Source organism: Rutidosis leptorrhynchoides, chromosome 6, assembly GCF_046630445.1.
Source record: "Rutidosis leptorrhynchoides isolate AG116_Rl617_1_P2 chromosome 6, CSIRO_AGI_Rlap_v1, whole genome shotgun sequence".
In the NCBI taxonomy this organism is placed as follows: domain Eukaryota; kingdom Viridiplantae; phylum Streptophyta; class Magnoliopsida; order Asterales; family Asteraceae; genus Rutidosis; species Rutidosis leptorrhynchoides.
In genome coordinates this window covers 86,380,502-86,452,590 of record NC_092338.1, presented here as the reverse complement: position 1 = coordinate 86,452,590, position 72,089 = coordinate 86,380,502, and the positions used below count along the sequence as shown (strand labels likewise).

General features: G+C 34.0%; 1 protein-coding gene across 1 annotated transcript; it reads left to right on the top strand.

Moving 5' to 3' along the window:
- The first annotated feature begins 38,884 nt into the window (after nucleotides 1-38,884).
- LOC139851734 (alanine--glyoxylate aminotransferase 2 homolog 2, mitochondrial-like) lies at nucleotides 38,885-51,625 on the top strand. Its single transcript, XM_071840891.1, has 9 exons — nucleotides 38,885-39,193; nucleotides 41,311-41,541; nucleotides 42,450-42,620; nucleotides 49,945-50,088; nucleotides 50,283-50,462; nucleotides 50,553-50,778; nucleotides 50,902-51,015; nucleotides 51,112-51,198; nucleotides 51,297-51,625. Exons 1-9 carry the CDS (start codon nucleotides 38,942-38,944, stop codon nucleotides 51,338-51,340), a joined length of 1,449 nt encoding a protein of 482 aa, XP_071696992.1. The 5' UTR covers nucleotides 38,885-38,941; the 3' UTR covers nucleotides 51,341-51,625.
- Nucleotides 51,626-72,089: the final 20,464 nt, after the last annotated feature.

Sequence of the window (72,089 nt, the reverse complement as noted above, 5' to 3'; positions counted from 1 at the left end):
TCTTAACAAGTTTGATTTCTTAACATGTTGGAAACATTTAATCATGTAAACATCAATCTCAATTAATATATATAAACATGGAAAAGTTCGGGTCACTACAAATATCACTAAGTGAGAATGTCCTGGGATAAGTCAGAACTTAGGGTTATGTAAGAAAGAGCATCGTTCCAACAGGTGTGGCAAATAAAGTCCTTGGGGTAACGCAATAATTTTGAATGGTTTAAGTGTTAGTGGATGTCCGTAGGCTCTGCGTGACGTGGTAGTAAGTGCCTTCATCACACACACACACACATGAATCTCTCGATTTTGACGGTTGTAAAGTCTTCACGATGACTTAGGTACGAATGAGCAAGGAAGAATTTTATATAATAAGCAACGAAAGTTTTATAGAAATCGTTTTAGGTGACAATGTAAGAAAAGAAACGATGTTCTTAGTAAACTAGGGTTATGTACAACATGTACCATTCAAAGTAAAATATCTTTTGAATAAAAGATTTGATTTGTAAATGCGAAAGTAAAATTTCATATGTATTTGTCAAAAATAAGTAATCTTTTACTTTATTTTATATAACATATACGATTTCAAAAATTTGCACGAATGGAAAATAAAATAAATTTACTTTTATGAAACTTTGAGAGGATCGTACCGTAAAATAGTTTGTGTAAAATTTTTGGCAAACAAAATTTTCATATTTCGGAGGTTACAAGTTGGAAAAAGATTGATGAGAATTGAGTAAAAAGATTTTGAAAATTTCGGGTGATATTTGAGGTAATAAAACCATTAAATTTAAATGTGATTGATGACTATTAGTAGGGCATAAGTCCTTTGACCAAAAATGCTTAAGTGTAAAGCTGTTGCTTATAAGTGAGATACGAATAGGAGAGTATGAGGATGAAAATTAACCACCCATTGATTTTGGAAAATTTTGAACTGGTATGACTAATATCAAAGTAAGAAGGATGATTGTGTGATTTTCATCGAATAAGAAATGTCTCAGAATAAGTTAGGATTCAGAGTCGCGTAAGAATGAGTATCAAATGAGATTCTTGGGTAGTACTAAATATAGAATTTGAATCGCTGAAGTGACGGGATACAATTTCTTTTATGTATCGTTGTGCAAGCTTATCCATTGCATCGGTTTCTTTCATGGCTAGTAAGTGAGCAGATTTGGTGAGACGGTCAACAATAACCCCAAATAGTGTCTTAATCGCATACCGTTTTCGGTAGCTTCGTGATGAAATCTATTGTTATTCCTTCCCATTTCCATTGTGGGATTTCGGGTTGTTGTCATGCAACTAATAAGGTTCAGCTTCGAGCTACTTCTCTACTCGTAAACTATTAATGGCTCACCATTCTCGCGAGGTATACGAAAAATTTTCTCTCTATAAATAACTTTCGCCTTCATCCTTGAAAGCCAGTCCATTCAAAATATTACATCAAAGCTTCCTAACTTGATGAGCATTAGGTTAATCTTAAAGTCCATTCCAACTATTACATCAAGCTTCCCAAATTAGTGGGTGTTAGGTAAATCTTAAGGTTCCTTCCAACCAAATCTTATTATACTACCATGAAAAAAAATTCTATCAATCTTCTTAGATAATATCTGCTTGTGTGTAGGTAACTAATCCTTTCCAACTACTACTTTAAAACTTCCTAGTTTTGTTGACATGAAGTCATCTCCAAATGACCCACCTGTTAATTTTAAGATACTACCTTAAATTATTCATCTATCTCTGCCAGCTTACCATTTGCTTGTCCTATAGAATACTTAACCCTCATGGTTGTTAACGGCTTATTAGTCATAACACTAGGGTTCTTAGATATAAGGTTTCTATCGCTCTAGTATTAAACAACTTCGAGACAATAAAATGTTGTGATGAATCGTCCCCTAACTATAATCAGGATCCATGCGAGTTTCCATAACGATTGCTCTACCGAAAGTAAGTCCAAAGTTCTTCCTATTTAAAAACTTTTCTCTTAAGTGTCCAGGGTGTCTATATTTATAGCAAATTTTCGGGTTATCAATTCTGCAATCAAGGTCCTTCTTGTACAGTATCTGGGCTAAGTGGTTATTCTTTCCCTACCTCTAACAGACCATAATGCGTATACTCAAGTGGTTCCTACCATAATTTCCTTTGAATCGCTTCATATTCCTTATATAGTAACATTGGGACTTCTGCATGATTTACTTCACGCTGGCCTGACGTCATCATATTGTACCAAATCGTACGTTCATTCCAATATCACTCCATATGGTCAATGTAACGTGATCACTTCAAGTTCTACTCAATTTTATCTAATGGTGCTTTATCTATGCTATCTCAAAACAAAATCTACATAATTAATCTCACGGTTTTCTCGGTGTGGGTGCGTAGGTTCCGTAGGTCGTGCGTCAATGCCTATATGTCCCGAAATCTCTTCAAAATGTTCGGGTTCAGGTAATATCGTTAGGTTCCGTTCTAGAAATTCAATCCGGGTCTCACGTCGGGTTGTACGTGTAGTAAGTAGTAATATGATATGTCTTGAGGCGACTCCCAAGTCTTTGGGTATGGATGAGCATCAGTAGAAAACACTCTGACCTTGTGAAAGGAGATGCCTTCCTGACTTCTCCCATGCCTAAGAGTGTTAGGGACCTAAGTCCAGAGGTGTTGTTAGATCATCGAGTAGTGGTGAAGAATGGGAGAGATAAGTGACGGTCATGAAAGCGTACGGGATACGAGTCAACTTGCGGGTACTGAACAACCTTCTAATGTTCATACGTTGTACGTGGCTAATTAGAGTGAGCTTGATGTCGAACGAGGTGTATATAAAATAGTTATTATTTTACTAGGAAAATACTATTAAATACGATACAATTTTAAACAAGATATTTATTTATTTATAGAATGGATATACTTAAACCTTGCTACAACACTTATAGGAAGTGTACCTAATCGTACAGTAGTGTAGTTTTTAGTAAGTCCGGTTCGTTCCACAGGGAAATCTTTAAACAAAGCTCAACGCTATATTAGTTTACTTTTATAAAAATACAAATATATATATAAGTAATATTATTATTATAAAGGGGGGTTTTTACCGTTTAATGACCGGTTTGTCGATTTTAAGACTTTAGTCGCAGTTAAAACCTAATGTAAAATATAAAATAAATACAAGACTTAAATTAAAGCGTAAAGTAAATAACGATAATGAAATTGCGAATAATAAAAGTGCGATAAAATAAACTTGCGATAATTAGAAGTGCAATTAAATATAAAATAAAGGAAATTAAATATGATATAAAAGAATTATGCTTATTTAAACTTCCGTAATCATGATGTTTGACGTGTTGATTTTAGTTTTATGCCCATGGGTTAATTGTCCTTTGTCCTGGATTATTCAATATGTCCGTCTGGTTTTTGTCCATAACAGTCCATCAGTCATAAATATAAATTGCAAGTGTCCTTGTCAAATTATTATTATACCCGAAGATAAATATTCCAACTAATTGGGGATTCGAATTGTAACAAGGTTTTAATACTTTGTTTAATGAATACACCAGGTTATCGACTGCGTGTAAACCAAGGTTTTACTACTTTGTTAACAATTACACCAATTACCCTTGAATGTAATTTCACCCCTGTTTTGATTATTCTAGTGGCTATTAATCCATTCCCGTGTCCGGTTAAATGAACGATTATTCGTACAAATAAATACCCCGCCCATCGTGTCCGATCGAGTGTATATGGTAATTTATAGGGACGCCCAATTGTAAATCTTTATATTAACATTAACAAACTTTCATTTAATTAAACAAATATAAAGCCCATTAATAGCCCATAGTCTAATTTCCACAAGTGTCGTTCTTTTGTCCAAACCCCAATTATGGTACAAAGCCCAATTACCCAATTTTAGTAATTAGCCCAACATCATGATTACTTCGTTTTAAATAAGCATAATAATAACTTAGCTACGAGACATTAATGTAAAAAGGTTGAACATAACTTACAATGATTAAAAATAGCGTAGCGTTACACGGACAGAATTTCGACTTACACCCTTACAACATTCGCTAACATACCCTTATTATTAGAATTATAATTAAAATTAAAATTAAAATATAAATATATATATATATATCGTATATATTGAGAGAGATAGAGAAATAAGATGATGATATTTGATCAGAATTCGGTTGGCTTTATAGCCAGAGTTGAAAATTGGGGCTCCGCGACTCGCGGCAAAATGCCCTTAAAACTCCGCGAGTCGCGGAGAGGTATTTACAGCTCACACCCTTGGAGTTTCTTGCTGCCGACGGTTTTTATTATATATATATAATATATATATAATTAATATAATTAATTATATATTATATTATATTTATATACATAGTTAACTTGTAATTTTTAGTCCGTTGCGTCGAGCGTTAAGAGTTGACTCTGGTCCCGGTTCCGGATTTTCGAACGTCCTCGCGTACAATTTAATATCTTGTACTTTGCGTTTTGAATCTTGTACTCTTGTGATTTCGAGACGTTTCTTATCAATAATTGGAACCTTTTTGATTGTCTTTTGTACTTTTGAGCTTTTTGGTCGTTTGCGTCTTCAATTCGTCGAATCTGTCTTTTGTCTTCACCTTTTATTATTTAAACGAATATCTCTTGTAAATAGAACAATTGCAACTAAAAGCTTGTCTTTCTTGAGGAATAATGCTATGAAATATATGTTCGTTTTTAGCATTATCAAATATTCCCACACTTGAGCGTTGCTTGTCCTCAAGCAATATTGTCTTGAAATACTAGAATCACTTTTTTATTCTTCACACTTTGTACATCAGTGATTTCTATACGGCGGTATAAACAATGGTAGTAACGATATGGTTTACAGTCCCACATGACTATAAAAATTTAGATCCATTAAGGAAATTGGATCTTTATGAAAACATTTGATCTTTTGAAAATTAAATCTAGTTTTTACCCTAGATAAGTTTTCCGGAATAACCCTTTACCGGTGTTTGCAAAATATTTTTGTGGGTTTGGTGGGTTTCAGATTTGAAAATTTTAGCTCAAAACTTGCGGTTTTGTGTCACCCACTTGCTAACCTTGTATTTGGAAAGCAACACGTCCAGTTTACTTGTTCCGTATATTACCTTTCGGCAAACTACCGTCCGGTTGTAAAGGAAAGCGTTGAACAAGCAACTGTTTAAGGCAATGTCCCGTGACATGCTTTTGATTATGGTCTATAACGTGTCGGACGCAATTACTATCCTTGGTAGGAGCAATAGTAAAGCTCACCCTTATAATTTTTCGGTCTGGCACAAGGTCCTGTCTTTGACCATGCTATGCAACCACCGTTCTTACGGTTGACACCCGATTTGGTTCAGGTGACCTAATGAATTCCAGGTGAATTCCTAGGATTTTACGTTCAATGGTAATGAACGCATTGAAAATAGGGTTTTCAGAAAACAAATCGGTTTATAATTTTGATCAAAATATTTTCTCGTTTAAGCTCGAGTTTAGATATCATCGAATTCCATGAGTTTGTAATTCTCAATCTTTAAGGTCAATCTCAAGGATTGAGTAATATCAGGCTTAAAAGCTGATTTTTAATCTTTAAGGAGATTATCCTTTCTGGGGATCTGATTCATTAGTCTTATCCAGCTAATTTGCACGGTGCCCCCCCATTGTACGAGATAAATCCTTCTCATGGTTAGGATAAATCTGACCACTTGGCGACCCTGTTTTATGCTGAGGTCCGTGGATTTCCTGCTGATTTTAGTGATGACTTTTCTAGATTTTTCGTCAACCTACAGCTGGTCTGGACGACAACTTCATGACCTAAATCAAGAAGCGCGTTTCTTTTTCGGAAGACTTTACTTCCTTTTAATGATGGAATTGATTCATCGTGTAGATCCATCTCTTCTTTTCTTTCATCGGGTAAAACAGTTTAGTTTAGTCCAAAGCAAAAGTATTTTCAGTTATTTGTTACAGATATATGTGACATATGTTTAAAATAATTTGGTAAATTTTCCCACACTTGGCTTTTATTTTCCTTTTTATCGTCCTCTATTCCATTTTAAATGAATTTTAACATTTTAGTTTGTTTCTCAATTTATGTCCTTTCCGAGGTAACAATAATTTCGGTGTTAAAACCTAGTTTTATCGTTCATAAATATGTATAAACATGATTTTGAATTCATTTATTTGAAAATTTTGAAAAATTTTACTAGAATTGGGTAGTCAGTATATAAGACTAGGGCTGTTCTTTTTTTATCAGAGAGCACTAGATTCTAATACAACTACTGCTTTACTAGTATTTTTAATGGTAACCAAGTGTTTAATATAAAAATTTTAAAATCCGAAAGAATTTAACCCCTTCCCACACTTAAGATCTTGCAATGCCCTCATTTGCAAGAAATCAGTAACAATTTAAATTATTGAGGGTGATTTGTGTGAAAATGATTAAATTTTTACCAAAGTTTCCAAATATATTGGCGTTTGTTTGCTGAATGATAAATGGTGCACATCATTTGTTCATCCCGTCTTGTTGTTATTTCACATATATTTTGCATCTTGTCGTCAAAATTAGTTGCTTTTGCTGAACTTAATGCCAGTCTTTGAAAATTCTTTGTTTTACCCTGTTGTGTAAATAAGATAAACTGCAACATATATACATATTTTTGAAGTTTGGTTTATTACCCCACATTCAAAAATTATTAAAATCTAAGAATAAAAGTTAGATAATTATAAAAATGATTACAATATTAACAAAAATATTAAATGTATTAATAAATACAAATTACAAAATAAAAAAAAAATAAGTAAACTAAGGATGATATTGGTACCAATAGGGGTTCCACGCATAACCATAAGTGCTATAGAATGCTTCGGCAGGGTCATACGTAGGATATGGTGGCTGCATCTCTATCGACCAAGGAGGGAAGACGGGTTTCGGTGTAGGAATATAGTTTCTACCTATATGTTGGCAATGCGCTATGATCTGGTTCTGATGAACTTGCCAATCTTCAAATGCTCTCTGTCTAGCATTTTCGTATTCCTGAGAAGCTATAAACCTATGCATTTCTTGCATCTCATTCCCCCCTCCTACATTACCTTGTTCCTGGTTTCTCTCTACCTGTGGATGTCTACCATTGTATCGTACTGCGGCGTTATTTTGCCGCTTCAAAACTTTCGCACCATGGTATACATTTAAACCTATAGTGTCGCGGGGTTCCGGCTCTTCTACTAATAATCCCCCCGACTTATATCCACACCGAGATATTCACCAATCAAAGTAATAAAAATACCACCTCCTATTATGCTATGTGGACGCATCCCCCGAACCATAGCTGATAAATAATAACCCACACAATATGGTATACTTACAGCACTGTGTGGGTCTCGAATACACATATGGTAAAACAAATCTTGTTCATTTACCTTTTCTTTGTTTTTACCCCTTTGTGTAATCGAATTAGCTAAAAACCTATGTATTACTCTTAATTCGGCTCTATCTATATCCAAATAAGAGTAGTTTCCCCCTTTGAAACGGTGATGGCTTGTCATTTGACTCCACACACCGTGTGTATCAAAATTCTCATCTATCCTTCTACCGTTTAGTATCAATCCTCTACAATCGGCAGACGCTAATTCCTCAGGCGTATATATACGTAAAGCCTGAGCCATGTCCAGTAAAGACATGTGGCGCATCGAACCGCCTAACAAAAATCTAATAAAAGAACGATCGGTTAAACTAGCTACCCGATCATTCAACTCTATACTACATAACAACTCTTTACACCATACTTTATATACAGGTCTGCGTATGGTGAATAAACATATCCAGTCATTAAAAGAAGAATTACCATACCTCTGTACCAGTAATTCCCTAATTGGCCCGGCCAATTCTACAGCTTCTAAGGGTCCCCATTCTATGACCCTCGGTACCTCAACAACCTTGGAATGAAGAGTATGCAAACCCCGTTGATATTTTGGATAATCTATCCAAAGTCTGTCAAATCTCAGGTTCGGGTGCAACTGTTCCAAGTGCATTTCTGAAAAGGTCATGACTGGATGAGGTACATCCTGCTTGTAGTAGTTATCTACCTCCTGTTGTTCCAAGTTCTCAGCAGGAGCATGGCGGGCTTGGGATGAAGATTCACCCCTTTCATTCTGCAAAACACATCAAACACAAATTTTGTGCATCCAAATATGCATTAGTGTCAGCAAAATCATCAATCAAAATAATTACAATGACATTATCAATTTATATCAAACTTAAGCTTATTTTCACATTTTTATCAAATCTACACTTTTTCAAATAAGCATATACGAAAATTTTCACCAAGTTCATAAGCATTCAACTCAAATAACATGTCAAAATAATCATTACTAGCAAATAAACAAGTCTCAAATGGCATTATCTTTCAAAAATCAAGTTCATGAATTTTGGACTTGAAAAAGTCCACTTTAATTCTCAAAATCATGTTTAGGCTCAAAGTTTGGATCATTTAACTACCTAGACATGTTACACTACTCAATTTAGCAACAATTCATGACAAAAATCGGCCATAACCTGTTTATATCAAAAAGCCCCAAATTGCTCAAGAACACAAACCCTAGATTATTCAAAATTTGAAGTTTAAGGCTTCTAATCATGTTAAACAGCATCAATCTAGGTTATACAAGCATAATACATAAACAATTTAAGTCTAATTACACTAAAAAGCATCAAAATCAAATTGGGGAAAAATAGCTCAAGAACACTAAAATTCGAATTAAATGGTGTTTAGGTGTAGAAATTTACCGTTTTTCTTGAGTAATTCTTAGATATCATCCTTCTCAACATGATTTTAGCAAAAAATTTGGTGATTAACGGTTAAAAATTGAGATTTTTGGAGGTGATTTTCGGGTTTTTTCGGGTTCTTTTTCGCAGTATTTTTCTGTGTTTTTGTTTGTGGGAGTGAACTGATCGTTTGCAGCTCTTATTTTTTTTTTCTGTAATCCGGTCTCTCCGCGAGTCGCGGAGGTTTTGCACTGCAAACTCCGCGAGTCGCGGAGTTTACCCTTTTTTTTTTTTTTTTTTTTTTTTATAATCTTTAACTTATAAAACAATTAAGAAATTAATTTTAAAATTTTGTTTCCCTTGTTATTTAGGACGAGGTCGTTTCGGATCGATGTCCTAGTCCGTCCCTCGACAAAATTTTAAAATTTGTCTTTTTGTAGCGATTGTTTTAAAAGCTAAGATTTTTGGGTTTTTTAATGTTTTTGGCATACTTTAAATCAATAAGATTAAAAATAATGATAATAAAAGTTCTCGTCCCTCCCTCGGGTAAAGCAATTTCGGTTCAAAGACCTAGTCTTCAGCTTACGACGAATTTTAAAAATCATATTCTTAACTTAATGAGATAAAGTAAATTTTTGTTTTTAAATTCACACAACTTAAATATAAAATTCAAAATTAAAAATTAAAAATTAAAATTTCACACCAAACTCAAAATTTGAAATGCATAAAATTAAAATTTCATATTAAAAATTCACACCAAACTTAATTTAAAAATTTATAAATTCATATCAAACTTATATTAATTTTTCAAATATTTACAATTTTAAATATATTGTTTTTACAAAGTTTACAATATTAATTTAAGATTTAAATATTAATTTTAAAAACATGGTAAAAATAAAATTAAAAATCTTTTTGTCTTTTTATCCCACTTTAATCAATCAAATATTATCAAAAATATGCGCCCCTCTTTTCGGTAAAGTAATTTCGGTTCCAAGACCTAATTTAACTCATGACGAATTTTTGAAATATTTTGGGTTGATTGATTAAAGATATTTATACCTTAAGAATAAACGTTAAATTTCACAGTGATGTAATAAATTTTTGAACAATATCAATAATTTCGGTCGCCAAACCTAATTTTATTTAATACCAATTTAATACTTTTTAGCGAACAAATTAGCGTTTATTATCAAAAGGTTAAAAATAAAAATAAAAATAAAAACTATACAGACATACCTGTGAAATAGATTTCTTAGTTATATGATCTATTATATTCATAAGATAGTCGGTTTAATTGGTTTTCCATGGCTGCATAGGCGTAACCTCTAGCATTCATTGTCTTTTCTTCTAAACATATGAACGGTCCGTCTCTGCATAAAGTAACAAATTCGGTATTTGAATAGGTTTGATTATTTGAACATTTACCTCCATGTGACCATTTTCCGCATTTGTGACATCGTTCTAGGTGTCGTGCTCTTCTTTTCGCTGCGGATTTTGATTTTCCTTTACCAAATTGTAACTTATTATCTTCGCATCTGGATCCTTTTCTAACTCCGTCCATTCTTTCTCTGATTACTGATACTAATTCACTCGGTAGTATGTCATTATTACGTTTAGTGATCAAAGCGTGTAGCATTAGACCATGGTTTAGTTCACAGGCAGTCTTCATTTCGTAAAAACCTAAAAAAAATAAAAATTCAGAATGGGGGGAGAAGACTAGTTCTTTAGGGTCTGCTAGGGAAAGACCATACGTGTTCCATTTTCGAGAACTAACGAAAACAGACAATCTAACTCTAACAGAAATACATATTATCCTTTAAAGACTTGATTCTCCCCACACTTAGTTAGCTGTGGTGTCGAAATTGTGATTAACTTCGTTGTCGACTTCCATCGGACCCTGTATGTAATGTTTAACTCTGTGACCATTAACTTTAAATTCAATCCCATTTGAATTTATCAATTCTATCGTTCCGTATGGGAAAACTCTTTTGACTATGAATGGTCCAGACCATCTTGATTTCAATTTTCCAGGAAATAGCTTGAATCGTGAATTGAAAAGAAGAACTCTGTCTCCTTCTTTAAATTCTTTTGAACTTCTGATTCTTTTATCATGCCATTTCTTCGTTCTTTCTTTATAGATTAACGAATTTTCGTATGCTTCATGTCTTAATTCTTCTAATTCGTTTAGTTGACTTAATCGTAGACGTCCGGCTTCATGTAAATCAAGATTACATGTCTTCAAAGCCCAAAATGCTTTGTGTTCAATTTCTACTGGAAGATGACATGCTTTTCCATACACAAGTCTAAAAGGTGTGGTTCCAATTGGAGTTTTGTAGGCTGTTCTAAAAGCCCAGAGTGCATCCTCCAATTTAATGGACCATTCCTTCGGATTTGATCCTACGGTTTTCTCTAGAATACGTTTTAAAGCTCGGTTGGTATTTTCAACTTGTCCACTTGTTTGTGGATGATATGCGGTGGAGATTTTATGAGTTACTCCATATCTTTTAAGAACTTTCTCAAGTTGATTATTACAGAAATGAGTACCCCGATCACTTATTAAAGCTTTCGGTGTTCCAAACCTTGCAAAAAGACGTTTTAAAAAGTTGACTACAACTCGTGCATCGTTAGTTGGGAGAGCTTGTGCTTCCGCCCATTTAGATACATAATCAATGGCTACGAGTATATATAGATTATTATGAGATTTTGGAAATGGACCCATAAAGTCAATACCCCAAATGTCAAATACTTCACATACTTGGATGACATTTTGTGGCATTTCATCACGTTGACTTATTTTTCCGGCCCTTTGACATGCATCACAGGATTTGCAAAGAAGGTGTGCGTCTTTGTAAATTGTAGGCCAATAGAATCCAGCTTCATAAACTTTTCTTGCTGTTAGTTGAGGCCCATAATGCCCTCCTGTTGGTCCTGTGTGACAATGGTTTAAAATTTTACTAGCTTCATCTCCAAATACACATCGGCGTATTATTCCATCGGGACAACTTTTAAACAGATGTGGATCTTCCCAGAAATAGTGTTTTATATCACTGAAGAATTTCTTTCGTCTTTGGTACGATAATCCTTTTTCAAGGAATCCACAAACTAAGTAGTTTGCATAGTCTGCAAACCATGGGATTTTTTTATAATCTATCTTCAATAGATATTCATCAGGAAAGTTGTCTTGTATGGCCGATTCATTCAAAACTTCTAATTCGGGATTTTCAAGACGAGAAAGATGATCAGCGGCGAGATTTTCTGCTCCCTTTTTATCTCGGATTTCAATATCAAACTCTTGTAAGAGTAAGATCCAACGGATTAATCTTGGTTTAGCATCTTGTTTTGAAAATAGGTATCTAAGAGCAGAATGGTCGGTATAGACCACCGTTTTTGCTAGAACGAGATATGATCGAAATTTGTCAAAAGCAAAGACAATAGCAAGGAGTTCTTTTTCAGTAGTTGTATAGTTCGTTTGTGCTCCTTGTAATGTCTTACTAGCATAATATATAGGTTGAAATCGTTTTTCAATCCTTTGTCCTAAAACGGCTCCCATTGCAAAATCACTTGCATCGCACATTAGTTCAAATGGTAGATTCCAATTTGGTGTTATCATGATCGGCGCATTAGTGAGTTTTTCTTTAAGAATATTAAAAGATTTGATACACTCATCTGAAAAGATGAATGGCGCATCCTTTTCTAGGAGTTTATTCATAGGAGTGGCAATTTTAGAAAAATCTTTTATGAAACGTCGGTAAAAACCGGCATGCCCTAGAAAACTCCTAACTCCTCTAACATTGGTGGGATGTGGAAGTTTAGCAATTACATCTACTTTAGCTCTATCCACTTCAATTCCTTCTTTTGAAATTTTATGTCCAAGAACGATGCCTTCTTTAACCATGAAATGGCATTTCTCCCAATTAAGTACTAGATTTGATTTTTCGCATCTAATTAGCATTCGTTCCAGATTAACTAGACATGATTTAAATGTATCACCGAAGACTGAAAAGTCATCCATGAATACTTCCATGCATTCTTCTATCATGTCATGAAAAATCGCCATCATACACCTTTGAAAGGTTGCAGGGGCGTTACAAAGTCCAAATGGCATGCGTTTGTAAGCAAAAGTACCATAAGGGCACGTGAATGTGGTTTTCTCTTGATCTTCGGGTGCTATTGGAATTTGAAAATATCCGGAAAATCCATCTAGGAAACAATAGTAACTATTTCCGGCTAATCTTTCCAACATTTGATCTATGAAAGGTAAGGGAAAGTGATCTTTTCTGGTGGCGTCATTTAATTTTCTATAATCAATACATACACGCCATCCTGTTACAGTCCTAGTAGGAATAAGCTCATTTTTCTCATTTGTAATGACAGTCATGCCACCCTTCTTAGGCATGCATTGAACTGGGCTTACCCATGGACTATCAGAAATTGGGTAAATTAAACCTGCATCTAGCAGTTTAATAATCTCTTTCTTAACTACATCTTGCATATTAGGATTTAGTCTTCGTTGACGTTGCACATACGTTTTATGACCTTCTTCCATAAGGATTTTATGTGTGCAATACGAAGGACTTATTCCTTTAATATCATGAATCTTCCATGCAATGGCTGGTTTATGAGCTTTCAACACAGAAATGAGTTGTGATTTCTCATTTTCAGTAAGAGAAGACGATATTATTACAGGTAATTCAGATTCACCATGTAAATAAGCGTATTCCAAATGGTTTGGAAGTGGCTTTAACTCTAATTTCGGAGGTTCTTCTATCGATGATTTATATCGATATCTGTCTTCTTCTTTTAGCATTTGAATTTCTTCTGTTGTTGGTTCATATCCATTAGCTATAAGTGTAGCTAACATTTCAGCTTCATCAATTGGTTCATTACTTTCTCCTAAAGAACATTCTCCTGTTCCTTGTAATTCTGGAAATTCTTCTAATAATTCCGCATGTGCATCTATAGTTTGAATATAATAACATGTATCATCTGCAGATTGTGGTTGTTGCATTGCTCTATCAACTGAAAAGGTAACACTCTCATCCTCTATACTTAGGGTCAGTTTCTTACCGAACACGTCTATCATTGCTTTAGCCGTGTTTAAGAATGGTCTTCCTAATATGAGAGGAACTTGAGAATCTTCTTCCATGTCCAGAACAACAAAGTCTACTGGAAATACTAAAGTACCAACTTTAACTAGCATGTTCTCCATTATCCCTCTAGGATATTTTATTGATCTATCGGCTAGTTGTATGCTTATTCTGGTTGGTTTCAATTCTCCAAGGTCTAGTTTAGCGTATAGTGAATACGGCATTAGATTTATACTAGCACCTAAATCTGCTAATGCTTCTATTGAACTAAGACTACCCAGAAAACATGGAATTGTGAAACTTCCTGGATCAGATAGTTTTTCTGGTATCTTATTCAACAGCACTGCTGAACAATTAGCATTCATAGTGACAGCCGAGAGTTCTTCCATTTTCTTTCTATTCGTGATTAGATCTTTCAAGAATTTAGCATACCTTGGCATTCCTGAAATCACATCAATGAAGGGAAGATTTACATTTATCTGTTTAAACATATCCAAAAATTTGGATTGCTCGGCTTCAAGTTTCTCTTTCTTCATTTTACTCGGATAAGGAAGTGGTGGTTGGTATGGTTTAACATAAGGTTTATCCTTAACTGTGTTATTTTCATTAACCTTTTCAACTACCGGTTCTTTTTCCTTATCTTGATCAGGTTGTGGTTCTTGTGGAGTAGGAATAGTTTCATCAGAAGTTACAGGTATTTCAGGTGGTTTAAGTGTTGTACCACTTCTTGTGGTAATAGCTTTAGCTGTTTCATTCCGGGGGTTAGCATTTGTATCGCTTGGTAAACTTCCCGGTTTTCTTTCACCTATTAACCTTGCTAGGTTACTCACTTCTTGTTCCAGATTTTGAATAGAAGCTTGTTGATTTCTAAATGCTTGAGCATTTTGTTCATTGGTTTGTTTTTGAGATGTGAAAAACTGCGTTTGAGTTTCAACTAGCTTCGTCATCATATCTTCTAAATTCGGCTTTTTATCATCGGTTTGTTGTGGTGGTTTGTTTTGAAAATTAGGTCTTTGCTGATTGTAAGTATTATTGGATACTTGTTGATTGCTAGGACCTTGTTGGTTGTTGTATGGAATATTTCGGTTATAATTCTGGTTTTGATTGTAAATAGGTCTTGGCGGTTGATAATTATTCTGATAATTATTTCCAGGCCTTTGGTTTATGTATGAAATATTCTCTCTTTGTTCCATTGTTAATTCAATACTTAGACAATCTTTTGTCAAATGTGGTCCTCCACACTGCTCACAACTAATTCGTATTGAGTGAATATCCTTAGTCATCTTTTCCATTCGTCTCTCCACAGCATCTATCTTTGCGGAAATGGAATCTAAGTCATGGCTAGAATCGGCTCTAGCTGCTTTAGATGATCTAATGATATCTTTTTCTTGGTGCCACTCATGTGAGTGGGAAGCAGTATTATCAATAATTTTGTAAGCATCAGTTTCGGTTTTCTTCATAATAGAACCACCAGCTGCTATATCTATATCTTTCCTTGTAGTGATGTCGCATCCTTGGTAGAATATTTGTACTATTTGACAGGTGTCTAAACCATGTTGCGGACATCCTCTTAACAACTTCCCATATCTTGTCCACGCCTCATATAGAGTTTCATTTGGTTTCTGTGTGAACGTAACAATTTCTGCTTGAAGTCTTACGGCTTTAGATGCAGGAAAGAATTGTTTAAGAAATTTGTCAATTAAAACATCCCATGTATCGATCGCCCCTTCAGGTAACGATTCCAACCAATCTTTGGCTTCTCCCTTTAAAGTCCAGGGAAATAACATGAGATATATCTGTTCATCCTCCACTTCTCGTATTTTAAATAGTGTGCAGATCCTATTAAAGGTACGTAGATGTTCATTTGGATCTTCCTTCGGCGCACCACTAAATTGGCATTGATTAGTCACCATGTGTAGAATTTGTCCTTTGATTTCATAATCTGGCGCATTAATGTCTGGATGAGTAATTGCGTGACCTTGGCCAGTGCGTTTAGCTCTCATTCGGTCTTCCATACTTAAAGGTTCCAGATTCTCCATAATTGAATTTGTTGAATCGGTATCACTGAATGATTCTGATTTAATAGTTCGTTCCTCAACAATCTCTGTTTGAATGATTGGTGGTTCCGGAGGAAAGTTTAATGGTTCAGGATCTATGAACCGTTCCTGAATATTTTCTAGATTCTCAATTGTGAGGTTGGGTTCAAAAAATGGATTATCGGAAATTTGAACTGAAGTACTTGGTCGACTGGATGACGATTCTAAAGAAAAATCAACGGCGGTTATATTTGTTAAACGATGTCTTGATCGAGTTACAGGTGGTGAACGTACAAAAGGTGATGAACGTCTTGCTCGGTGCATTCACTGAATATCCTATTAGTTTTTAAAAGGAAAGAAAAATTATAATAAGTTATCCAATCAATAGACTTTTCTGATTTTGCCCACGTTTCGAATAGCCAAAAGATGCAGCAGAGGGGCAGGATTCGTTTGGTCTCAATATAATTGAGGACTGTTTGGCTCCAATAACCCGGTCCACGTACAAATCCAACTATTACTACGAACCAGAAAATTTTGATGTCTATTAATTTAACCACTTAAAATAAATTTTCGTAATTTTAAGAAATTTAGATAAGAAGTAGAAAAAAAAAATTCTAAGTCCTAAAACTAGAATAGCGAGAAATAAGAGAGAAAAAGATTGCGCGTCGAAAAATGTCGAAAAAGAAAAAATGGTTGAAAAATAAAAGGTGACGGAAAAATAAAAGAAACTTATCAAAACTTAAAAATACTTAACTAATTTAACCTTATTACTACAACTAACTTAAAATTATAATCGCAAATTGAAATTACTAATTGGAATGATAATTGGTACATAGTAAAAGGTCTCTAAAAATATTAAAGCTTACAGGAAAAACTAAATCCCAAATGGAAATAACTTAAAAAGAAACTAAAACTTAAAAAGGCGTCGCAAAATTCTAAAGCACCTAAATCTTAGTCTAAAGAAAAAGCACTTAAGGAATTCTACGGCAAAGCCTAAAAATATAGGAGTAAAAATAACTATAGCTAAAACTAAGTTTAAAATTAAATATGAGCTAAAAAAAATACAAATATTACGCTACAACGATTAAAAAGGTACAAAATATAAAAATATACAAAAAGTTGTAAAAAGTACAATTTTTATAAAAATATTATTTTTTTATTATTTATTTTATAAAACTATTAATTTTACAATTTAATAAAACTAATTTAACTAAAATATATAAATAAAAAGTAAAAGTAAAATTAAAACTAATAATAATAATAATAGTAATTAGGTTTTAATAATAATAATAATTAAAAATAACCCGTAATCAATGCTTGATTAGGGTTTTTGTCCGTGTGTCAGAAGCCCTCCGCGAGTCGCGGCAAAGAGAGAAGAAAATCCCGCGAGTCGCGGGGATCCAGAATTCAGTTGACAGGTTTTACTTTTTACGCGTTTTTCTTTATATTTTTTTTTTTTTTTTTTATTTTCTGTTTTCTGTTTTTTAAATAATTAAAAGATTTTAAAATAAAACTTATATTTTTATAAACTAAAATAGAAATAAAGAAACTTATAAAACTTAAATATTTACAAAATCTTAAAAATACATATATTTTTGTTTTTCTTTTTATATTTTTGAATAATTAAAACGTATTTTTACAAAAGCGAATTTTTAATAAAAGTAACTAAAAATCTTTTTTTTTTTTTTTATGTTAGCGTTGCGCTTCCGGCTTTTAAGATAAGTCCCCGGCAGCGGCGCCAAAAATATACTTGATGTCGAACGAGGTGTATATAAAATAGTTATTATTTTACTAGGAAAATACTATTAAATACGATACAATTTTAAACAAGATATTTATTTATTTATAGAATGGATATACTTAAACCTTGCTACAACACTTATAGGCAGTGTACCTAATCGTACAGTAGTGTAGTTTTTAGTAAGTCCGGTTCGTTCCACAGGGAAATCTTTAAACAAAGCTCAACGCTATATTAGTTTACTTTTATAAAAATACAAATATATATATAAGTAATATTATTATTATAAAGGGGGGTTTTTACCGTTTAATGACCGGTTTGTCGATTTTAAGACTTTAGTCGCAGTTAAAACCTAATGTAAAATATAAAATAAATACAAGACTTAAATTAAAGCGTAAAGTAAATAACGATAATGAAATTGCGAATAATAAAAGTGCGATAAAATAAACTTGCGATAATTAGAAGTGCAATTAAATATAAAATAAAGGAAATTAAATATGATATAAAAGAATTATGCTTATTTAAACTTCCGTAATCATGATGTTTGACGTGTTGATTTTAGTTTTATGCCCATGGGTTAATTGTCCTTTGTCCTGGATTATTCAATATGTCCGTCTGGTTTTTGTCCATAACAGTCCATCAGTCATAAATATAAATTGCAAGTGTCCTTGTCAAATTATTATTATACCCGAAGATAAATATTCCAACTAATTGGGGATTCGAATTGTAACAAGGTTTTAATACTTTGTTTAATGAATACACCAGGTTATCGACTGCGTGTAAACCAAGGTTTTACTACTTTGTTAACAATTACACCAATTACCCTTGAATGTAATTTCACCCCTGTTTTGATTATTCTAGTGGCTATTAATCCATTCCCGTGTCCGGTTAAATGAACGATTATTCGTACAAATAAATACCCCGCCCATCGTGTCCGATCGAGTGTATATGGTAATTTATAGGGACGCCCAATTGTAAATCTTTATATTAACATTAACAAACTTTCATTTAATTAAACAAATATAAAGCCCATTAATAGCCCATAGTCTAATTTCCACAAGTGTCGTTCTTTTGTCCAAACCCCAATTATGGTACAAAGCCCAATTACCCAATTTTAGTAATTAGCCCAACATCATGATTACTTCGTTTTAAATAAGCATAATAATAACTTAGCTACGAGACATTAATGTAAAAAGGTTGAACATAACTTACAATGATTAAAAATAGCGTAGCGTTACACGGACAGAATTTCGACTTACACCCTTACAACATTCGCTAACATACCCTTATTATTAGAATTATAATTAAAATTAAAATTAAAATATAAATATATATATATATATCGTATATATTGAGAGAGATAGAGAAATAAGATGATGATATTTGATCAGAATTCGGTTGGCTTTATAGCCAGAGTTGAAAATTGGGGCTCCGCGACTCGCGGCAAAATGCCCTTAAAACTCCGCGAGTCGCGGAGAGGTATTTACAGCTCACACCCTTGGAGTTTCTTGCTGCCGACGGTTTTTATTATATATATATAATATATATATAATTAATATAATTAATTATATATTATATTATATTTATATACATAGTTAACTTGTAATTTTTAGTCCGTTGCGTCGAGCGTTAAGAGTTGACTCTGGTCCCGGTTCCGGATTTTCGAACGTCCTCGCGTACAATTTAATATCTTGTACTTTGCGTTTTGAATCTTGTACTCTTGTGATTTCGAGACGTTTCTTATCAATAATTGGAACCTTTTTGATTGTCTTTTGTACTTTTGAGCTTTTTGGTCGTTTGCGTCTTCAATTCGTCGAATCTGTCTTTTGTCTTCACCTTTTATTATTTAAACGAATATCTCTTGTAAATAGAACAATTGCAACTAAAAGCTTGTCTTTCTTGAGGAATAATGCTATGAAATATATGTTCGTTTTTAGCATTATCAGAGCTCGAGGTGCAGTTACTCCGACAAGTCCTCGCATATATCCTCCTCCGAGGATCAACCTTAGTGGGCGTGTATTCCGAGGGATACTCCTCCTAGATTGCATGAAGTAATGTTTCGATCTCTGGAACGATGGGACGGTAGTAACAGGTGGATTACAATACTAATCCTTAGGGTTAGATGAGCGGGAAAGGGTTCAGAAAACATCTGAACTAGGAAAGATAAATTCTTCAAGTCGGTACAGTGAAAAGCAGACGGGTAGCAAGCACGTAATCAGGCATAGTAACTACAGCAGCCTAGAGCGTCTACAACATTACATAGCATGGTAGTAATAGCAGTATCAATAGAAGTGTCATGCAAAAAGCAAATAGTAGCATGCAGTAGCGAGAATAAGCAGCAGCATACAGTAAGTTCACATAGCAGTGAAAGTAGGCAGTTGCATGCAACAAGTTCATATAGTTGTAAAAGTAAGCAGTAGCATGCAGTAGTAGTAAGCAGTAACATGCAGTAATATAATACAATAGCATGCAGTAGTTCCGCAGAAACAAGTAAACAAGCAAGTTGTAGATTAGTCCTATTAGTGAATCCAACTCGACTCGGTCAAGACTCACTAATGCAATCCTATTTCCCTACAACCAATGCTCTGATACCAAATGTGACGCCCCGTACAAAATCATCGTGTACGGATCATCAACAACAGGATCATTACAAGGTCAAACACTATATGCTGTTTAAAATCCAGTTTTACATTCATGAAAAGATAGCGTTTTACAAAAGATAACGTGCTTCCTATGAATAGAAGCATTAACATAAGTATCTGACCCAAAGATCGTTACAAAACCATTATCTGAAAATAACGTAAGTTGCGAATGCAAAATAAAAGTTCCATGATTGAGACATCTCTAAGTAATGCAGCGGAAGTCTAACACAACAAGTCTGTAACAGCAAGTCTATAACACCAAGACAGTAAGTCTAACAGCAGAAGCAACAACGTCTAAGCACCTGAGAAATAACATGCTTAAAAATGTCAACACGAATGTTGGTGAGATATAGTTTAATTGTAACAGTAATGTAATGTAGGCCACGAGATTTCAGTGCTTCAAACCAGCATTTCAAATCAGTGTTTCAAATCAGTATGATAAAGTATATGCTTATCCGTGGGCATTTGGTAACTAACTTAACGTAAATATCACTCCCCCTAAAAGTACACTTGGCGAGTACGTAAGTTTACGAAGTATTAAACACCTGTTAAATGCTAGCGCGACTAGCCCGAGTGGGGATGTCAAACCCTATGGATCCATATCTAAGATTCGCGTTCACCAGTTCAAAAACCAATGACTAAACGTTACCGAGCTAAGGGGAAAGTTTATGCCGTTGTATAACCCACACATATATAAAGTTTAAGTACTCGTGCCTAGTATGTAAAACGTAAAAAGCGCAAGTATTCTCAGTCCCAAAATAGTTAAAGTAAAGAGGGATGCTATAACTCACAGTGAATAGCAGTAAAAGTCGATACGAAAGGTAAGCAAGTAAATCGGTCCGAAAGGTCCTCAACCTAAGTCAAAAGTTACTAAGTCAGTAAATCGTTCCCAAAGGTTTAAAAGTATGTAAATTAGGTCTTAAGTATCATCATCATTCATCATCAATCAAAAAGAGTAAAGTAAGTTTCAATCAAGAATAGAGATAGAAACAAAGGCTGACTTCGTTCAGCCACCCCAACCTCTATACAAACTGAAATGAGGTGAGACCAGTGGCCTGGCTCCGTATATGAGTCCCCTAGTTGCTGACCAATTTCCAGAACCAAACTCGTCTTTGTTTGCCCGTGGCGACGATTTAAGTGCGAGTAGGTCAGAAATTTCAGCACAACGTTACATGGGTGTAGTGACTTTCGGAAGGCAATAAATCCTAAACCGTAAATCGGATTAAGACGAGTCTTAAACGAAAAGTCATATACTCGAACCGAGCTATCTAGAAATCAACTTTTCCAGTAGCCCAGGTGAAATGTCCCGTTCTTATTGATTAAAAACGTTCCATATTAATTGATTTCGTTGCGAGGTTTTGACCTCTATATGAGACGTTTTTCAAAGACTGCATTCATTTTTAAAACAAACCATAACCTTTATTTCATAAATAAAGGTTTAAAAAGCTTTACGTAGATTATCAAATAATGATAATCTAAAATATCCTGTTTACACACGACCATTACATAATGGTTTACAATACAAATATGTTACATCGAAATCAGTTTCTTGAATGCAGTTTTTACACAATATCATACAAACATGGACTCCAAATCTTGTCCTTATTTTAGTATGCAACAGCGGAAGCTCTTAATATTCACCTGAGAATAAACATGCTTTAAACGTCAACAAAAATGTTGGTGAGTTATAGGTTTAACCTATATATATCAAATCGTAACAATAGACCACAAGATTTCATATTTCAATACACATCCCATACATAGAGATAAAAATCATTCATATGGTGAACACCTGGTAACCGACAATAACAAGATGCATATATAAGAATATCCCCATCATTCCGGGACACCCTTCGGATATGATATAAATTTCGAAGTACTAAAGCATCCGGTACTTTGGATGGGGTTTGTTAGGCCCAATAGATCTATCTTTAGGATTCGCGTCAATTAGGGTGTCTGTTCCCTAATTCTTAGATTACCAGACTTAATAAAAAGGGGCATATTCGATTTCGATAATTCAACCATAGAATGTAGTTTCACGTACTTGTGTCTATTTTGTAAATCATTTATAAAACCTGCATGTATTCTCATCCCAAAAATATTAGATTTTAAAAGTGGGACTATAACTCACTTTCACAGATTTTTACTTCGTCGGGAAGTAAGACTTGGCCACTGGTTGATTCACGAACCTATAACAATATATACATATATATCAAAGTATGTTCAAAATATATTTACAACACTTTTAATATATTTTGATGTTTTAAGTTTATTAAGTCAGCTGTCCTCGTTAGTAACCTACAACTAGTTGTCCACAGTTAGATGTACAGAAATAAATCGATAAATATTATCTTGAATCAATCCACGACCCAGTGTATACGTATCTCAGTATTGATCACAACTCAAACTATATATATTTTGGAATCAACCTCAACCCTGTATAGCTAACTCCAACATTCACATATAGAGTGTCTATGGTTGTTCCGAAATATATATAGATGTGTCGACATGATAGGTCGAAACATTGTATACGTGTCTATGGTATCTCAAGATTACATAATATATAATACAAGTTGATTAAGTTATGGTTGGAATAGATTTGTTACCAATTTTCACGTAGCTAAAATGAGAAAAATTATCCAATCTTGTTTTACCCATAACTTCTTCATTTTAAATCCGTTTTGAGTGAATCAAATTGCTATGGTTTCATATTGAACTCTATTTTATGAATCTAAACAAAAAAAGTATAGGTTTCTAGTCGGAAAAATAAGTTACAAGTCATTTTTGTAAAGGTAGTCATTTCAGTCGAAAGAACGACGTCTAGATGACCATTTTAGAAAACATACTTCCACTTTGAGTTTAACCATAATTTTTGGATATAGTTTCATGTTCATAATAAAAATAATTTTCTCAGAATAACAACTTTTAAATCAAAGTTTATCATAGTTTTTAATTAACTAACCCAAAACAGCCCGCGGTGTTACTACGACGGCGTAAATCCGGTTTTACGGTGTTTTTCGTGTTTCCAGGTTTTAAATCATTAAGTTAGCATATCATATAGATATAGAACATGTGTTTAGTTGATTTTAAAAGTCAAGTTAGAAGGATTAACTTTTGTTTGCGAACAAGTTTAGAATTAACTAAACTATGTTCTAGTGATTACAAGTTTAAACCTTCGAATAAGATAGCTTTATATGTATGAATCGAATGATGTTATGAACATCATTACTACCTTAAGTTCCTTGGATGAACCTACTGGAAAAGAGAAAAATGGATCTAGCTTCAATGGATCCTTGGATGGCTCAAAGTTCTTGAAGCAAAATCATGACACGAAAACAAGTTCAAGTAAGATCATCACTTGAAATAAGATTGTTATAGTTATAGAAATTGAACCAAAGTTTGAATATGATTATTACCTTGTATTAGAATGATAACCTACTGTAAGAAACAAAGATTTCTTGAGGTTGGATGATCACCTTACAAGATTGGAAGTGAGCTAGCAAACTTGAAAGTATTCTTGATTTTATGAAACTAGAACTTTTGGAATTTATGAAGAACACTTAGAACTTGAAGATAGAACTTGAGAGAGTTCAATTAGATGAAGAAAATTGAAGAATGAAAGTGTTTGTAGGTGTTTTTGGTCGTTGGTGTATGGATTAGATATAAAGGATATGTAATTTTGTTTTCATGTAAATAAGTCATGAATGATTACTCATATTTTTGTAATTTTATGAGATATTTCATGCTAGTTGTCAAATGATGGTTCCCACATGTGTTAGGTGACTCACATGGGCTGCTAAGATCTGATCATTGGAGTGTATATACCAATAGTACATACATCTAAAAGCTGTGTATTGTACGAGTACGAATACGGGTGCATACGAGTAGAATTGTTGATGAAACTGAACGAGGATGTAATTGTAAGCATTTTTGTTAAGTAGAAGTATTTTGATAAGTGTATTGAAGTCTTTCAAAAGTGTATAAATACATATTAAAACACTACATGTATATACATTTTAACTGAGTCGTTAAGTCATCGTTAGTCGTTACATGTAAGTGTTGTTTTGAAACCTTTAGGTTAACGATCTTGTTAAATGTTGTTAACTCAATGTTTATAATATCAAATGAGATTTTAAATTATTATATTATCATGATATTATCATGTATGAATATCTCTTAATATGATATATATACATTAAATGTCTTTACAACGATAATAGTTACATATATGTCTCGTTTAAAAATCATTAAGTTAGTAGTCTTGTTTTTACATATGTAGTTCATTGTTAATATACTTTATGATATGTTTTCTTATCATAGTATCATGTTAACTATATATATGTATCCATATATATGTCATCATATAGTTTTTACAAGTTTTAACGTTCGTGAATCACCGATCAACTTGGATGGTCAATTGTCTATATGAAACATATTTCAATTAATAAAGTCTTAACAAGTTTGATTGCTTAACATGTTGGAAACATTTAATCATGTAAATATCAATCTCAATTAATATATATAAACATGGAAAAGTTCGGGTCACTACAGTACCTACCCGTTAAATAAATTTCGTCCCGAAATTTTAAGCTGTTGAAGGTGTTGACGAATCTTCTGGAAATAGATGCGGGTATTTCTTCTTCATCTGATCTTCACGCTCCCAGGTGAACTCGGGTCCTCTACGAGCATTCCATCGAACCTTAACAATTGGTATCTTGTTTTGCTTAAGTCTTTTAACCTCACGATCCATTATTTCGACGGGTTCTTCGATGAATTGAAGTTTTTCGTTGATTTGGATTTCATCTAACGGAATAGTGAGATCTTCTTTAGCAAAACATTTCTTTAAATTCGAGACGTGGAAAGTGTTATGTACAGCCGCGAGTTGTTGAGGTAACTCTAGTCGGTAAGCTACTGGTCCGACACGATCAATAATCTTGAATGGTCCAATATACCTTGGATTTAATTTCCCTCGTTTACTAAATCGAACAACGCCTTTCCAAGGTGAAACTTTAAGCATGACCATCTCTCCAATTTCAAATTCTATATCTTTTCTTTTAATGTCAGCGTAGCTCTTTTGTCGACTTTGGGCGGTTTTCAACCGTTGTTGAATTTGGATGATCTTCTCGGTAGTTTCTTGTATAATCTCCGGACCCGTAATCTGTCTATCCCCCACCTCACTCCAACAAATCGGAGACCTGCACTTTCTACCATAAAGTGCTTCAAACGGCGCCATCTCAATGCTTGAATGGTAGCTGTTGTTGTAGGAAAATTCTGCTAACGGTAGATGTCGATCCCAACTGTTTCCGAAATCAATAACACATGCTCGTAGCATGTCTTCAAGCGTTTGTATCGTCCTTTCGCTCTGCCCATCAGTTTGTGGATGATAGGCAGTACTCATGTCTAGACGAGTTCCTAATGCTTGCTGTAATGTCTGCCAGAATCTTGAAATAAATCTGCCATCCCTATCAGAGATAATAGAGATTGGTATTCCATGTCTGGAGACGACTTCCTTCAAATACAGTCGTGCTAACTTCTCCATCTTGTCATCTTCTCTTATTGGCAGGAAGTGTGCTGATTTGGTGAGACGATCAACTATTACCCAAATAGTATCAAAACCACTTGCAGTCCTTGGCAATTTAGTGATGAAATCCATGGTAATGTTTTCCCATTTCCATTCCGGGATTTCGGGTTGTTGAAGTAGACCTGATGGTTTCTGATGCTCAGCTTTGACCTTAGAACACGTCAAACATTCTCCTACGTATTTAGCAACATCGGCTTTCATACCCGGCCACCAAAAATGTTTCTTGAGATCCTTGTACATCTTCCCCGTTCCAGGATGTATTGAGTATCTGGTTTTATGAGCTTCTCTAAGTACCTTTTCTCTCATATCTCCAAATTTTGGTACCCAAATCCTTTTAGCCCTATACCGGGTTCCGTCTTCCCGAATATTAAGATGCTTCTCCGATCCTTTGGGTATTTCATCCTTTAAATTTCCCTCTTTTAAAACTCCTTGTTGCGCCTCCTTTATTTGAGTAGTAATGTTATTATGAATCATTATATTCATAGATTTTACTCGAATGGGTTCTCTGTCCTTCCTGCTCAAGGCATCGGCTACCACATTTGCCTTCCCCGGGTGGTAACGAATCTCAAAGTCGTAATCATTCAATAATTCAATCCACCTACGCTGCCTCATATTCAGTTGTTTCTGATTAAATATGTGTTGAAGACTTTTGTGGTCGGTATATATAATACTTTTGACCTCATATAAGTAGTGCCTCCAAGTCTTTAATGCAAAAACAACCGCGCCTAATTCCAAATCATGCGTCGTATAATTTTGTTCGTGAATCTTCAATTGTCTAGACGCATAAGCAATCACCTTCGTTCGTTGCATTAATACACAACCGAGACCTTGCTTTGATGCATCACAATAAATCACAAAATCATCATTCCCTTCAGGCAATGACAATATAGGTGCCGTAGTTAGCTTTTTCTTCAATAACTGAAACGCTTTCTCTTGTTCATCATTCCATTCAAATTTCTTCCCTTTATGCGTTAATGCAGTCAAGGGTTTTGCTATTCTGGAAAAGTCTTGGATGAACCTTCTGTAGTAACCAGCTAGTCCTAAAAACTGGCGTATGTGTTTCGGAGTTTTCGGGGTTTCCCACTTTTCAACAGTTTCTATCTTTGCCGGATCCACCTTAATACCTTCTTTGTTCACTATGTGACCGAGGAATTGAACTTCTTCCAACCAAAATGCACACTTTGAAAACTTAGCGTACAATTCTTCCTTCCTCAATACTTCTAACACCTTTCTCAAATGTTCATCGTGTTCTTGGTCATTCTTTGAGTAAATAAGTATGTCATCAATGAAAACAATGACAAACTTGTCAAGGTATGGTCCACACACTCGGTTCATAAGGTCCATGAACACAGCTGGTGCATTAGTTAAACCAAACGGCATGACCATAAACTCATAATGACCGTAACGTGTTCTGAAAGCAGTCTTTGGAATATCATCTTCTTTCACCCGCATTTGATGATACCCGGAACGTAAGTCAATCTTTGAATAAACAGACGAGCCTTGTAGTTGATCAAATAAGTCGTCGATTCTCGGTAGTGGGTAGCGGTTCTTGATGGTAAGTTTGTTCAACTCTCGGTAGTCGATACACAACCTGAATGTACCATCTTTCTTCTTGACAAACAAAACAGGAGCTCCCCACGGTGATGTGCTTGGTCGAATGAAACCACGCTCTAAAAGTTCTTGTAATTGGCTTTGCAGTTCTTTCATCTCGCTGGGTGCGAGTCTGTAAGGAGCACGAGCTATTGGTGCAGCTCCTGGTACAAGATCTATTTGAAATTCAACGGATCGATGTGGGGGTAATCCCGGTAATTCTTTCGGAAATACATCGGGAAATTCTTTTGCAATGGGAACATCATTGATGCTCTTTTCTTCAGTTTGTACTTTCTCGACGTGTGCTAGAACAGCATAGCAACCTTTTCTTATTAGTTTTTGTGCCTTCAAATTACTAATAAGATGTAGCTTCGTGTTGCCCTTTTCTCCGTACACCATTAAGGGTTTTCCTTTTTCTCGTATAATGCGAATTGCATTTTTGTAACAAACGATCTCCGCTTTCACTTCTTTCAACCAGTCCATACCGATTATCACATCAAAACTCCCTAACTCTACTGGTATCAAATCAATCTTAAATGTTTCGCTAACCAGTTTAATTTCTCGATTCCGACATATATTATCTGCTGAAATTAATTTACCATTTGCTAATTCGAGTAAAAATTTACTATCCAAAGGCGTCAATGGACAACTTAATTTAGCACAAAAATCTCTACTCATATAGCTTCTATCCGCACCCGAATCAAATAAAACGTAAGCAGATTTATTGTCAATAAGAAACGTACCCGTAACAAGCTCCGGGTCTTCCTGTGCCTCTATCGCATTAATATTGAAAACTCTTCCACGGCCTTGTCCATTCGTGTTCTCCTGGTTCGGGCAATTTCTAATAATGTGGCCTGGTTTTCCACATTTATAACAAACTACATTGGCATAACTTGCTCCGACACTACTTGCTCCGCCATTACTCGTTCCGACACCATTTGTTCCTTTCGTTCTATTAACCCCTGGTCCGTAGACCTCACACTTCGCCGCGCTATGACCATTTCTTTTACACTTGTTGCAAAATTTGGTGCAGAACCCCGAGTGATTCTTTTCACACCTTTGGCATAGTTGCTTCTGATTGTTGTTGTTGTTGCGGTTATTATTGTTGTTGGGATGATTGTTGTAGTTGCTGTTGTTGTTGTTGTTGTTGTTGTTGTTGTTGTTGTTGTTGGGCCATTTGTTGTAGTTGCGATTGATGTTGCGATTGTTGGGATAATTGTTGCGATTATTGTTGTAATTGCTGTTGTTGTTGTATTGGTGATTCTTATCACCATTTTCCTCCCACTTTCTTTTGACTTGCTTCACATTGGCCTCTTCAGCAGTCTGTTCTTTAATTCTTTCTTCAATCTGGTTCACTAGTTTGTGAGCCATTCTACATGCCTGTTGTATGGAGGCGGGCTCGTGTGAACTTATATCTTCTTGGATTCTTTCCGGTAATCCTTTCACAAACGCGTCGATCTTCTCTTCCTCATCTTCGAATGCTCCCGGACACAATAGGCACAATTCTGTGAATCGTCTTTCGTACGTGGTAATATCAAATCCTTGGGTTCGTAACCCTCTAAGTTCTGTCTTGAGCTTATTGACCTCGGTTCTGGGACGGTACTTCTCGTTCATCAAGTGCTTGAATGCTGACCACGGTAGTGCGTACGCATCATCTTGTCCCACTTGCTCTGGATAGGTATTCCACCATGTTAACGCAGAACCTGTGAAGGTATGCGTAGCGTACTTTACTTTGTCCTCTTCAGTACACTTACTTATGGCAAACACCGATTCAACCTTCTCGGTCCACCGTTTCAATCCGATCGGTCCTTCGGTTCCATCAAATTCCAAAGGTTTGCAGGCAGTGAATTCTTTGTAGGTGCATCCTACACGATTTCCTGTACTGCTAGATCCAAGGTTATTGTTGGTATGTAGCGCAGCCTGTACTGCGGCTATGTTTGAAGCTAGAAAAGTACGGAATTCCTCTTCATTCATATTCACGGTGTGTCGAGTAGTCGGTGCCATTTCCTTCAAAATAGTTAAATGGAACAAGTTAATCATACAGAATATTAAGAGTAGTTAATAGTATTTCGTAGCATAATATGAACTCATTTATAAAAGCTTTTTCTTCATATTAGCGTTTTATAAGTTTAAATTCGGGTAGTACCTACCCGTTAAGTTCATACTTAGTAGCTAATATACAATTCAACTACTACAATTCTATATGAAAAACTGATTATAATAATATTTCGCGTTCAAACTTTTATACAATATTTTACAAACTTACAATACCGCTTATTTTACATAAAGCATGAAATATAGCACACAATAACTTTGATACAAGATAGTTGTGAAGACAATTCTAGCTAGTACACAAGTCGTTCAGCAAAGGCAATAAAGACACGTAATTCATACGTCCAGAAACAAGTCATGCATTCTGGTTTTACTAGGACTACTTCCCATCCTTGGTCTTGTGCAACATAACCGTTATGGCCGTTGATAAGACAGCGTGTTGTAACGTCATCAAAGGGACGAGGGTTACGTAATGTCCAACAGTCCCGTAATAATCTAAAAACCTCATTTCTTACCCCAATTACCGACTCCGTCACTTGTGGAAACGTTTTGTTTAATAGTTGTAGCCCGATGTTCTTGTTCTCACTTTGGTGAGAAGCGAACATTACTAATCCGTAAGCATAACATGCTTCTTTATGTTGCATGTTAGCCGCTTTTTCTAAATCACGAAGTCCAATATTCGGATATATTGAGTCAAAATAATTTCTTAACCCGTTGCGTAAAATAGCATTTGGGTTCCCCGCAATATATGCGTCAAAGTAAACACATCGTAACTTATGGGTTTCCCAATGTGATATCCCCCATCTTTCAAACGAAAGTCTCTTATAAACCAAGACATTCTTGGAACGTTCTTCGAATGTCTTACAAACTGATCTCGCCTTAAATAGTTGTGCCGAAGAATTCTGGCCGACTCTAGACAAGATTTCATCAATCATGTCTCCGGGTAGGTCTCTTAAAATATTGGGTTGTCTATCCATTTTGTGTTTTTAAACTGTAAAATAGACAAGAGTTAGTTTCATAAAAAAATACTTATTAATACAAGCAATTTTTACATATATCATAAAGCATAAGAACACTATATTACATATATTACACCACACGAATACAACTATCTTATTCCGACTCGCTCGTTTCTTCTTCTTTGGTTTTGGTTCGTTTTGCCAAGTTTCTAGGGATATATGATGTTCCCTTAATACGAGCCGTCGTTGTCCACATTGGTTTAGAAAAACCTGGTGGTTTAGAGGTTCCCGGGTCATTGTTACAACTTAAGGACTTCGGGGGTTGACGATACATATAAAGTTCATCGGGGTTAGAATTAGATTTCTCTATTTTTATGCCCTTTCCCTTATTATTTTCTTTTGCCTTTTTAAATTCAGTTGGGGTAATTTCTATAACATCATCGGAATTCTCGTCGGAATCCGATTCATCGGAGAATTGGTAATCCTCCCAATATTTTGCTTCCTTGGCGGAAACACCATTGACCATAATTAACTTTGGTCGGTTGGTTGAGGATTTTCTTTTACTTAACCGTTTTATTATTTCCCCCACCGGTTCTATTTCTTCATCCGGTTCCGATTCTTCTTCCGGTTCCGATTCTTCTTCCGGTTCCGACTCTTCTTCCGGTTCCTCTTCGGGAACTTGTGAATCAGTCCACAAATCATTCCAATTTACATTTGACTCTTCATTATTATTAGGTGAGTCAATGGGACTTGTTCTAGAGGTAGACATCTATCACATAATATCAAACACGTTAAGAGATTAATATATCACATAATATTCATATGTTAAAAATATATAGTTTCCAACAAAAATGTTAAGCAATCATTTTTAAAGAAAACACGGTCGAAGTCCAGACTCACTAATGCATCCTAACAAACTCGATAAGACACACTAATGCAAATTTTCTGGTTCTCTAAGACCAACGCTCGGATACCAACTGAAATGTCCCGTTCTTATTGATTAAAAACGTTCCATATTAATTGATTTCGTTGCGAGGTTTTGACCTCTATATGAGACGTTTTTCAAAGACTGCATTCATTTTTAAAACAAACCATAACCTTTATTTCATAAATAAAGGTTTAAAAAGCTTTACGTAGATTATCAAATAATGATAATCTAAAATATCCTGTTTACACACGACCATTACATAATGGTTTACAATACAAATATGTTACATCGAAATCAGTTTCTTGAATGCAGTTTTTACACAATATCATACAAACATGGACTCCAAATCTTGTCCTTATTTTAGTATGCAACAGCGGAAGCTCTTAATATTCATCTGAGAATAAACATGCTTTAAACGTCAACAAAAATGTTGGTGAGTTATAGGTTTAACCTATATATATCAAATCGTAACAATAGACCACAAGATTTCATATTTCAATACACATCCCATACATAGAGATAAAAATCATTCATATGGTGAACACCTGGTAACTGACAATAACAAGATGCATATATAAGAATATCCCCATCATTCCGGGACACCCTTCGGATATGATATAAATTTCGAAGTACTAAAGCATCCGGTACTTTGGATGGGGTTTGTTAGGCCCAATAGATCTATCTTTAGGATTCGCGTCAATTAGGGTGTCTGTTCCCTAATTCTTAGATTACCAGACTTAATAAAAAGGGGCATATTCGATTTCGATAATTCAACCATAGAATGTAGTTTCACGTACTTGTGTCTATTTTGTAAATCATTTATAAAACCTGCATGTATTCTCATCCCAAAAATATTAGATTTTAAAAGTGGGACTATAACTCACTTTCACAGATTTTTACTTCGTCGGGAAGTAAGACTTGGCCACTGGTTGATTCACGAACCTATAACAATATATACATATATATCAAAGTATGTTCAAAATATATTTACAACACTTTTAATATATTTTGATGTTTTAAGTTTATTAAGTCAGCTGTCCTCGTTAGTAACCTACAACTAGTTGTCCACAGTTAGATGTACAGAAATAAATCGATAAATATTATCTTGAATCAATCCACGACCCAGTGTATACGTATCTCAGTATTGATCACAACTCAAACTATATATATTTTGGAATCAACCTCAACCCTGTATAGCTAACTCCAACATTCACATATAGAGTGTCTATGGTTGTTCCGAAATATATATAGATGTGTCGACATGATAGGTTGAAACATTGTATACGTGTCTATGGTATCTCAAGATTACATAATATATAATACAAGTTGATTAAGTTATGGTTGGAATAGATTTGTTACCAATTTTCACGTAGCTAAAATGAGAAAAATTATCCAATCTTGTTTTACCCATAACTTCTTCATTTTAAATCCGTTTTGAGTGAATCAAATTGCTATGGTTTCATATTGAACTCTATTTTATGAATCTAAACAAAAAAAGTATAGGTTTCTAGTCGGAAAAATAAGTTACAAGTCATTTTTGTAAAGGTAGTCATTTCAGTCGAAAGAACGACGTCTAGATGACCATTTTAGAAAACATACTTCCACTTTGAGTTTAACCATAATTTTTGGATATAGTTTCATGTTCATAATAAAAATAATTTTCTCAGAATAACAACTTTTAAATCAAAGTTTATCATAGTTTTTAATTAACTAACCCAAAACAGCCCGCGGTGTTACTACGACGGCGTAAATCCGGTTTTACGGTGTTTTTCGTGTTTCCAGGTTTTAAATCATTAAGTTAGCATATCATATAGATATAGAACATGTGTTTAGTTGATTTTAAAAGTCAAGTTAGAAGGATTAACTTTTGTTTGCGAACAAGTTTAGAATTAACTAAACTATGTTCTAGTGATTACAAGTTTAAACCTTCGAATAAGATAGCTTTATATGTATGAATCGAATGATGTTATGAACATCATTACTACCTTAAGTTCCTTGGATGAACCTACTGGAAAAGAGAAAAATGGATCTAGCTTCAATGGATCCTTGGATGGCTCAAAGTTCTTGAAGCAAAATCATGACACGAAAACAAGTTCAAGTAAGATCATCACTTGAAATAAGATTGTTATAGTTATAGAAATTGAACCAAAGTTTGAATATGATTATTACCTTGTATTAGAATGATAACCTACTGTAAGAAACAAAGATTTCTTGAGGTTGGATGATCACCTTACAAGATTGGAAGTGAGCTAGCAAACTTGAAAGTATTCTTGATTTTATGAAACTAGAACTTTTGGAATTTATGAAGAACACTTAGAACTTGAAGATAGAACTTGAGAGAGTTCAATTAGATGAAGAAAATTGAAGAATGAAAGTGTTTGTAGGTGTTTTTGGTCGTTGGTGTATGGATTAGATATAAAGGATATGTAATTTTGTTTTCATGTAAATAAGTCATGAATGATTACTCATATTTTTGTAATTTTATGAGATATTTCATGCTAGTTGTCAAATGATGGTTCCCACATGTGTTAGGTGACTCACATGGGCTGCTAAGAGCTGATCATTGGAGTGTATATACCAATAGTACATACATCTAAAAGCTGTGTATTGTACGAGTACGAATACGGGTGCATACGAGTAGAATTGTTGATGAAACTGAACGAGGATGTAATTGTAAGCATTTTTGTTAAGTAGAAGTATTTTGATAAGTGTATTGAAGTCTTTCAAAAGTGTATAAATACATATTAAAACACTACATGTATATACATTTTAACTGAGTCGTTAAGTCATCGTTAGTCGTTACATGTAAGTGTTGTTTTGAAACCTTTAGGTTAACGATCTTGTTAAATGTTGTTAACTCAATGTTTATAATATCAAATGAGATTTTAAATTATTATATTATCATGATATTATCATGTATGAATATCTCTTAATATGATATATATACATTAAATGTCTTTACAACGATAATAGTTACATATATGTCTCGTTTAAAAATCATTAAGTTAGTAGTCTTGTTTTTACATATGTAGTTCATTGTTAATATACTTTATGATATGTTTTCTTATCATAGTATCATGTTAACTATATATATGTATCCATATATATGTCATCATATAGTTTTTACAAGTTTTAACGTTCGTGAATCACCGATCAACTTGGGTGGTCAATTGTCTATATGAAACATATTTCAATTAATAAAGTCTTAACAAGTTTGATTGCTTAACATGTTGGAAACATTTAATCATGTAAATATCAATCTCAATTAATATATATAAACATGGAAAAGTTCGGGTCACTACACCAGGAGCCTGATCTGATCCAGAAAACAGTAAGAAAAGTGCTCCGGTGAATTCTTGGTGCTTGATGTTCATCACGGTTCTCATCCTTGATGCTGTAGCTTCAAGTGTACAACTCGTTGATGTGTTTGCATCACCTTAACCAAGTTTTGACCATCATGACACTTGTGTATGTCTAAGATAAATAGCACAACTCATTTAAGAGTTGTAAGAAGGTTGATGAACCAAAGTTACATCAAGATCTTAGATCTGACATCTACATGAGTTATAATAGTAATATTAAGCTATAAACTTGAATGTAAACTAAATAAACAAGATTTTTACATTGTAGAACTTAGATCTTAGTTAGATCTTGAAGATCCTAGACTAAAAAGTCTAGATCTAGTGTTCTTAAGTTAAACCCCAAGTTATAGAACTTGGATCTTCACTTTAATAAAACCATAAGTTATGAAACTTAGATTTTAATCTTGTAGAATGTATATAAGCTTATAAGCTTTTGTTTTAGACAAAATTGGAAGACCATAAGCTATAGAAACTTAGATCCAACATAAGTGTATAAAGTTATAACTAGAAAGTTTAACTTCCATGTTCTTGAACTTACAAAATTTAAACTTTAGTTTCAAGAAAAATGAGATCAAGTTTAACTAGTAATACTTGACCAAATTATACAATCACGAATTAATTAAAAAAAAAGATGAAGAAATAAACTAAAGTTACAAGTAACAAGTTCATGTTTGTTTCATACTTAAGGAGATTCAAGTCAAAGCTTGGATCTTAAGACAATAAACCTTAAGTTTCCAAAACGTGAACATAAGTAAGATCTTAAAGCTTATGAACTTTAGATCTTTATAACATTTCAAGTGTAGAACCATAAGCTAACAAGCTTAGATCCTTGTTCTTGATTCCTCATCAAACAAAGGATGGAAGAAGCAAGATTACATGAAGATAGAAACTAGAAAGCTTGATCTTTAACAACAAACAACAAACAAGTAGAATGATGATGCTACTAGGCGATTTCAAAGGAAGAAAGAAAAAAAAAGAGTTTTGCTTACAAGTTAGAGAGAAAAGTTTAGAGTAAAAAAAAATAGTGTAAGAAAGATATGTGTGGAATGAGGTTTAAGTTTGCATATAAGTAACAAAAAAAAAAAAAAAAAAAATTGGATCTCACTATCCCATGCCCAAAACCGATCGGTTTTGGTTCCAAATGGGGAAGTCAAAATTGTTCTTTCAGGTGTGGGATGATGGTGTTTGCTAGAAAAGTGTATAAGGTTAAATACATGGGAAAGTGGTGCATGCATGCTTGAAACATCTTTGTCTCCAACACTTAATTAATTAATCTTTATTTTTCCTTAATGAATCACTAGCATAATAATGGGCTCACTAATTAGTCCATTAAGTAATGTAGGGTGGGCCTTGATAGTCCAAGTCCAATAATAAAAGTCCATTTATAAGTATGCAACAAATTAGTAAAAAGCCCAAGTAATTAACTACTTACATTAGTTAATTAGGAATAATTAATAATAATTAATTATGAGCGTAAATAATATTTGAAATATTATTCGTGAAAAGCACGTGTCGAAAAGACGAGTCGGGACAATGGAAAGTCAATTACGGTGACAAGGAAAATGTATAAGAATACATTTATTAAAACGCAAATATTAATAATAAATATTAATAATATAAGTCAGAAAATCTAGGGTCGTTACACGCAACGCGATGTCCGAAGGCACCCTTGGGTGAAATTCAAGGGTAAAGGGGCAACTTTGTGTGCAATGTTGCACCCCACGAAAGTCGAACTGCTGACTTCTCGCTAAGAGAGGCAGACCACTACCACATGTGCTACAACATAAGATTATTTATATTTACAATATTTATCGTTCATCATCAAGACGGAAACACTTGTTTAGGGGGAAGGGGAAGTTAATTTTTTATTTTTTTTATTTTTTTTAAACATTAAGATCACATGAAATTATGAACATTTAAAAAATACACTTTGTGATGAATTTTATTATTTTGTTTTAAAAAAAAAAGAATATTATTATTTTGACGGTAAAACGCTCAAAGAAATAAATGATAACATGCATTATGAGTAATGTTTTAATTAGAGTTTTTTTTTCATCATTTTTTTTTCATCTTATGTGAAATTTTATTCAAAATTTTGTCCAATTTAGAGTTTAGGGTTTAGTGTTTAGGGTTTAGTATTTTGAGTTTAGTCCCTAAACCTAAAACACTAAACCCTAAACTCTAAACCGTGCGTGTTAAAAATTCAATTTAAACCCTAATTTCTAAACTCTAAACCCTAATTTCTAAACTCTAGTTTCTGAACCCTAATTTCTAACCCTTAAAAAAACTTTAACTAAAATATTACATATGATGCATATTATCATTGATTTCTTTAAGTGTTTTTCAGTCAAAATAATAACATTTATCACAAAGTGTCCTTTTAAATGTTCATAGTTTCATGTGATCTTAATGTTTTTAAAAAAAAATTCAAAAAAATTCAAAAATTACTTTTTCACAAAAAGTGCTTCTCTCATATATATATATATATATATATATATATATATATATATATATATATATATATATATATATATATATATATATATATATATATATATATATATATTGGTAGGATCAATGAGGAGGTAAACAATTGGGGGGAAGTAGGGGAAAGCAATTTTTTTTTGCGTTTTTTGAAAAAACTTTGTTCACGAACATTATAGATTGGATGAAAATATGAACATTTAAAAAGGACATTTTGTGATAAATGTTTTTATTTTGGTGAAAAAACGCTCGAAGAACTAATATATAACAATTATCGTGTTTTTCGAGCGTATTTTGAGGGTTTAGAAATTAGGGTTTAGAATTTAGGGTTTAGATTTAGGATTTAGATTAAGTTTTTAACACGAACGGTTTAGAGTTTAGGGTTTAGGGGTTAGGGGTTAGGGGTTAGGGTTTGGGGTTTTGAGTTTATGGACTAAACCCAAAACTCTAAACCCAAAACTTTAAATCGGTCTAAATTTTGACAAAAAGTACTTCACAAAACATGAAAAGAAAAACGTTCGAAGATTAACATTCTTCACGATCAATATTATCTTGAATGTTGATTTTGTCGATCGTTTTCCCGCCTAAATAATAACATTCATCGCGAAGTGTCTTTTTAAATGTTCATATTTTTGTTATATATATATATATATATATATATATATATATATATATATATATATATATATATATATATATATATATATATATATATGATCTTAATGCCTTAAAAAAAAAATTCGAAAAAAAGGAAAAAAAATTGCTTCCCCCCGCTCTCCCCAATTGGTTACTTCCCCATTAATCCTACCCATACATACATACATATATATATATATATATATATATATATATATATATATATATATATATATATATATATATATATATATATATATATATATATATATATATATATATATATATAAGACACAGAGAGCGATAGAGAGATTTATACAAACATAATCACGTGAAAATAGGAATATTTAAAAAGACGTTTTGTGATAAATGTTATTATTTTAATCAGAAAATGCTCAAAAAAATAACATTCATTAATAAATGTTATTCATGATAATATTCATCGTGATGCATGTTATTATTCGAGTGTTTTTTTATGGTTTATAAATTAGGGTTTAGGGTTTAGATTTAGAGTTTATATTGAGTTTTTAACACGAACGGTTTAAAGTTTAGGGTTTAAGGACTAAGTCCAAAATACTAAACCCTAAACTCTAAATCAAGCTAAATTTTGATAAAAACTTCAAAAAAAATGAAAAAAAACGCTCGATGAATAACGTTCATCACGATGAATGATATAAGGAATAACATATATCAATGAATGCTATTTCTTCGAGTGTATTCTGGTCAAAATAATAATATTTATCAAAAAAGGTCTTTTTAAATATTTATATTAATGTCCGTGAAAAAAACAACACAACAACAACAATATGTAGGATATGGGTGTGAAAAAAAATGTTTCAGTTCCCCATTTTCAAAAAAGTACTTTCATGTTAATGATGATCATTCTATATATTAAAAAAATAAGTTGGATGAGCACAAAATTCACGTTATGCACCTTGCCACGAACGACCTACCTTTATACCCGATCACTCATCACTCTCATCTTTCTCTATAAATAATCACATCAAATTCCTTATTTATCTCAAACAAAACAGTCCTAAACTCATAGAAAAAAACAACCACTAAATTAACAACGACCTGCAAAAATGCATAAAATTAAAACCTCATTAAGAAGGCTAAGCAATGTAAAAATTCAAATATTGCGAAATCAACATCGTTGTGTCTCTCAGTTAGCTCAACACCAGTCAAATATTGAAGAAGCCGTATCGGGTGGTGTCCCGATTATACCGGCTTTTGATTATTGTCCCCCGCGGTACGATGGTCCTACCGCCGAGGAAATCCTCAGTAAACGTAAAGAGTTTCTTAGTCCTTCAATGTTTTGTTTCTACAAAAAACCAGTAAGTATCTATTATGTTGCTGCATTTATATATCTACATTTTTTTTTACCAAATTTTTAAAGGTGTTACGATGTAATTCTTGCAAATCCTGCTATCGTTAAATTTTAGAAAAATGTTATTAGGAATTTTTTTCAACTGATCATCATAGATCATTAACGACTTATTCTGATAATTATAAGGAATAAAATTGAAACGTAACAAGATAAAATTAGTAAAAAGATCTTGAGTAGACGTTCTTATCTTGTTTACTATTAAAGTTTAAGGTTGAGTAAAGGGAGAGATTAAGGAATGATGTTATTGTTTTACTTAAATTTAGGAAAGTTAAAATTTATTTAATATAGAGCATATTTTTTTTTTTTTAAATTCTATATTTACGAAGAACTTACCAAAACTTTTATATTACAAAATAAGTTGACATGGAATATCAATCAATCACAACTTTTTTTGTCCTCCACTTTCCTTATCTTCCCTGATATAATATTAGCTCAATGTCATTTTATAAAATTTATTTAACTCTACAATACAATATAAAATGATCATTACGATTTAAGCATTAATAACTTTATAAACTTTTGGTATATATACATTTAGCAAAACAGTTTAAAACGTAACTATGAACTTAGTTAATTATCCCATTCGATTAATAACATTCTCCATGACTAAGTAGCTAGGCATTGTCCAAACGGTACCCCGACTATCCGGGTTTATGGATACAGAACATATTTAGTTTGAATCCCGTCGGCGTCATTTCTGTCTGAGTCTGTCCTCCTATGACAGTTGTTCAGGGTGCTTCCTAAGGGTGATTATACGCAAAACCTGTCTTATTGAAGTTGTTCGGTGGAACCAGTTGAGGAAGCATGAATTTTTTTCACGGGGACGAAATTTTTTTTTTAAAGCGTAACAATTTTTTTTTAACAAAAAATAGAGACTTTTTGCCAAAAAAAAAATCCACTAGTACAAATTTGAAAATTCCAAAATTTTTATGCTAAATATTACCCATCCACTAGGGACATGCCCCCTTGTCCCTACATATTTTTGTCACTGAGTGGAACATATATGATTGAGTGGTGGGAACTCATTTGATGGTCCTGACTCCTAACTTTGCTGTAAAAAAAATAACCTTTTGCATAATTTTTAAGTAATAATCACTAAAATAGCTGACTGGTGAGTCAGTTTGATGTTCGAACTTCACTAATCTCACATTTTAAGTGGCTAAAGTAGTTTGGAACGGTAACATGCATGATACACGATTAAGTTAAGTCAAATACTTGCATACTCCAAATAACTCCATTAGAGAAAATCTGACCAGTTTAGTTAGTTATATGTATTGGTTTAATTAGTATTGCTAGTGATTTGCTTAATAAGTTTATTAAATTAATTAGTCTTTGGTGTACTAAACGTGATAGGAAGTTAGGAACTACACTTCTTTTAGTCACCTGATAAGTCACTTAACTCACCTGATAAGCCACTTAACTCTACTTTAAAGTAACTCCTGAAGACTATTTGAGTCAAAGTTTAAAGAGTTTATTGTTTGAAATGTATTGACTTTGCCTTGCCAAAAAAAAAAAAAAAAAAAGAAAAGAAATCTATTGACCTTTTGTTTTTAATGTAAATAAATACAGATAAAAATATTCAGATTTAAAAACTGAGAGGATGATCAAGAATGGGTGCATGATGACTAATAATGTCACCCTATTTTATTCCTTGTCATTTTCTTTAATATTTAAGCAAGTATGGGAACTAATTGAGTTGACATTGGTGGGCCCTAATTTATCACGAGTATAAAAAAATGTATGACGTTTTTGCTAGTTATAACCTTGGTTTTACTTTGTTTACTAGATTAAACGGGTTCGTTCATTCTGTTAGTAAGCCGTTTGATTTAATTAGTTTTGTTGGACTATGGCTCATTGTTGGATTCTTTTGTAACGGTTGTACTTGTTGATCTTCGGATCCGTTCTAATGTTATTGTTATTTTGTTATGAAAATAAATAAATAAATAAACAAATTGTATGGTGTAATAAATGAAATAATTCCAATTTGGTGGACCTTAATTTTTCGACTAATTATGTACAAATGATGATGCATAATATACTAATAGTTTGTTTGAAAACATACAGTTGAACATTGTACATGGAAAAATGCAATATTTATTTGATGAGAATGGGAGAAGATATGTAGATGGTTTTGGAGGGATTGCAACGGTGAGTTGTGGTCATTGTCACCCTGATGTGGTCCAAGCCATTATCAATCAAACCACAACATTACAACACTCCACCATTCTCTATCTCAATCACTCCATCGCCAATTTTGCTGAAGCACTTGCCGCGAAAATGCCAGGTGATCTGAAGGTAATTTTGTTTTTTAAGGCATAATCACGCACACCAATACGAATTTTTTCTTAATTATGTACAAACTTTCATCTCTAGACTCTGAATTTACAATCTTTTAGTTGAAGGTGTTACCACGATATACCTAGGTCAGTGAGCGTTTGGTAAGGTAATTTTGTTTTAATGTGGTACAAGTGTATATGCGCATAGTGTACAATTGTTAATACGCTCTGTCTAGGTTCATTGAACATCCTTTGGTTTATGAATATAATTATATTATATTATAATTTATAATACTATATGATATGATTATTACAATAGATGTAACAAAATATGTGATTAAATTGTCACATTCCATTTTTTGTTTGTTTATGAGTGTTCTATATTATTTAAATTAATTATAATTAATGACGAATCTAAAGCAGCCTAGGAATGATGATGTTTACGTTATCTCTTATCATGATGATTGGACTCATAATATAAATTGACATGGTTGTTGGTTATATTAGTGGCAGGCAATACTTGGACATAACTTTTTAACTATTTACATAATAGAGATGTATTATGGAGTAACTTTTAGCTATTTGACAATGAATTTTTTTATAACTTTTAACTTTAATTATAAATGTTTTTTTATTTTGTTGTTTAACCAAATAAAAATATTTAAGAAGAGATAAAACTTGATTGGTGAAAATTATAGTTAGTAAATTTTTTATTAAAACTGTGTAGCCAGTCAAAGTGGAAACCGGGACAGAGAAAGATAATTAATGTATATAAGTGAATGACTAATTTAGCCCGCGAGCTCGTCCAAATTTGATACAAGAAACTCGAGTTTGCGCTTATTTCTAAAAAATCTTCAACTCGGCTTTCGAATCAAACTCAAATAGCTTGCGAGTAGTTCGGCTTTACGTTATCTCTTGACAATGCAGGTGGTATTTTTTACAAATTCCGGTACCGAAGCCAATGAACTAGCCATGATGATCGCGCGATTGTACACAGGATGCCAAGATATCATATCACTTAGGAACGCGTACCATGGGAACGCAGCTGGAACGATGGGCGCAACTGCACAGTCCAACTGGAAATTTAACGTTGTTCAGGTAACTCTCATTCAGCTCATTTTTAAGTTAAAATTCTATAACAAACATATTATAAATATCGGTGAAGGTACATTTCAGCCATATACTTTAACTTAATTTCAAACCGTCCACGTTAGATTCACGTTTTAAAAACGTGTTTTCTTGTGGTTTTTATAGGTAACAATACGTGTCAAAACAAGTTTCCTAATTTTGTAATGTTTCTGACGTTGGAATACACCAAACGCTACGTTTGCGTGTTTTTTCATAACGTCCGTTAGTGATCGATCAATATCATCATGACGATGTTAAATGTCCTTTTCTGGGTGTATACCCTTTAACGGAAATACCTTTTATTGTGTTTGTTGAGTTACAATTAATCGAGAAGAAAATGACAAATGACTCATCATCAAATAATAGAGTTTCTTAATAATCGTCCACTTCAGCTACTTTATGTGTCATGTACAGGGACACCAGGTACTTAATAACAATACTATTATAACTTTAACTTATAACATTAAAATAAATTAGTGTTATAATTCAGTAGGCTTATAACTACCTTTAGTGGTTCTTGATTGTAGAAGGTATATAGAGATAGAGATACTGTAAAAACGGAGAAAACAAAGGTTGAACAAAAGGTATGAGTAATTGGTTTTTATTTATAGAAAAATGTACAATGAGAGTTTGGTGGCATTTGGAATCTAGAGAGAGAGAGTGTTTTTGTTAACCAAAAAATACATACAATAAACTCTAACTCAACACACCTATTTATACTCAAAAAATATACTATGCAATATCTATAATAATAATAAAATTATCATCCAATTATTACTTTTATAACACTCCCCCTTGGATGATAATTTTATTAGTGAATAACTAGTACTGCCTCGTTAAAAACCTTGCTAAAGAAAACCCTTTGGGATAAAACTTTAGCTAAGGGAAAAAGAGTGCAGCATAGAGTTGACTCCCCCTCAAGTAGGCAACGCCTGAGTTGTTACATCTTCTAAACATGCCTCATGCCAATATTATGAACGTGTGTTCTGAAAATAGCAGTTGGAAGTGCTTTGGTATAAAGATCATCAGAGTTTGTTGATTGAACGTATCTCATTTTAATCTGGTTGTCTTTTACGAGATCTTGAGTATATGAGAAGAATCTGAGGTTTTCATCTGAAACTGTATCATCTAAATCTTTTATGTACAAGTTTAGCCCCTGTGATTTGTCTACATTCTCCTTCATGATTTGCTCAAACCCTTGTTTCAATTCCTATTCCCTTGTAGTCTTTTCTGAGCCTTACCAACATACCATTCTTTTTCATCAAACTTATGACCGTCCTCATCAACATTTATATTTTGTTCTGTCACTTTTGATACTCTTCTTTCATTTGTATTATGCAAGCTGCATTATCTTCATATATAGTTGTTGGTGAAGATAGTTGTTAGTCTTTTATAGCGTTCTAGTCCACAAGAATCAATAATGATTTGTGTCATTGATCTCAACCAAACACATTTTCGAGTAGTTTCATATAATGCAATCACTTCGTCATGATTTAATGATGTTGCAACAAGTGTTTGTTTTAAGAACGCCATGATTTTGTGGTACCTCCATTTAGGAATACATATCGAGTTTGAGATTTATCTTTATGAGGATTTGATGAATGACCTGTATATACATAATCAACCAAATCTTGTTTTGAAACGTTAGAATAAAATAATTTTAAATCAGCAGTTTCTCAAGGGTATCAAAATATGTGTTTGATCCCGCTCCATTGTCATTTGAGCTGAATCTTGCCAACAAATTAACTGCAAGAGAAATGTCAGGTCTTGTACAATCTATAAGATACATAAGAACCTCAATTATACTAAAATATGGAACTTCCGATCTGTTAAGATTTTCATGATCTTCGCAGGGATGAAATAGATCAGTGTCAATATTGAGTGATCTAACAACAATGAGTGTCTTTAAAAAAAATGTTTTAAAATCTTTTCGGTATAAGTTGTTTGATGTACAAGTAAATCATTAGGCATATGCTCAATTTGCAATCCAAGGTAATACTTGGTTTTTTCAAGATCTTTCATTTCAAAATAATTCTTTAGAAGTTGAATGATTTCATAGATCTCTTTATTTGTTCATATGATGTTAAGAACATTGACATAAACAACTACGATCTCATATCCGAACATTGTTTTTATAAAAACATACGTGCAAAATAAGTTTATATTTATACCTTTTTTTTTATCAAGTAGTCATCTAATCGGTTATACCACATACGTCCCGTTTGTATAAACCCATTTAGAAATCTTTGTGATTTAATGGAATATATTCCCTTGGGTTTTACATTAGATGCTTATGATACCTTAACTCTTTAGGTATATTCATATATATCATTATTAAGTGATCCATATAGATAAGTAGTAACAACATCCATGAGATGCATTTAAGTAACTACCAGGTTGATTAAGTATCTAATAAGTAATTGTATCCATTACATAAAGATAAGTTTTCCTCATAATTCATTTTCGGTCTTTGTGGGAAATTTTGAGTTACAAGTCTAGTTTTGCCTTGTAACTTCATTTGCATATTTCTTTTTCGGATAAAAATTCATTTGTATCCCATACGTTTCACATCTTTAAAAGTGATAACGATTAATCCGAAAACTTTTTTTTATTGAGCGATTCTAATTCAGCTCGTATTTCTCCTTTCCATTGAGCTCAATCATGTCTATTTTGATATTCAGTGACAGATTTTGGTTCTAGATCATCATCTTTATTCATGATGTCATTGTAATATTATATGAAAATATCTCATCAAGATTTTTCATTTCATTTCGGTTCCATAATATTGCATAATTTATCGCAATTTATGTATTTACATTTATCAATATCCTCTGCAGAAGGAATATTGATTTGTGGTTCTTCTTGAACACTTTCTTTTACCTCATTATCAGCTGATTTTCTTTTTCGAGGATTTTTATCTTCGGAACCAATTGATCTTCCACGTTTGATGCGTGGCAAAGACTCAACAGTGACATTATTGCTAGCTTTTGGAATTTCAGTTCGAGCTGGAGCATTTATCGCTGGTATATATGATTTAGTCACTTTTTTTATATCTGTAAATGCATAAAGTAATTAATTTGCAAGTTCTTTCATATGCATTATTTTTTGAACTTTCGTTTCACATTCTTTTGTGCGAGTTCAATATACCTTAATTGATGTTCACATCATGAAGCATCATTTTATTTTTATTTTTTTTTTCTCCCCCTAATCTAGGGAACAATGTTTTATTAAAATGACAATCAGCAAAACGTGCTGTAAAAACATCACCCATCATGGGTTCAATATATCTTATGATTGAAGATGTTTTATATCCAAAATATATTACCATCTTTCTTTGAAGAACCATTTTATTGTATTGTGGTGATACAATTGGAACATACACTGCACAACCAATGTTCTAAGGTGAAAAATATTTGGCTCTTGGCCAAAATCAAGTATTAAGTGAAAATATTTATGACTTCCACATGGTATAATGTGAATTAATGTCGCAGCATGTAAATTTACATGTTCACATATAAATATTGAGAGATTTGTACTCATTATCAATTGTCTAGTTATTAGCTGCAAGCGTTTATCTATTGATTCAGCTAAACCAATTTTGTGTATGCATATGAGCAACTGGATGTTCAACAACAATCCCTGTAGATATATAATGATCATTAAATGCTTGAGATGTTAACTCACCAGCATTATCAAGTCTCATCCTTTTAATGATGTAATCAGAATAATGTGTTCTCAATTTAATAATTTGTGCAAGAAACTTTGCAAATGCCATATTACGGCTTGATAACATATAAATATGAGACCATCCGCTAGATGCGTCTATTAGAACCATGAAATATCAAAATGGTTCACATGATGGATGAATTGGTTCATATATCTTACCTTGAATTCTTTCAAGAAACATTTGTGATTCTTTTTCACAATATACTTTTCATTAATCACCATATGTGCTTTCCATTAATCACCATATGTGTTTTTTTTTTATTTTTTATAAATCACCATATGTGTTTTTTTTTTTATCATATATCCTTTTCACCATATACGCTTTTAATCATATGCGCTGTGTTTTTCACCATATGCGCTTTTAATCATATGCGATTTTCATCATATGCGTTGTGCTTTTCATCATATTCGCTTTTTATCATATGCGCTTATCATATGCGATGCGCTTTTTATCATATGCGCTTTTTTATGTGAATAGTAAATTAATTAATTTCGTTTTACTATTCATATGAATTAATTTAGATTTACTATTTTGTTAATTGAGTAATATATATATACATCATATACTTGTGATTCCGAAGGCTCAAATGAATTTGACCATATAGTTATACGTTGTACCTTGCACATTAATTTTCAGTAGAAGCTTTAGATGCATATTATTTTCAGTAGAAGCTTTAGATGCACTTTTTTATTTAATCACCAAATACCACAAACACTTTGTTTGCGTTTGTTCATAGTCATCAATGAAAACTATTTTCTTTAATTTTATTTTATACAATAAAATTAACGCATCATTATTCTTTTCAAAAACAATAATCTATTGTTATTGTTCACTTGTGCCATGTTTAACAACAAAAGTCAACAACCTCTGTCTTGTTTGTTGTGGCAACCAAAAACAACCTTTGCTTTTGTTACCGAGAATCTAAGACCAAAAAAAATTAATTTTTAATTAATCTTTTATCAAAACCATAAATGATTTTATTGATCTACGTTGATATGGCCATAAAGAATTGACGGCTGACCTACTTTTGTAAGTGTATTTCGGCTATCATCCCGAAAACGCACAACGACCTTTTTTTTTTTTTTTTATGAACTATTTGTTTCATATCTAGCTTAGGCAATTATTGTGAACATTTGGTCCCTATAAGAGCATTTATTTTTTAGACTTTTAGTTGATTTGTACTTGTCACAATTAGGGATAGCACCCGCGGGTCGTGGATGCGGATCCATTGGATCCATCACCCGTACCCGCGGATTTTTTTTTAAGAGACATCCAATTGAACCCTTGTTCGTTGAAACAATTTGACTATATTTTTAATCCCCATTATTAAACGGGCCATTTTGATGCACACTCTTAAAAAAAATAATTTGTTTTTTAAGTTTTATTATTCAACTTCCTTTTTTCAACGGTCACGTTTTTAACAAAATATTTGACAAGTTTGGAAAAAAGTTTTTTATTGATTATCATCAAAAGTTTTCTATTGTCACTCTACTGGATGGAATTATGGCATACAACCAAAATTGCAACCCAACACTACATAATGAACAAAAAGGTTGTTTTTAATTAACATATGTATATGTGTTAAACTCGAAATAATAATAACTTATTTTAGAAAATTAACATAAGACATGTTGAAACATTTTTGTCACATTTAGCTCATCAAGTCTAATACTTATCATTGATAGATTTTATCACGTCTAGGAGATGTTTACTTTTTTTCTTGTATTAAGTCCTACTTTCATTTACCTTTGTTTGAAAAAAAGTTTTTTTTTTACTTTGCTTTCCCCCTTTCTGTAAAACTCATTTAAACACTTTCTTTATTATTTTTTTTTTTTAAAAAAAAACTTCCTTTTTTTTTATGTTACCCGTAAATTATAAATATATAAAAAAAACTTTTTGTTTAAATTTTTTTTTCTAGTTTTTAAAAGGCCACTTGACCAATTTTTTAATTCTTTCACAACACCTGATATCGTGATCGTGACCTTTCACCAAAGCAAGAGATATTCTTGATAAACTAAACACGGACTCGTGTTTGAAATTGTCGGCCACAAAAAAATTCATTTGATAAAAGTATATATTTTTTTTTTAGTTATAGAAGGAGACCACTTCATTTTCAATACTTCATTTTTGACAAAAAACTATTCCATTTTACCATCCCTTTTTTTTCTTACTTTAACTTTTAAGATATACTTTTAATAAAAATACAAACTACTTTTTCTTATTTTAACTTTTAAGATTTACTTTTAATAAAAATACAAACTACTTTTTGTATTTTAACTTTTAAGATTTACTTTTAATAAAAGTACAAACTACTTTTTCTTATTTTAACTTTTAAGATTTACTTTTAATAAAAATACAAACTATTTTTTTATTTTAACTTTTAAAATTATAAATTTAAGAATAAACATTAGTATGCATGAAATAAATAATGATTAATTGCATAAGTAATCATAAATGTTAGATAACATATAAAGACCCCGTCGTATTCGTATTGATCGGAATTAATCTCGACCCATGGTACCGTGTTGTCAAATGACGTGTTGCGTACATAAAGTACCGTGTTGTCAAATGACATGTTGCGTACAATCATGAGGTCTTATTAACATAAATATAAATGTTAGTGAAGTTAATAAGAGTTAGATTACAGAAAATATAATTCAGGCGGTATAACCGGCCATATATAACTTAAATAACATAAATATAAATGTTAGTGAAGTTAATAAGAGTTAGATTACAGAAAATATAATTCAGGCGGTATAACCGGCCATATATAACTTAAATAACATAAATATAAATGTTAGTGAAGTTAATAAAAGTTAGTAAACATAAATGATAGTTAGGCGACAGTGTCGACCATATATAATTTAGGTGGCAGAGCCAACTATATAATAAGAACAATACAAATGCACTAAGAACTTAATAAAAATTAGTAGTTCAAAATGTTAGTAGTCCAAAATTTGATATGTCCGAGTCTGAAAAACCTTAATAATTTCATACCTTGATTAGTGACTCGTGATCGTTTGAGATATCCTTTGATTACACTAAGCTCTTCGTGCTGATAACGTGTTATAATTCAGTAGGCTTATAACTACCTTTAGTGGTTCTTGATTGTAGAAGGTATATAGAGATAGAGATACTGTAAAAACGGAGAAAACAAAGGTTGAACAAAAGGTATGAGTAATTGGTTTTTATTTATAGAAAAATGTACAATGAGAGTTTGGTGGCATTTGGAATCTAGAGAGAGAGAGTGTTTTTGTTAACCAAAAAATACATACAATAACTCAACCCACCTATTTATACTCAAAAAATATACTATGCAATATCTATAATAATAATAAAATTATCATCCAATTATTACTTTTATAACAATTAGCAAAATGTAAAGCTTCTTAAAGTGAAATTATGATATTGTTAATGTGTTGTGCATTATGGGTTATATCTAGTGTGGTTTTGTCAGGTTCATAAAATTAGGATGTTATTTACATTATGGATTAGGGACCAAATTATATTACTCGTCTTTGAGTTTGAAATGCACATTTCTAGTAACATTTCTTTGATGACAACCAGAGTGGGGTCCATCACGCAATAAACCCGGATCCGTACAGAGGAATATTCGGGTCAGATGGTGAAAAGTATGCCAAGGATGTTGAAGACTTGATACAATTTGGTACATCTGGAAACGTTGCAGGTTTTATTTTCGAAGCGATTCAGGTAAAAAAAAAAAAAAAAATACATAAACCATCAGTTATTAAAAAAGTGTATTTATCAATATTACATATTCATTGTTACTTTAAGAGTTTTTGAACTTACATCAAAGCACACTATCTTCTTAAGCACATTCTATTACAGATTTACACTTGGTTTATTTATGACAGTTATATTAATTTTCTTTAATTATTTGGTAGGGTGTTGGGGGAATTGTCGAATTGGCGCCAAACTACTTACCTCCAGTTTATAATAGCATCAAAAAAGCGGGAGGGCTTGTGATTGCCGATGAGGTCCAATGTGGATTTGCAAGAACTGGATCGAACTTTTGGGGATTCCAAAACCAAGGAATTGTACCGGATATAGTCACAATGGCAAAGGTACATTAATCTTTAAAAAAAAACACGAGTTCACGAATGACATTTATAAGTATAATATTGTAGTCTGAAGCTAATGAGATCACTTAACAGGGTATTGGAAATGGAATTCCTCTTGGTGCGGTTGTGACCACCCCAGAAATTGCTAAAGTTTTAACTCGACGAAGCTACTTTAATACTTTTGGTGGAAACCCTGTTTGTACTGCTGCGGGCCATGCGGTTCTCAAAGTTATCGAAAAAGAGAACCTTCAAGAAAATGCTCATGTTGTTGGGTCTTATTTGAAAGAACGTCTCACTGCGCTTAAAGATAAGCATGAAAGTAAGTTGTTCATGTCCATAATTAACTTTCTAGAGTCAGAGGTGCCATATGGGCGGGTTGGGTAATGTTTTGAGTTTAAAATTTTCATAGTTACTAATTATCTGATATTATGGTTGATTGAAGTTATCGGGGATGTCCGAGGAAGAGGATTAATGCTTGGTGTTGAACTTGTGACTGATCGCAAACTCAAGACTCCTGCAAAGACCGAAATATCGGAGATCATGGAGACTATGAAAGGTAATCTTTCTATTATGTTTTATGTTCATTTTATTTTTAGTAATAAAATCATTATATCATAAACTGAAAACTTGTCCATTGTATTTGTCTTTATAGATTTAGGTGTATTAGTTGGTAAAGGTGGATTCTATGGAAATGTTTTCAGAGTCACTCCACCCCTATGTTTCACCAAAGAAGATGCAGGTGTGTATTATTTTTAAAAACTTTTTTTTATTTTTGTTTACTTTTAATATCTCAAAATTTGAACTAAAATCGCGCTTTTTTCCATAATTCTTTTGTAGATTTTCTTGTGGACGCTATGGACTACTCAATGTCAAAGATATGAAGAACGATCAGCAGATAACGCAACCAGCAATCATCTTGTACAAAAACTTGTGAGCTACTAGAAACTTTCTAGTCGCGTGACACATCAATTATCTATTCTACCCGAATCTGTCATGTATATTATCTATAATAAAAACTTTCCTGATACGGGAAAATGTTTGTGATTACTATGTGAGGAGATATCGATGAATACTGTAAGGGTCAACTTCTCGTTGACTCTCTGTATCGTGAATATCATATGTTCTGTTTAATATCAGATGTTATAAAAAACATGTTTTTAATTGAATTAGAAGGTGTTACTACTATAAGTTGTTTTCCATTTTCGCATTGACAACATCTCGTTGTCGATCTATAAGGGAACGTGAAGTTTGGCTGCTTCGAATGGCAAGGGCCTCCTTTTATAGTTGCGTGGGACACTAGATTTTACGGGCGGCCTGTATAATTAGTATTAGTTCACAGTAATACGACTATGAACACCAGACTCTCACTTTATACAATAAATAAGAATTAAAGTGCAGAAAATGAGAGAACACGATAATAGAATGAAAGACTGATAATATTGATCGTGCAAAAGTACAAATACATAAGAAAACATATGTCCCTATTTATACAGGTAAAAACCAAATCTGGAGATTTGGTTTCCATAACTACATACCTATAAAAGTGGAAAAGATAACTAAAAACAAACCAAATTAGCTATTAACTAGGAAGTCAACTCTAGCGATAAAATCAAATCTTCAAAACAAATCTTCTTAAATAACAAGCATATCTCCAGAATATTCTTTGACTTTTGCTTCAAGAAATCGCCATACGTTTACTTCAATAACTCCAGAGTCTGCAACCTCAGACTCTAAATTTCCAGACTCTCAAATCTGCAAAATACTTTTGACTCATCAGATTATTATTTCTATTTTTTTCCAACAATCTCCCCCTATCTGATGATGTCAAAACAACCTGTACTCCTAAACAAACATCTTTGCATACTCCCTTTCAATTAGCTTGCACTTGCTCTTCATATGAGAAATTTTCTTCAACATACTCAGCTTGCTATGCAAGTGTTTTAACAACTGCTTCCTGAAAGGAGTTGTTTGCTGTGTTTCACATCTGGACAGCAAACTAATCAACATTTCAATACCAGCTCCTTCAAACTGATCACACCTAATTAACATCTTTTGATTTCCAGTGGTCTTAATCATTAAGCCATCCAAATATTCAACATACATATTATTCACAAATTCCATATGCTCAGGAACAGCATACCTTTCAACATTACCCTTAACTCTTCTTTCTTTCATCTCCAGATTAAAAACTCCACAAAACACCTCATAATCTTTAGAGCTTATGAACCCTTCTTCAAACACTAGGTGAACCAACATAAACATCCTTTTTAAAACTTCATTCAAAATAACCTGATTCCCTGCACACTCTTTAATACAAAAAGCTATGCCTCTCCATTCACAAAAACCCAAACGAACTATTTGATTTATTTTCACCCTCAATCTTCTGTCTGTCATATGAGTCATTGTCAGCAAGAGAATTACACCTTCAAACTCAGATCTTTCAACCTCAACTTTCACAATGTCACCATCATATCTTCTGAATCTGAACCTCTTGTTCATTTGAGCCCTAAGATCACCATCTGTTCTTTGTGTAGCAGCAACCAAAACACCACCAGAACTACCCTGTTTATCACCCTGTTTATCACCAGCACCCTTATCAGAAATATCCTCCCCCTCAATTTGAGTCTTCTTGGATTGCTCCCCCTCAATGTGAGTCTTCTTGGATTGCTCCTCCTCAATACCTGCATCATCTGATCCTTTTCTTTTTCCCCCCTTTTTGACATCATCCAAAAGAAGAGTAGATAGGAACTTCCAAATTTCAGCCTGTTCAGCCTTGAGGGAAGAAATATCATATGCAAATCCTGAAAAACATTCTTTTATTTCATCAACACCAGCCATTCTTTTTTCCAGTTCTGTCATCCTTTGATTAATCTCTGTTACAGACCCTGAACCATTTGGACCAGTCAACCCCTGCATATCCCCAACCAACCTCCTCACCTCCATCAACTCAGTTTTAGAAACAAAATTATTATTAAAGTTAAGATTATTAAATTTAGACTGCACAACAGAAAGCTTGTCATCAAACTCCTTAGTCAACCTGGTCAAAGCCTGATGCAGGCCAACCATGGTGACTTGTGCCTCAGTCTGAGAAGTAGTGCCAATGGATGTGGGTAGGGTTGGTATGTCCTCACAGCCTTCCTGTTGTAAAGAAAGCTGATCTTTGAACATAGAAGGATTTGAGGCCTGTATCTCACCCTGTGACATGAGTGTGACATTGGCAGCCTGTGCAAGAATGTGTAAGGATGGAACATTTTGGGTGGGTAGTGACAGACTTAAGTCTGGGGTAAAAGTAGGCTTGGTCATTTCAGCTGGTTTTTAGATTTGGTTATTGAAGTCCAGGATTGGGACTTCTTCATGTAAGTCAACTGAGTGGGTTTCTTCGATGACTGTAATGTGGGTATCCAAGTTCACTATCCTATCAAATTTAGGTTGGGTTAAAGCACTGCTCTCACCAACCTATAGCAGAGGTGATGGAGTAGTATTAGAAGCACCTTGCCTAGTGAATTTTATAGGGGAATCCACAGGTGCTGTATCATCTAAGATTTCAAATATGGTGGTATTCTCTGTATGAACTGGTGAGTTCATAAGGTGGTTTGAGTAGGAAATTTGCTCAGTAGCAGTGGGTGAGGATGGGTTAGACTGGGGTGGGATTTCCTCATTCATGTCCTCAGCCTGCTCTGTATGTGTAACATCATGGGGTGGAGAATGTGTGGGGGTAGAATCTGATTGCTCAGATTCTAAAGAGTGATGTTGACCATTGTTGTGACCCTCTTCAGACTTTGATTGCTCAGAACCTGATGAAGATGCCCCTTCAGACTCTGATTGCTCAGAATCTGCAGGTTGGTCTGCACGGCCAAGATTGACCCAATGCATCATAGCAGGAGTATGAGCAGCTTCTTGATCATCCACAATGTGCCTGTGAAACATTCTGACACTACATTCTGGCATATATGTATACTCATACACACCAAATACTCTAAGCCCATCATACAAAACAAGAGTCATAGCTTGTTCAAACATAAGACTTAAAACTCTGATAAATGGAACATTATGATCCCTTTGAGGTTTTTCAGTGAGCACCAAGAGTTCATTGAAATATAAACGTGCAAAATCTATATTCCTCCCTGTGACCATAGCATGAAACAGATATGCCTCAAAATCATTGACTTCAGTCAAACTTCCATACTTGAAACTCAGACTCCTAGTGATATTTGACAACAAAAGCATCCATCTTGGAGAAAACATATTGATTTTAACAGTTGAATTGAATCAGTTAAGGGTTGACCAACCAAAGGAAAACTAGTTCTTGCAGTAGTTTTTGACACAGTCCTAACAAAATTATCTTGAAAAGGAAGATTTAAAGCAACCCTTAAATGATTTTCAGTAAGTGTTAAGGAATTGTTACCATCTCTGTAAGTACCAGTAATAGTCCTAGCTTCTCTGTTCCCAATGCAAGTGTACCAAAACTCTGCCAACATCTCTGGAAACATGATCGTAGACTTGAAGAAAGCATCCTTCCAAGGATGATTCTTCATAAACAGTATCAGATCCTCATACCCTTCATCAGCGAACCCCTCAGATACAGTACCACAAGCAACCCTATTATTAACCGAAACCTGTACATCTTTGCCTCCTCTGATTTCTTTAGCCCTAATCATGTTATCGGTGGGTTCAAGAACAAAAAGGGATGAACTTCGTGTTTGCCATTAGATACACAATTTTGAATCGAGAGAATTTTCAAGAAAATGATGATCGATTGAGAGAGTTTAGCAAGATACACAATTTTGAAGAGTAAAAATAGGAGAGATAAAATCAAATAAATACACCTGACACAAAGATTTTCAAAAAGTTACCATTAACCCCCTCTATTAATAACAAATTTGACCCTTTTATTTTAGGAAATATAATAAAGAAAAATAAAATTAACCTAAAAACGAAATTAAAAAAAAAACTTTATTTGACTAAAGAAGGAAACAATTTTATACATAAAAATACACTCGAGTAAACTTTCCCAGACTCTGAATAATATTGTGTCACCCAGACTCTAAGAAAATAATTCAGACTTAAGGAATATCATCACTGGACAACATTTCAATAGATGGATTTAACATTCCAAGTTGTCCAAGAAGATAGAAATGCCTTTCCTCAGTAAGTGCCTTAGTGAAAATATCTGCCAATTGATCCTTAGTACCAATATGCTTTAAGAAGACTTTGCCCTTTTCAACACAATCCCTTATAAAGTGATGCCTGATTTCAATGTGTTTGGTTCTTGAGTGAAACACTGGATTCTCAGTAATAGCAATTACACTCTCATTGTCACACATGATTGGAGTGTTGGTCAATGTTAACCCAAAATCTAGAAGTTGATGTTGCATCCAAAGTAACTGAGTACAACAACTTCCAGCAGCAACATACTCAGCTTCTGCTGTAGAAGTAGCCACAGAATTCTGCTTTTTACTAGACCAGCTAACCAACTTTCCACCTAGCAATTGACATCCACCAGAGGTGCTTTTCCTGTCTAACTTGCACCCTGCATAGTCTGCATCTGTGTAACCAATTAGATCAAACCCTGAGTCTTTAGAATACCAAAGACCCAGATTAGGAGTACCTTTTAAGTACCTAAAAATTCTTTTCACAGCTTTATAATGAGACTCCCTAGGATCAGATTGGTAACGTGCACAAAGACATGTAGCAAACATTATATCAGGTCTACTTTCAGTTAAGTATAGCAAAGATCCAATCATACCTCTATAGGTTGATTGACAAGTGGGTTTCCCAGACTCATCTTTATCAAGCTTTTCAGAAACACTCATTTGAGTTCTTAAAGAGGAACAATTTTTAAAACCATATTTAGTTAACATGTCAAAAATGTAGTTACTTTGGTTAATAAAAATGCCCTCAAAACTCTGTTTTATTTGCAACCCAAGAAAATAGTTTAAAGTATATAAATTACTCATTCTATACTCTTCAGACATAATGTCAGAAAACCATTTTCTCAAGTGTGGATTTGTAGACCCAAAAATAATATTATCAACATAAATTTGTACAAGTAACACATCACCTTTATCCTTTTTGATAAACAAAGTCTTGTCAATAGCTCCTCTGGAAAAATTCTTTTCTAGAAGAAATGTTGACAAGGTATCATACCAGGCTCTGGGAGCTTGCTTCAGACCATACAATGTGTAACACCCCGTCAAAAATCCCTTTAACGGAATGTTAACGCTGGTCCCAGTGCTTGGCTTGACTTTTACGTAACAGCAATATTCCACAGCGGAAGCAATTAATACATGAGAATAAAAACACGCAAAAACAGGTCAACAATAATGTTGGTGAATCTACAGGTTTAAAGTAATGTAGCAGTATCTGAAAAACAGTTATGAAAAACAGTTATCAGAAAAATAGTTTAGTTTTCTTGACCACGAGATTTTAACGTTTGCATAATCTGAGCACCTGAATACTAGCAATGACCCGAGTATAGAAGCCACTATACCCGCCTTTACCTCCTAAAATGTTATACACTTGTTCGAGCGTATCTAATGTTCAAAATAAATGCACCACAGTTTTTATAGCGGGTGAGGTTGTCAATATAACGGATCCGTCCATCTAAATTGTGCTTACACCGATGGTATTAAAAGTGTTCAAGCTAGAGGCTTTGTGAACAAACTCAGTACACATATATAGTACTCGTGTCAATACAAAAGCATTTGATAAAGTAAGTATAACAGCGTGTATTCTCATCCCTGAAAACATGTAAAAAGCGGGACTGTAGACTCACCTTTGAATAAGCTTGGATGACAGACAAAACTTGTACGGTTTACTGCTGAGTAAGGCAACCTAAGTATACATATATAGGTTGGTCAATATATGTATCTTAAATAAGGGTGGTTTCATAGTATAAGTTGTCTTATTGCTCGACTCGACGCGTTTCAAAGTAAAAGTCAACCTATAGTCAAGTAATTCATACAAGTCAAACAAAGTCAACCGAAGTCAAACCGAAAGTCAAACTTGGTCAAAGTAGTCAACTAAAGTCAACATCGATAGGTTCATGTCAAATGTTGGTCAACATGTCAAACCTAAGTCAAACAAACACCTCAGGTCATGAATGATCATTTTCACAATTTCAGTTTATCGTTGTGCACAAAGTTCATGAACACGTAGCATACTTAGCACAATATCTCATAGTAAAAAATTCAAGTAAACATGGAAAACTCCAGATCATAAATATACTTAAAATCAATTCCAAAAAGTCCAACCAGGGACTCATACGATAATTAAAAGTCAGGAATCAGAAGGGGTACATTTGAGGTTTGCCCAGTCAGTTTCTGACCGCGCACTGATTTCATTTTGGCTATAACCGGAGTTAGGAACATACAATTGATACAATATCAGTGGCCATAGTTCAAGGACAAGTCAAAGTAACACATATAAAAAATATAGCAAATTTTGTTTAGCCAATTTGTACAGTTTATTCATGCAAGTTGAATGTTCAGTTTTTCAGCTCAAATCAGAATCCACATAAAGTACGGCTCTATTGTGCCCAATGCATAAGGTTTCAGAGATTGACATAAAATAAAAATAAGTCACATATCATGTTAAAATTCATATTCCAGAAGCTCATTCAATAAACACAATCCACAGAGTATAAAACAGAGAGCAATTTACAGATTCGATTCTAGTTTAGCTAGTCACATTTGCACGCAATTATCCGAAGATCTAGATACAATTAGCCTATGATATCTACATGAAAGGTGTAGTAATTTTTGTGTAGATATCAAATATGTAAAGCTTTAATCACAGAAGTTAACACATTTTATCATACAAGGTTATTTTCATGCAAGTGCTGTATAAAACTACTTTTACACTAATTCAAGCATATCTCGGGTTATACGTAAGCAAACCACATGATATACTAGTCTAAATTGAGTGTTTTTAAATTATCTTTCCAGTTTTATAAGTTTCACATGCCAATTCGTGGTCTATCAATTCCAGATTTCTGATCAATCACGAAAACACAACGTTAATTTCAATTAAGCATAACTTGATCATCCGGAAACGAAATCAAGCGAATCCAAAGCCTAAACTCAATAGTTTTTCGCAAGGAATCTGAATATAACATAATAATTAACATTTGAAAAACTTAATTTTTCTGATCATGCATAAACAAATTCGTTTTTAAACCCTAACGCATCAAACAATCAATATAACGATTACAATTAACACGTACGCGTATCGACTTGAGCAATTGACAACATAACAATGAAACTTTATTTAAAATCAGATTTTTAAGATTAGGGTTCATGTAAATATACCTTAGATCAACAATTCGTTTATACCAACGCGTAGCTATTGACGTGAATTGCAACTTTCGTGTTGAAGGTTTTATCAAAAATTGAAAATTGAGGGTTATGGTATGGTGATGGTGATCGACGAGCAGGAGAGGGAGGGAGAGGATCGACTGCTCAGTTTTTCTGTGTGAGGGTTTACCTAATTTTTGTTAATACTTCTATTTATATTAACCCTAGTTCTCCTAAATTGCACATAAGTCCTCCAAGTAATCAAAATTAAACATAAAAGGGTGGGGAGGGAGTGGTTCGGCCGATTGGGCCCACCCTGGGTATCCCGGGCTCGTGTTTTGTAATTTCATGTAATCGTGGCTCGTTTCAAGTGTCGTTTAGTCGTACCGAAGGCCCGGAACGCTAAACCGATCATTAAACGCAATCAAATGTTAATTTATTAAAACCCAATAAATTAATTATTTTTAAAAAGTTAATAATTAATAAAATTAACTATTAAAGTAAACCCGGGCGTTTCGTTGCTCAAAAAGCAGTTATCAAAATCGTATCCTTTTAATCGTATTTCATTATCCGAAATATTTATTTGAATTAATATCAACCCATATTAATTATTATAACCCTCCAAAGATCAAATATGTATTTATTACACGTAAACGTACAAAAGTTAAATAATCGCAGTTAAATAAACTAACGGAAGATTAACGAAAGTAACAGAAAAAGCAGGGTTGTTACATTACCCACCTGTTATTGAAAATTCCGTCCCGAAATTTTAGTGATCGTCCTCTGAAGTAGTTTCCTCGGGAAACAGTTGTGGATACTTCAGCCTCATTTGGTCTTCACGCTCCCACGTGAACTCTGGTCCTCTTCTCGCGTTCCACCGAACTTTAACGATAGAAATTCGGCTTTGCTTCAGCTGTTTGACCTCACGACCCAAAATTTTGACAGGTTCCTCAATGAAATGAAGTTTATCATCGATACGTAGTTCCTCTAAAGGAATAATCAAATTCTCCTCTGCTAAGCACTTCTTTAGATTGGATACATGAAAAACCTCGTGTATACCGCTGAGGGCTTGTGGCAGTTGCAATCTGTAAGCTACCGATCTAACTCTTTCAGTTATCTCGAACGGTCCAACATATCTAGGACTCAGTTTACCTCGTTTCCCAAATCGTACAACACCCTTCCAAGGTGATACTTTAAGCATAACTTTTTCACCAACTTGGAACTCTATATCATTCCGTCTAACATCGACGTAACTCTTTTGACAACTTTGAGCCGTTCTCAATCGTTCCTGAATCTGTAGAACTTTATCAGTTGTCTCCTGAATAATCTCAGGGCCTGTCAACTGACTATCTCCCAATTCGCTCCAACAAAAGGGAGATCTACACTTCCTTCTGTACAATGCCTCGAAAGGTGCAGCCTTAATGCTCGCATGGTAGCTGTTATTGTATGAGAACTCAGCTAGTGGTAAATACGTATCCCATCCGTTACCGAAATCAATGACACATGCTTGCAACATGTCCTCAAAAGTCTGAATAGTTCGTTCGCTCAGGCCATCTGTCTGGGGGTGATATGATGTACTCATATCTAAACGAGTCTCCATTGCTTTCTGTAATGACTGCCAAAATCTGGAAGTGAATCTGCTATCGTGATTAGATATAATGGATATAGGCACTCCATGCCTAGAGACGATTTCCTTAATGTAGATCTGAGCCAACTTCTCCATTTTATCAGTTTCTCTTATCGGTAGAAAGTGTGCAGACTTAGTGACATGATCAACGATAACCCAAATAGTATCGTGATCTCCCACCGTTCTCGGCAGTTTCGTGATGAAATCCATGGTAATACCTTCCCACTTCCACTGGGGAATCTCTGGTTGAGTTAATAATCCTGATGGCTTCTGATGCTCAGCCTTGACTTTAGCGCAAGTCAAGCACTTACCGACATAGGTAGCAATATCAGCTTTCAAATTTGGCCACCAATAAAATGCTTTCAAATCTTGGTACATTTTATCTGATCCTGGATGAATTGAGTACCTTGACTTGTGTGCCTCTTCCAACACTAGTTCTCTCAATCCACCAAACTTTGGTACCCAGATTCGATTGGCAAAGTACCGTGTTCCGTCCTCTTTGATGTCAAATTTCTTATCCATTCCTCTGAGAAATTCAACATCGACATTTCCTTGTTTCACGGCTTCTTGTTGTGCTTCACGGATTTGTGATGTGAGATTCGTACAGACGACTATGTTAAGAGCTTTAACCCTAAGAGGTCTCTCTCGCTCTTTTCTACTTAGAGCATCCGCCACAACATTCGCCTTGCCCGGATGGTATTGAAGTTCGCAGTTATAATCATTAAGTAGTTCCATCCAACGTCGTTGTCGCATGTTGAGTTGTTTCTGATCGAATATGTGCTGTAAACTCTTATGGTCAGTAAAGATAGTAAATTTGGTTCCATACAGGTAGTGCCTCCACATTTTAAGTGCAAAGACAACAGCTCCTAGTTCAAGGTCATGCGTAGTGTAGTTCTGCTCATGAATCTTTAACTGTCGCGATCCATAAGCAATAACTTTATTTCGTTGCATAAGCACGCAACCCATTCCTTGATGTGAGGCATCACAATAAACAACAAAATCTTCACTTCCCTCGAGTAGAGACAATACTGGTGCAGTTGTTAACTTCTCTTTTAACAACTGAAATGCGGACTCTTGCGGTTCTAACCACTCATACTTCTTGCCCTAATGAGTCAACGCGGTCAATGGTCGGGCGATCTTAGAGAATCCTTCGATGAATCTCCAATAATAGTCAGCTAGACCCAAAAATTGCCGGACCTGAGTTGGCGTCTTTAGATTTTCCCAATTCTTAACCGACTCAATCTTTGCTGGATCGACCTGTATTCCATTGGCCCCTACAACATGGCCAAGAAATTGTACCTCTGGTAACCAAAAGTCACACTTAGAGAACTTTGCATACAACTGCTCTTTTCTAAGCATAGTCAAGATCGAACGTAGATGTCGTTCGTGCTCTTCTTTGTTCTTGGAGTACACTAATATGTCATCAATAAACACAATGACAAATTTATCTAGGTATGGCTTACACACACAGTTCATGAGATCCATGAACACTGATGGTGCATTCGTTAAACCAAACGGCATCACTGTAAACTCATAATGTCCATAACGTGTTCTAAACGCTGTCTTCGGGACATCAGTTTCTTTGAATCTCAATTGGTGATACCCGGATCTCAAATCAATCTTCGAATAATAACTAGATCCCTGTAGCTGATCAAATAAGTCATCAATCCTCGGTAGCGGATATCGATTCTTGATTGTCAACTTGTTCAATTCTCTATAGTCGATACACAATCTCATCGACCCATCCTTCTTCTTAACAAATAAGACTGGAGCTCCAACTCGGAAATTCATGGCTATGTGACCCACCTTCTAGTACCGGTCACAAATTTGGGCATTACAACTCTGATGTTCTTCACCACGAGAAGCTCTTGTAGTTCTAAAGGTGCAAGTCCGTATATTGTACGCGTAACGGGTGCAGCTGCTGGCACCAAATCAATACGAAATTCGACTTCACGGTGGGGTGAACGTGTAACCTCAGGGCAATCTCTAATAGTTGGGAAATATTCGAGTCTCTTAAATGTCGGCTCATCATTAGTCACATGTGCCAGAATTGCGAGATATTCTCATCTCATGTACTTCTGGACCTTCGAGTAATTAATGTAACATGACGGTGTACTAATCTCCTCTCCGTACACCATTACCGTCGGTGAAAGGAATTCAAATAGCCTTCTGGTCATAGCTTCCTTGGTTGTATCGTCAGATAACCAGTTTGTTTCAACCACGAGGTTAAAACTTCCCAGTTTAATAGTTCTATAGAGTACACGTTGTATAAGGAAGGTACAGGGTTATAAACGTTGCGACCAAACTTCTCTAGCGTAAGGCTTCTATCAGCACTGGTGTTGACAGCATATATAAACATTATGGTTGATGAGTGAGAACGTGACGAATTTCATGGAAAATGAAAATGAACAAGGTGAAATGGTGACTCAAACAAAATCTGGTATTTAATCGGAAAGGGTTGGTACAAACTTCCAGATGTATGTGCCTCGCGGGAAAATAGATGAAGTGTAGTTCACGTCGATATGTTCAAAGTTGGTTGGTAATGTTTGTGGGTATAATGAAAATGATTGTCGCTTAAGAAAAGTACGTTGGAAAAGAATGAGAAGGAATACGGTAAAAGTAGTATTACTAGTAGAAATGTGTGATGACGTTAGCGATAAGTAGCGATGGGTTGTGATAAGCAGTGATGATAGTAGTGACATATAAGTTGTTAGATCGCATGCTCGCATCATAAGTATATATACACATGTATACCAATTGTACCTAATAAGGCATAATAGTTATCAGTCGGTAGACTCGTGTTGGGAAACAAAATCATGAACGGCGGGTGGCTGAATGATTGGTAAGTTGGATGTCGGGTAGACAATATCTACTACGTATTGTGCGGGCGGTTATCAGGAATTCCTCCTCTAAAGACGTATCAGAAATGAGTTGTGATGCACATTAGCGAGTAGTAAAATGATGAGGTTTTGGTAGTGTCGAGTATTACTTAGTAGTGGTAAGCAGTAATGATTAATATTGAGTAGTAGCAAGTAGCAAGAGTAGCAGTAAGTAGTATTTAGTAATGACAAGCAGTGAGAAGTAGTGACCAGTCATGACTAGCAGTGAGAGGCGGCGTTGAGTAGTAGTTAGCAGTGATAAACAATACTGAATAGTGGTATGAGATGACGAGTGTGTTCAAGTAGTGTCTTAGTAGTGACAAGTAGTGATTGGTGGTGACAGACAGTGTCGAGCAGTGATGAGTTGGGTCAAGATTACAAGTTATAATACAATTAATTTGCAAAGTGTAAGTTTCTACTCACATTTAAGATTACACGGTTTGTTTTCTAAACGTTGTTTACCCAAGTAACCTACTTGACTCAGCCCCAATTCCTTATTTTGAGATGTCGGAACTTCTATATGAGTTACCGTAATGTAATCTCGGTCATTACATTACGCTATCTCACATTTCCATTCGACATCACTCCATAAGTTCAAGATGGCGTGGTCAACTTAATTTAGTTAAATATGGCTTCGTGTGTACGTATGTGTTTCATGATATAGTATATTTAGTCCAAGTCCATGTTGTATGGTATAAGGCGTATATGTATGTGGTTTAATGTGTAGCCCTACATGTAGCATTGTGAAGCAAATAGTGCAGGTATGGTATATAAAAGTCGTCCAAGACACCCGGCTATAGACTAGACTTCACTAATGCACCCTACGGTTAGACACACTAATGTTTCCTAGTTCCCTATAGCCACAGCTCTGATACCATATGTAACACCCCGTCAAAAATCCCTTTAACAGAATATTAACGCTGGTCCCAGTGCTTGGCTTGACTTCTACGTAACAGCAATATTCTACAGCGGGAGCAATTAATACCTGAGAATAAAAACACACAAAAACAGGTCAACAATAATGTTGGTGAATCTACAGGTTTAAAGTAATGTAGCAGTATCTGAAAAACAGTTATCAGAAAAATAGTTTAGTTTCCTTGACCACGAGATTTTAACGTTTGCATAATCTGAGCACCTGAATACTAGCAATGACCCGAGTATAGAAGCCACTATACCCGCCTTTACCTCCTAAAATGTTATACACTTGTTCGAGTGTATCTAATGTTCAAAATAAATGCATCACAGTTTTTATAGCAGGTGAGGTTGTCAACCTAACGGATCCGTCCATCTAAATTGTGCTTACACCGATGGTATTAAAAGTATTCAAGCTAGAGGCTTTGTGAACAAACTCAGTACACATATATAGTACTCGTGTCAATACAAAAGCATTTGATAAAGTAAGTATAGCAGCGTGTATTCTCATCCCTGAAAACATGTAAAAAGCGGGACTATAGACTCACCTTTGAATAAGCTTGGATGACAGACAAAACTTGTACGGTTTACTGCTGAGTAAGGCAACCTAAGTCAAACTTGGTCAAAGTAGTGGTTTCATAGTATAAGTTGTCTTATTGCTCGACTCGACGCGTTTCAAAGTAAAAGTCAACATATAGTCAAGTAATTCATGCAAGTCAAACAAAGTCAACCGAAGTCAAACCGAAAGTCAAACTTGGTCAAAGTAGTTAACTAAAGTCAACATCGATAGGTTCATGTCAAATGTTGGTCAACATGTCAAACCTAAGTCAAACAATACGTTTCAGGTCATGAATGATCATTTTCACAATTCCAGTTTATCGTTGTGCACAAAGTTCATGAACACGTAGCATACTTAGCACAATATCTCATAGTACAAAATTCACGTAAATATGGAAAACTCCAGATCATAAATATACTTAAAATTGATTCCAAAAAGTTCGGTCAGGGACTCATACGATAATTAAAAGTCAGGAATCAGAAGGGGTACATTTGGGGTTTGCCCAGTCAGTTTCTGACCGCGCACTGATTTCGTTTTGGCTATAACCGGAGTTAGGAACATGCAATTGATACAAGACCAGTGGTAATAGTTCAAGGACAAGTCAAAGTAACACATATAAAAAATATAGCAAATTTTGTTTAGCCAATTTGTACAGTTTATTCATGCAATTTGAATGTTCAGTTTTTCAGCTCAAATCAGAATCCACATAAAGTACGGCTCTATTGTGCCCAATGCATATGGTTTCAGAGATTGACATAAAATAAAAATAAGTCACATATCATTTTAAAATTCATATTCCAGAAGCTTACATGCTCATTCAATAAACACAATCCACAGAGTATAAAACAGAGAGCAATTTACAGATTCGATTCTAGTTTAGCTAGTCACATTTCCACGCGATTATCCGAAGATCTAGATACAACTAGCCTATGATATCTACATGAAAGGTGTAGTACTTTTTGTGTAGATTTCAAATATGTAAATCTTTAATCACAAAAGTTAACAAATTTTATCATACAGGGTTATTTTCATGCAAGTGCTGTATAAAACTACTTTTACACTAATTCAAGCATATCTCGGGTTATACATAAGCAAAGGACATGATATCCTAGTCTAAATTGAGTGTTTTTAAATTATATTTCCAGTGGTATAAGTTTCACATGCCAATTCGTTGTCTATCAATTCCAGATTTCTGATCAATCACGAAAACACAACGTTAATTTCAATTAAGCATAACTTGATCATCCGGAAACGAAATCAAGCGAATCCAAAGCCTAAACTCAACGGTTTTTCGCAAGGAATCTGAATATAACATAATAATTAACATTTGAAAAACTTAATTTTTCTGATCATGCATAAACAAATTCATTTTTAAACCCTAACGCATCAAACAATCAATATAACGATTACAATTAACACGTACGCGTATCGACTTGAGCAATTGACAACATAACTATGAAATTTTATTAAAAATCAGATTTTTAAGATTAGGGTTCATGTAAATATACCTTAGATCAACAATTCGTTTATACCAACGCGTAGCTATCGACGTGAATTGCAACTTTCGTGTTGAAGGTTTTATCAAAAATTGAAAATTGAGGGTTATGGTATGGTGATGGTGATCGACGAGCAGGAGAGGGAGGGAGAGGATCGACTGCTCAGTTTTTCTGTGTGAGGGTTTACCTTGTTAATACTTCTATTTATATTAACCCTAGTTCTCCTAAATTGCACATAAGTCCTCCAAGTAATCAAAATTAAACATAAAAGGGTGGGGAGGGGGTGGTTCGGCCGATTGGGCCCACCCTGGGTATCTCGGGCTCGTGTTTTGCAATTTCGTGTAATCGTGGCTCATTTCAAGTGTCGTTTAGTCGTACCGAAGGCCCGGAACACTAAACCGATCGTTAAACACAACCAAATCTTATTTTATTAAAACCCAATAAATTAATTATTTTTAAAAAGTTAATAATTAATAAAATTAATTATTAAAGTAAACCCGAGCGTTTCGTTGCTCAAAAAGCAGTTATCAAAATCGTATCATTTTTATCGTATTTCATTATCCGAAATATTTATTTGAATTAATATCAACCCATATTAATTATTATAACCCTCCAAAGATCTAATATGCATTTATTACACGTAAACGCACAAAAGTTAAATAATCACCGTTAAATAAACTAACGGAAGGTTAACGAAAGTAACGGAAAAAGCAGGGTTGTTACACAATGCTTTCTTCAATCTGTAAACATGCTTAGAAAATTTCTTACTTTTAAAACCAGGAGGTTGTTTCACATAAACCTCTTCTTGCAATTTACCATTCAGAAAAGCACTCTTCACATCCATTTGAAACACCTTGAAATCTTTGTGAGCAGTATATGCCAGAAACAGTCTAATAGCTTCAATTCTAGCAACAGGAGTAAAAGTCTCATCATAGTCTATTCCTTCTTCTTGTCTGTACCCTTGAGCAACCAACCTTTCTTTATTTCTGATCACAATACCATCTTTATCAACCTTGTTTCTGAAAACTCATTTTGTGCCTATTGCAGTTTTATCAGCAGGCTTTGGAACCAATTCCCATACATCATTCCTTTCAAATTCTGTCAATTCTTCAGTCATAGCCTCAACCCAATCATTATCAGCCAATGCTTCATCTACTTCTTTAGGCTCAATTAGCGAAAGAAAATTGGAAAAGAATCAGTAATTTGCTATAGCAAAGTTAGACACAGGCGTCTGAGAAGAAGAACTAGGCTTAGGCAAACCTGTAGGATCCACAACATAGTCCTCAAGATGCTTTGGAGGAACTATATTTCTAGATGATTTTTTAGTAGGAACAATGAGATCCAAAGTGGTATTTGATGACTGATCACTTTCTTGATTGACAACAGATTCATCTTGCTGTGGAGGTTCTTCTGTATGAGTATTATCTTCAATTTCATTTCTCAATCCAGATAAGTTTGGTTCATCTGACTCAGACTCTGAATCCTGAGTCTGAACACTATTACCAGAAATCAAATTTGACAATTCACTAAGTGCAGATAGCTCAGTACTGAATGACTGATCTATTTCTAAAGAACTTTCATCAAAGGAAACATTAATAGATTCTTCAATCTTCATCTCCTCTGATTATATGCTCTATAAGCTTTGAATACAGAAGAATATCCCATAAATATACCTTCATCAGACTTTGGCCTCATCTTATCAAGCTGATCTCTTTGATTTAAAATATAGCACTTACACCCAAATATATGGAAGTAATGAATAGTAGGCACCTTTTTATGATACAACTCATAAGGAGTTTTGCCATGTTTCTTCACAATCAAGGACCTATTTTGAGTGTAACATGCTGTATTAACAGCTTCAGCCCAGAACCTTAGGGCAATATTTGATTGGCATATCATGGTTCTGGCTGCTTCAATGAGTGTCCCATTTCTTCTTTCAGCAACTCCATTTTGTTGTGGAGTTCTAACAGCAGAGAAATTTTGACCAATTCCATACTCTACACAAAAATCAATTAATGTGACATTTTTAAACTCAGTACCATGATCACTTCTCAACTGCTTAACAAGAACACCCTTTTGCACCTGCTCTCTCTTGATCAAATTGATGATTTCTTCTGGAGTATCACTCTTTGCAGCTAAGAAAATAACCCATGTAAATCTAGAATACTCATCAACAATCACCAGAGTATATCTTTTTCCACCCAGACTACTTGTGTTCATTGGACTAAACAGATCCATGTGAAGCATGTGAAGTGGATCACTGATGGTAGCCAGGGTTTTTGAGAGAAACTTTGCTTTTGGTCTGTTTACCCATAATGCAAGCAGAACAAGGTTTATCTTTCTTAAAAGGTTGTTGTGGAAGACCTCTTACAAGCTTCTTTTTGGAAAGCTCATTGATATTTTTAAAATTAAGATGAGAAAGCCTTTTGTGCCAAAGCCAATTGAGCTCTGGGAAAGTCTAAGAGTACAGACATGTCTCAATTCCAGCATCAACATATTCTAGATCTAACATATACACATTTTGAAATCTCCAAGCCACAAGTGTTGGCCTTCCTTTAGGATCATAAATAATACCAGCTTTCTTCCTAATTTCGATTTCACAGTCTTCATCAGCAATTTGGCTCACACTCAGCAGATTATGTTTCAGCCCTTCAACTAAAGCAACTTTCTTAAATGTAACACTTCCAGCTTTAACAGTACCATAACCAATAGTCTTTGCAACAGAATTATCCCCATATCTTACAGAAGGACCCTTTTCTTCATCAAACCTACTAGATGCTCTTTGCATCCAGTCATGTATCTTGAGCATCCACTATCCAAATACCACATATTACCCTGCTACACAAGACACAAATAAAAGAGAATGATTAGTTTTTAAGGGGAACCCACTTTTCAGTGGGTTCAATTGGAGTGCTCTTCACTCTCCAGACAAAAGCTTTGTTTCCAATCCAGATCAACTTGTCCTTAATAGATTTTAAGACACTTTTATTTTCACAAACTTTGAGTTTCCATTCCTTCTCAATTTTCTTAGGAAAACAAAATGTTCTTTTAACTGAAGATTTTTCTTGACTTTTGATTTTTTCATTGAGTTTTGAAATTTCCTTTTCGAGTTTATGAATAGTCTTAGCTTGATTTGACTTTGACCTTCTCTTAGTTGACCTTTTTGGATCTGGACAAATACAAGTGTCAGAGAATGATTCAGAGTTGTCCTTGCAACTTGACTCTTGAGTGTCAGACTCTGGATCAGAACACACACTTTTATTTTGAGAGACTAAACTGTTAGAGTCTGAAGGTTTCAAAAGTTTAGACTCTAATGAATTTTTACTTTCAAGTATTATAGTCTCAGAAGGCTCAACATGATCTAATGACCTTACAAAAGCATTGGTTAAAATCTTTTTGTCACCATCAAATTTTACAAATGTGTTTGGTAGAATGTCAGGTTTGAATACACTTGGATCAACTTCCACATTATTATTTAATATGCAGTTTTCACCTAGCATAGCTTTGACATCATTTGGAATTTGTTTGGCAATATCATCAAAATTCTTTTTGGAAGATACACACCAAGATTTACAAATTGATTCATAGTGTTTTGACCTTTTAATTGATCTTCCTAATTCAATATTTAATCTTTTAGTTTCTTCTGTATATGCCATTTTATATGTGTCAAGTTCAACCTCACATTTTTTTAAGACTTTAATTTCAGCATCTTTGTCTTTGATAACATTTTTAAGATCAAAGATTTGTGTTCTTAACCTATCAATATCGTCTAAACACCACTCAGAGTCAAGCAGCAAGTACTGAAACATTCTCACTTTTTCATTATCAAGATAGTTCACAAAGTTTTGTACCTTATAGGTAGAAGCTTTATTGCAAGTAGTGTCCTTATCCATCTTCTCAACAGCTTTCAGATCTTCCTGAAACTAGGTAGAACCACCATCCTTTTCAATTATAGCCATATCTGGGGTAGTAATAGTACTGATAGACATTTTGATTAAAATATGGATCATTTTAAAGATCACCGAGATAGGATTTACACCTTTCCCGCTCTGATACCAGTTAGTAGTTCACAGTAATACGACTATGAACACCAGACTCTCACTTTATACAATAAATAAGAATTAAAGTGCAGAAAATGATAGAACACGATAATAGAATGAAAGACTGATAATATTGATCGTACAAAAGTACAAATACATAAGAAAACATATGTCCCTATTTATACAGGTAAAAACCAAATCTGGAGATTTGGTTTCCATAACTACATACCTATAAAAGTGAAAAAGATAAACTAAAAACAAACCAAATTAGCTATTAACTAGGAAGTCAACTCTGGAGATAAAATCAAATCTTCTTAAATAACAAGCATATCTCCAGAATATTCTTTGACTTTGGCTTCAAGAAATCATCATACGTTTACTTCAATAACTCCAGAGTCTGCAACCTCAGACTCTAAATCTCCAGACTCTAAAATTTGAAAAATACTTTTGACTCATCAGATTATTATTTCTATTTTTTTCAACAATTAGGATGTTAATCTTGACTAAAGGATGAGGGCTAGAGGACAGTGGGTGATTCCCATCCAAGCCCTCCTGGACTAAAGATATGGCGGTGAGGGCAATGTACGGGTTGGGAGTGGCCTGAGTCTTGAATTTAATTCTTTTAGAACGACTTTAACAAAAATTTTGAGTCACTGGTTTTCCAGGACAAATCTGTCAATAGGCATGTATAGAAATTTCGGTAATGCATTTTGAAAGAACCTCCAACAAATATAACAACAAAGTTTTTGTTGGTGAATATTTGTAATTTCTAGTTTGATATTCTTTTTTTTTTTAAAGCAAACAATATTATGCCAAAAATGAAAGAATACATAGTACATCGAAATAGCCTTGGAGAAAAAGGCCAAATAAAGATAGAGAACCAAAAATTGACAACTATGAAAATGGAAGATTACATGAAGACTAAAATCAAAGAAAAGCCTAGGAGATGAAAAAGTCGAAATTATCCAATACCACTAGCAGAAATAGGCGACGTGATCCACCTTAACCAGTTGATAGATTGTCCTTTTATTCAGTCTGAGATCCATTCGAAACTTCGGGATTGAACCTCTTGAATTGCAAACAAGCTAGACCAATCCAAGTTTCGGTATAACTTGTTGTTCATGTTTTGCCATATTTTATACGCGGAAACCCATAAGCAAGCTTTCCGTATGACATTATTTGACATGTTATGTGCATGTTCCAAATTCTAGTTGCTAACTCGATCGATGATTGAATTTGGATAGGACCAACATTCCACCACTAGCAAAACGCAACCACATGTCCTTTGCGTAGGAGCAATGAAAAAGTATAATGAAAAAGTATATGGTCTAATTTTTCTACATCCGAATCCCATACGGGGCATCTTATAGGATCGAGATCTATTCCCCTTTTGTCTAGTTCTATTCTGACGAGGAGACGATTTCTTTGAGCTCTCTGAATAAAAACCTCAATTTTTTGAGGTAGAAGCTGGTTCCGAATTGTTGGCACATTAGAAAAAGTAGTTTCTAATAGTTTATCATTGATGATTTTCGTAAGCCTACTTGTCAAAAACACCCCGCTGCAATGATTTGTCCACTTCCACGAGTCATTTTCTTGTTTACCGAAGTCGAAAGAATTGATTTCAGAGACCAGCGAATTGAGTTCTGTAAGTGACCTGCCTGTTGGATCACGAGTCAATCTCCAACTAAAAACCTGAGAAGAGTCACATATTGAAATTCTCTCACTGATGAGAGCATCATCCTTATTTGGCTCCAACCTGAAAATTCTGTTAAACCTAATACAAACGGTTGATCGCCAAGCCAGTTATCTTTCCAAAACAAAGT

Coding starts and splice junctions, on each gene's coding strand:
- LOC139851734 (XM_071840891.1), top strand. CDS start 38,942: ATGCATAAAATTAAAACCTCATTAAGAAGGCTAAGCAATGTAAAAATT. Junction 50,089..50,282: donor TTATTTTCGAAGCGATTCAG/GTAAAAAAAAAA, acceptor ATTATTTGGTAG/GGTGTTGGGGGAATTGTCGA. Junction 50,779..50,901: donor GCTTAAAGATAAGCATGAAA/GTAAGTTGTTCA, acceptor GGTTGATTGAAG/TTATCGGGGATGTCCGAGGA.